The sequence below is a fragment of the Anopheles stephensi genome, unplaced genomic scaffold, assembly GCF_013141755.1.
Source record: "Anopheles stephensi strain Indian unplaced genomic scaffold, UCI_ANSTEP_V1.0 ucontig41, whole genome shotgun sequence".
Classification (NCBI taxonomy): Eukaryota; Metazoa; Arthropoda; class Insecta; order Diptera; family Culicidae; genus Anopheles; species Anopheles stephensi.
The window spans coordinates 499-63,814 of NW_023405358.1; the positions used below are offsets into that span (position 1 = coordinate 499).

The following is a 63,316-nucleotide window of genomic DNA, read 5'->3' on the forward strand; positions in this document are numbered from 1 at the left end:
GGGCATGGACCCCGTTTCGACAAGGACAGATGCATGACGCTCGGCGAGGAGGAGGTGTTCCATGTGCTCGGGTTCGACCGCCAAGGGCCAGATCGTGATCCTGATCAAGCGCGCAACTTCCGCGTGGACAAGTACGATCTGGTCGATCTGATACGGGTTCTGCACATGAACATGGAGATCCTGTCGTGCGACGAGATGGTGCAGGTGGCGGGCGTCGTCCTCGTGGTCGACTGCTACGAAGCGTCCATGCCCACTTCACGCTGTTTCCGGCTGAGCGAGGATGCGCAACATCGGACCGTACATCAATCACCTGCTACCGATCCGGTGCCGGGAGATCCACGTTATCCGGCTGCCGAAGGTGGCCGCCTCGATCGTCGACCTGCTGTTCACCTACGTCAGCCCGAAGCTGAAGCACCGATTCTTTGTGAGTAGTCAAAAGCCAGAGTGCCGTTTTTCGTTTACCGCCGAGACCTTCGAGATACGAGATGGACTGCGAGATTCACACCTTCCTCGAATATGGATGGGGATGGGCGATTGGTGACTTGGATTGTTTTGTGAAGTGGACATAAAACTGTGTGAGAAGAAAGCAGCCTGCTTGGATAGACACAAAAGACTTGTAGTAGGCCACGGGTTGCCGCAATCGGGGCGTTCCTTACGCAATGCTGGTGGACGCATTGGACGGTTTCACAGCATTCTCACCGCCTCCGCCAAGAAACGGTATCGTTCGGCCCTGTGCTCCATGTGCTCTATGACTTTCCAAATCTTCAATCGAGCAGATCCGATATACCAATCTTGCTTGCGTGCGTAGAAATAGAAATCCCAATGGATCCATTTTTTTTTTTTTTGCAAAACTATCTCCAAAACCGTGTCTGTGAATGGGAGAAAAAGCAAACGGAAACGAAGACATCTTACGGGTAGCCGCGGTCGTCGCCGCCACAATCGCCTGATGTTGCCAAATTCGTGTGACTAAAGCCACGCTGCTACTCATATACATAATGTTATGCACAGCGAATCTTAAAATTCAACGGTATTCGACGGTGGTTGCTGTGCCAACGCCGAACGGAGCAAATGACAGGGTGTGTTTGAAGGTGAACTAAGAAGGATGATGGTTGGTTGGTGTTGCCCTGGGTAACGGTTCAGCTCGAGCGTATGATTACAGCTTCGGTAATGAATTATTAACCGAGCACCGTTGGACCGTTGCCAGTGACAACATCAATTGGGCGATCATTGTACTCCGGACGCGCGACGTCTACCGTGCGTTCGGTGAGGTGATTAAGTCGCTACGAATGAGTCGGCCCCTACGAACTAAGTTCACCTTGAAAAGAGGGTTTGATGCAAATTTCGAAACCCAGTTTTTCCCTCAAGCTGTTCGAAAGGAGTTCAAGTGAGAGCGATCGCTGATTCTGGGCGTGCGTGATCGATAGAAAATGATCGCGACGATATCTACTGGGTTGCGCATGGCCGGCGGGGATTGTGTATCGATTTCGATCGTAAAAGTTATCATGTTGTTGCTAAAATGACGTAAACTCAGCGTCCTCAGGCGATCTTGGACGATCCCCGGACAGGTTTACGAGCACCACAGAACACTCATACGACTAGTTTGTTTTTCGATCTCTCTCTCGAGATCATTCAACTCACTGTGTTTACTGTACCGATTAACTCTTCCCACCTGAACGAGGCTTCATTGACTGTGACGTTTTTTAGCTGGACTGAAAACTTGAACTCGATCTTGAAATCCCCGAGTGACGCATTCAATGAAGATTCCTTCTTTCCTCCCCGTTTTTCTCCATCACAGTTCCACAAGACGATGAACGAGGCGGTGAGCTACCTGGGCAAAACTCTGCTCCCGACCGAGTACACCGAGGAGAATGAGGAACCGAAAGCCCTCACGCACGTCTACAGCAAGCGCATCCGCGAGAGCCGCGAAGAGTTACAGATGCTGGATCAGATGGAGATCGATGTGGCGAAGTTTTCGTCCGTCTGGAGCAAGACCGGATGTGCACCGGGCGGCATCGATGCAGGGATGGTGGGCAGCTTCCGCAAGCTGGACATCGATTGAAGGGCAGTCAGCGGGTGGCTTGTGTTTGGACATTATTTATAAGCGATTTTGGAGTCATTTGTGGAGGTCACCTTTCACCATCTTCTCCGTTTCGTCTGTAGGACGGTATCATATCACTAGCATTAGGGTCATAGGCACGTAGGGATGTATTATTTGTTAAGGGATGTATTAAATATTCTCAACCAACGCGTTTGCCACCAAACTCTCAGATGTTGGCTTTATTTCTCTTTCGTTTGACCGCGGGTGTCAAGCTGCTTCAGCAATACTAAGAAACGATTGGAGGCGGCAACGAAGAAGTGATCATGAATATAAGGATTACAATAAAAACATTTCAAACACACTTAAAAACTGCATCGACAACCGCTATCCAATCAATCATACGCGGGAACATGCGAACGGCACGTACTATGAGTTAACAATTTCCAAACAGCGCCTACGAAACGATCACTATTTATGATCGATTTCTCCCGGCAGCCCGTCACGAAATCGACGCTCACTGTGTCCCCACGGCAACAGCAGCTTTGACGAGCGGCGTCTATTGTCGTCTGCTGAATGCAGTTAGGTGCCTGTAGGGGCCGATGGCAGTAGATAGCATCGTTCGCTGGGCTCGGGTGTCTCCGGTGCACCGTACACATGCCAGCTGCCTTTTCCAACCGGGCTGCTTGCTGGTGTGTTTTGATAAATGGCGGAACATTCGTATCGATTGTATTTCTCTTTATTTTATGCTTGCTTTTGAGGACGAAACAAGAGAGACTGGATTTGGGATTGCGTGATTGGGCTACTGCTAGCAAACGCCTGATGGCCAAATTTTTTGGGCGCTGAAACAACGATAAATGCAGAGAGCATGTAAAGTATCGGGAATGGTTAGCAGTACGGGTTGGATGCCAGAGGGCTTACCTGTTGGGTACATTCCGGCCGTGTTTTGTCGTTAGTAGATTTTATTTTGAAATCCTTTAAATTAATGATTAACAACGGGAAAAGGTTTATTGAGCGTCTTAGAGTATGTGATTGCATGCATGTCGCATGATGTAATCTCTAGCTTCAGTTTATTCATTAATTAAGGGTTTGTTTTCGAAATTTTGGTTTGGTTCTGATTGGAATGTGAGCACCTGGAATTATTATGAACGACTTTCCAGCTTCCGGGGCCATCGACCGACACGAGTCAAGGATGACCAAAGTTTCAAAACAGTTTCCTGATTGCCTTAGATAAGAAAGGTTCACAAAAAGATGGCAATCTGCATCAATTAGTAACATGTTACGCGGATTGCATACTTTCCGGCACCACTGTTTACGAGGCACGCCTAAAGGTATGCAATGCACATGACAATGGTCTGGTGGAATTATTCCACGTGATTTAGACGTTTGAATTTTTCCTTTTTGCAAGGTATTTTACAGAAATAAATAATAATAAACGTGTATTTCATGTAAACTAAGAGATTGCCCTGTTTGAACTTCCGCAGATGAAACGAAAAATCCCTCTAATTGCAGCACGATCCATTACACACGTGTTACGTACTTATGTGTCTATCGGGAAGTCAAGAGTAGCATCTTTTGCTTAATTGTTGTAGTTTATCTCACAAACCTTCCGTCTCACTTCCGTAATTGATTTACCCTTCAGTACGCACGTTCATTCCGCACGATCTGATATGTCTCCACGCCTCTCGGACGCAATGATATAATTCTAACAAACGACTAACATACACATACACTCACACCGATAAACGTCACACGCTCCGAAACACGAAGATACGCTAGATACGAACGCACGCAGTGTCAGTGTGTTGCTGCAATCATTCACAATGATGCGCGATCTTTACATCCGAATACACGCGCCATATCTTGCTGCGCCCTCGCTAAAAGTAAACAAATAAACCATAAACGTACAGTGTGGGGCAATGATGCGACTCCCAGCCCAACCGAACCCTCACTGCCCTGACAGGCCTCGTCATTGACAGCTCGCTTGAAAGGCTGGAGTATGTGCTGCCGTTTGACGAGCGCTGAGCGTCTGTGTGTTTCGGCTGTGTTGTCAGTCAGGCAGTCAATTAAATGTATCTCCACACACACTGGAGCTGGTGCTGGTAGACAGACGGTGAGAGGATCACTGTTCAAAAATCCGCTAGATCACCCCCAACCAGTCAGCCAGTCAGTCAGTCATGCGGCAGGGAACGAAAACTAAAAAAATAAAGATAAAAAAAAGCTCCGTAATCGTCCGCGAATGATGTTCCGGTGGTGGAGGGAGTTTGTGTGTTATTAAACGGCAATAGACCCCGACCGGCACCGGTGCTTCGGTTCTGAGCAGTGAGTGTTCAGTTGGGTAACGGACGCAGTCTCGAAAATGGCACGCGCTCAAACGTTCTTCCCGTGCGTGGGTCTATCCGGTGACGAACTGTCCGGCCGGCTGGAGCAGATTGCCGCCTCGGAACTGCGCGAAGATGACGGCCTAAGGGAACAATCGCTGACCGCGATGCGTGAGTGGATCCGTCAAAATGGACGACTGCGGCGCTGCCGTACGGACGATCGGTTTCTGCTGCGGTTCTTGCGTGTGAAGAAGTTTTCCGTGCCAAGGGCTTGTGAAATGCTGGAACGCTATCTGACGATGCGTCAGACGTATCCGAAGTGGTTTGCAAAGCTTGATCCGGAGGATCCGGACATGGTGGCCGTGCTGGACACTTGCTGTATGCTACCGATCGGGCGTGATCCGGCGAGTGGAAGGATTGTGATCTTCGGCGTGGTTCGGAACTTTGACGCACAGCGATACAACTCCGACACCATGATCCGGTTGAATATGCTAGTGGCCGAAGCGTTGCTGGACGAGGAACCAAACCAGATTGCCGGTTTTACGCACATCTTCGATAACGGTGGCATGTCGATGGCGCACGTCACGTGCTGGACACTGGACAATCTGGCTGGGTACCTGCGAAGTGTCATCAATTGTGTTCCGGTTCGATTGAAAGAGAACCACTTTGTCAGTGTTCCTACGTTCGCCGCTCAGATCAGTAAATACTGCCTGTCGTTTGCCAGTGAGAAGCTCCGGGCCCGCATCCATGTAATTACTGCGTTTAAACACGAGCCAGTATGACAGTTGTAATGAGTTCTCTCTCTCTCTCTTCCCGGTGATCCAGTGTCATAGCACGGTGGAGGAGCTACGTGCAAAGGTTTCGCCTGAGCTACTGCCACTAGACTATGGTGGTAAAGGTCCCTCACTTAAGGCGTTGAACGAACAGTTCCGCGAGTATCTTCGTTTGAAGAGATCAACCCTGCTCGAGCTGGACGATATGGAGATCGATATGAAAGATCCTCGAGAGGCAGCCGTACACGAGGACGTTGGTGAAGTTGTTGCGGATGGCGCTGTGGGCAGCTTCCGAAAGCTCTCGATCGATTAGTTTTTCAGTTCCTCCTCAAACCACCCAAACTGGTGGAGGTGTTTTGTTGTGATAAGCTAACACACAGACACACACACGTTGTCCCCCACGGATGCTTCATTGCAAAAAAGTTATCTTATCTCCGTAAAAGGTACGACGCCGTTGATTGTTTCGAACATTAGCACCGGACACAAAGGCAAACATCCATCTCGAAATACGGAACCGTGAAGGAGATTCGTACATATTGCTTACGTTGGCTCACAGAGGGGCTTTGGGGAGCTAGTTGAAATTCTTGTTTAGTCACGCTATTGCGAATGACGTAGCAGCATTTAGCAATAAACAAATGCCAAATGACAGATCAAAACGGAGCTGCCACACCGAAATCTCATTAAAACCTGTTAAAACCCCGCATCGATCATATGGTCCGATATTGCGCCTCGAACCTGACATTGTAAGCTAGAAACTAGTTCTGTGCGATTGTTTCGGCGCCAGTATGGTGGGGTTCAAAGGGTATTGAGGGGAGGATGGTAGAGAGAGTCTGATGCTGGTTTGTTGTGGTGATGACGTCAAACAGGGTTGCGTGGAGGCACGTTAGAGTATTATACCCAGTATTATGTGTAAGCTGTATGTGTAGGGTTGTATGGGCTTTGGGGTTAAATAAATGCTGAAAACTAATTTAACAAACCTTTTTTCATTATTTGAAATTCTTTTTTCCAAACACAATTCTATTTCCCTTAATTGACTTAAAATCGGTTAGCGTAAGTCGCTTAAATCGATTCGGAGTGCTTTAACAGCGCACAGAGCTTTCATGTAACCGATCGAAGCTTTAAGCTTCTTTTTGAATTTTGCGCCATACTAAAGCTCATCAAGCAGGCCGAGGGGTTCACCAACACTGTTTCAAATACAAATAAATAAATAAATAAATTAAAGATTTTTTCAAGATAAACGATACGAACGAAAGGAGCGAAAAATTGACTAGGAAAGTAATATTTTTAATCAAAGACGTTAAATATAAAATAATGTCCTCGTATAGAAATTCGTGCGGTTTTACAGCTTGCTTGCTTTCTCTAACAACTGCGTAATAGCTAGAGGACAGTAGACCGAATACTTTATCCGGTTGTTTTAAACCACCTTCAAGATTCAGGGTGGCAAAAAAATATTTAAAATACAAAACTCATGAGAGGTAGAGAGAGAGCTAACTCTCATGAGTTTCTTAAAAAATGGATTACAGCGCAGTTAAACCCCTTATTCCTTACAACCTTCGGACACTATCCATACAATAAAATGTGTCCTGAGCGGGCATAAACTTAATTACTCTTTTATTATTTCTGCATCGATAGCACCATTGGGATGGGAATCCGGTAGCGAAATGCTCGTCAGGTTATCTTAGGTTAAGGTCGTGGATATTTGCACTTATCGTCTGTTTCGCACCCACCCGTACTGCTCAAGAACCCGTAACCCATCGGCACGGCAGTGAATATTGCACCTCATCGGCCACGGTAGGCCAACATTTGCTCACTTGATCAAGCACACATACCACACCTTCCGACACGCCCAGCATCCAAAATCCAACCCGAGCTCGTCGAGACGAAGATTGCATCTCGTACGTCCACCGGTACGTCCGTCGGGCCAAAGCAACCATGTGCAATGACAGCCGTTCAATTGAGCGGTTGGGCAAGCAAGCAAGCATGCCGATGTGGCCCCAAAAAATTGAAACCCAAAAACCGAAAGAGCATCAATCGCTGGGTAGCATTATTACGCCATAAGCTTGGTTGGGGTTTTTTTTTTTGGGAAGACTTTTTCTTTTTTTCGGAGGGATGCCCTGACCACACGCTCAAAGTGGGCGCCCTCACTTGACGGCTGCTGCGCGCCTGTAGTGCACGGGGAGTGAAAGTACAGCCAAAAGTCTCCTGCGCCAAAACAGTCCCCCACGAAACGAAAGGGAGAGCAATTGAATAATTGAACCTTGGCGTACGGATTTGGGATGGATTTTCAGGCTGGTGTGCAGACGGCAATGATGAAGCAGCAGCCGCCGATCGCAAGGCAATGGTTTACTCATGCGCCGTCTTTGGGCCGTGTTATTTTACCGTCCATTTGTAATCGTTCCGATCGGTCAGCATCATCATACATGCGGTCCCGCAGCACTACTAATACGAATAACTTGCACTTTACGATTACTCAATGCTGCCATCCGTCCATCATGAAGCGAAAAAGGGGAACCCCGACGAGGAAAGGATTGCGTAAAAACGGGGAGGGAAAGGATCACACGCCGTGGAAAAAAAGGAACGAAACGAGTATATCCCGCGGCATAATTTATGAAAACTTATTGTTGTGTGTACACACAGTGTTATAAGATGGTTGACTGGCGCACCGATTGTTGTAGTGCGCTTCGTACGCGCGGATTGTGCCCACAGAGCACAGTGGTGTGAGTGAAGCTGCGTGCATGGTTATTAAAAATTTGAATGGTATTTTTATTTGGCACGGCCGTTGAGATGGCGCAAACACAAAACAAATCAACATTGCGGCGCGGCGTTGCTCTCAAGTTTTGGGTCAATTTATGCAAACTCTGCTTAAACAAATGTGGAGAAAAGAGGATTAAATTAAGACATAAGTATTTTAGCCACTCCTGAGCGATTGGACCAGACACAAGATTCGAACTCACGCCTTTCATATTGCACGTAACAACCATCTTACCAGCTGCACTATACGATCGCACCACACGGATGACTCAAAAAGCTCGATTTTATCTGCTACTCGTAAGCAGCAATCAATAATTGAGGCTTTTAGGTGTGCAAATCATCCAAAAGCCCCAGGCCCCAGGGTATGAGTAAATGCTTCATTATTCTCCCCACTCGGTGAGGATCGTACTGCAACTTTCTCAGTAAAATTTCCATTCTTACACACGACTAACGTCATTCGCCGGGCCGTTGCAGCGCCGGATCATCGATTATCCATCCATCATTTGCAAACACTTGCGAGCTGAAGTTGCCAACACTTAAGCTGACCGTAAGCTGTGCAGGTGAGATGCAACAGGTATCTCTCTCTCTCTCTCGCTCTCTCTCTTACACTGACATAGTGTTCCAACCTACTTCAAGAATGTTAGCTACACTTATTAGGCTAACCAATTGTCACCTCATCACAAAGCTCGCTCCACAGGGAGTTCTTCCTTTCGAATCATGCGTCCCCATAAGGCAAATACACGATGTCCATTGACAAAAGCTTCAGCTCTCCCTCCCTCTCTCTCTCTCTGTCTGTTGCCATTTCCAGTGCCAACACACTCGAGCACTCGCGCACCCGAATCTTTAATTATTAAACCATCGATCGTGTACGTCGCAGGTTCATTTCGTCTCGATCGGTCGTACGGTGCGGTTGTCCCAACGTCGGTGACACACAGAGTGGTGCAAGAGTGTTGTGATCCTCGCGTAAGATAGCAAAGGTGCGTCGGTATCATGCCCAGTGACAAGCTAGTGGTGGTTCCGGTCCCGAACCTGGATAAAGCGCCCGCCCGCTACGATAACGAGATCGACGAGCTGGATGCACACTGCCAGCAATTAGCGCGGGACTTTCTGCGTGAAAACCCGACGATCCGTGACCAGAGCCTGGCGCAGCTGCGTGACTGGATAGCGAAGCATCCGAGCATCAAGCGATGCCGCACCGATGCACGCTTTCTGTTGCGCTTCCTGCGCACCAAGAAGTACTCGTTTATCAACGCGTCCCACATGCTGGAGCGCTATCTGTCGTGTCGCGTCGTTCATCCGCACTGGTTCAAGGGGCTGGATATCGAGGATCGGGAGATGTGTGAGCTTGTGGAGGCCGGGTTTTTGTATCCGTTGCTGGAGAAGGATGCACGTGGCAGGACAGTGATTTTTGGTGATGCAGGCACGTTGGACCCGAAAGTGTACACCGTTGGGCACGGGAGTCGAATGCACATGCTGGTGGGTGAAACGCTGTACGATGATGCGTCCGTGCAGTGCGCTGGGTTTGTGTTGGTGTACGATCTGTCTGGCATTACGATGGGAATGTTGGGGTTGGTGACGTTGAACGATATCCGCGATCTGGCGACGTACCTCAACAACGCTGTACCGATGCGTATCCAGGAGCTGCACTTCGTCAATACACCGAGCTTGGCATTGAAGATCGCCAACTACACGCTGGCCCTGATGAACGAGAAACTGCGCAATCGCATCATGGTAAGAGCACGCGTTTCCGGTGTCTGGCACAGAGGACTTACGTGTTGCCCTATTTACAGTGTCACCGCAGCTGGGAGGATCTGCACAAAAAGGTGGACAAACGGCTGATCCCCCAGGAGTACGGTGGAGTGATCCCGAAGGATGAACACATAGCGGCGTTCAAGAAGCGCTGCCACATGTACCGTCCCCAGCTGCTCGCACTGGACGAGATGGACTACGAGGTTGGACGAGAGTTGGACAGCTGCAAAAAGGCCCACGTGGCCGAGATTGAAAGTGGCACGATCGGAAGCTTCCGGAAGCTGCAGCTGGACTAGACTGCGCCCTGCTGGACGTATTTAGTTTTAATGTAATGGGTTCTCTTAGACTGTGATGTATCTCTTGGTTGTTTTTGGTTCGCTCGATTGTTTACGTATAATCCCGATTGATTTCGTGTTTGCCTTAAATACTTATTACACTAAGGAACAATGGTGGATAGAAGAAATGTTTCATTTTATTCCATTTTCCTCCCCTCTCTATGGTTAATGATTTCGTGTAAGATTTTGTACGAAACCCCTCGACGTCGAAAGACTTTGGTAGCGTCCGATCGGCAGTGGCCGATGTTGACATTGCGAGTAATGATAATAATTAGCACCTGCCGAATGCGCGATGGGTGCCCGGGCCGAGGCAAAACAAAAGGTTTCTTTTTCAACATCATCGTGGGTGCGTCGTGGCCGATGTGACCAGAAATGATAATCTTTATTCAAGGATGACCCTCGCCCGAGGTGTGAAGGATGAAGTTTGTACGATGAACGATGTAAATTTTGACGGGCGATGTGTGTTGGTAGTAGCATAAGATTTTATCAATGTGTATATTTGTAAAAGAAATGTTTTAATAAAAAGAGCATTTTGAATGAAAATCCCGCAGTGCGTTTCAGTGGTTTTGGCTAGTTAAATTAATTAGTAGTACAGAAATTCGCTACCGACCAACAAGGCGGAAGTCTGACAAGGGATCAATCATGCTTGTAACAAACATTGTTATGCGCAAAGTATTTCTGAGCACGCTTCCTCGTTGATTCAATCGCTGGAAATTACGTGCAGCGAATATCGTAACACCCAACATAGTCATTTTGACGTCAATGCGTTCTGAATCGTAACCTAAATATTTCAGAAAATCAAATGAAGCGTTTTGTTCGACTGTTAGAAAGAGCGCCCGAAGGTATGCAATCTTCTCACACGCCGATACGAAAATCGCACACCAATTTGCATACCTTTAGGCGTGACTTTTTTTTCCACAAAACAGCTAACGATCAATGTGTTAAAAACATTCTTCTAATTGATTTTTGATCAGCTCGCTCTCGGCAGAGGCTACAATGTTGCGCCACTTGCCCATTTGCAGCACAAACATTCAATAGTACTTCTGCATCCATTATTTTGTCACTACCCCTTTTTAACTGCATTCCCGTGCAGAAAATCGATTAATCGACAGTGTTTGCTTTCTGCGGGAGAGCATTTGTCTGTAGTGTGTAAATGTAAACAGTTTTTCATATAGTTTTAGAACTTTGTTTCTATCTTAACGATTGGTAAGGCAGACAAATAGTGGAACAAGGAAGTGAGTTGACAAGACAAATGAGTTTTAAAATATCAGTAAGCTCATCCCTTATCCCAACCCATCATGTACCATTCAATTGAACGTGTATCAATTATTCATTACCCAAACCCATAAACTGGTGATGCTCTCATAATTCAACCGAATCTGGCAACAGCCATCAATCGTCTCCTCGGTCAACAAAATACCTTAACGTGCAGATTTTACTACCAACCAATTTTACATCGCACTTACGCGCCCTACGTGCAAAGCATCAGCAGCTGTGATCGTGGTCGTTGTCAAGACCGTTTACTCGCGTCCGAAAGTGGTTTTTCGTTGCCATAGCCCTTTGCCACGCTCATCCGGTAATTGGACGCTCCCCCGAAAAAGAGGAAAAAAAAACACACACAGAAGAGTTGTGTTCTCTTGCAACTTGGTTTAGCAATTTTTGATTGATTCTCGGTAAACTCATGAATTATGAATAGCTCGATACACCAGGTACCATGCTGTGGGGGAAGCGAAATAAACACAGTGGCAAGCCAAACGAAATTGTACACCGTGCGGGGTTACACACGTGTGTGTTCGGTTGGCACCGGCGTTACGTTTCGGCCGATCGGTCCTCGTATTGACCTTAGGTCGGCGAAGGAAACAGCATGCACATAATGGCAACTCAACTTCATCTTCTTCGGGGGGGGGGGGGGGGGATTTTGGAAGGTGGTGGGTGGGGGTGGTGATCTAATCATAACAAAGCCTACTAAGGTTACTACTGCTGCTCTTGCGAACGGCTTGCACCAACTGTCGATCGTACGCATCGGATTATTGTGAGATTTCCTAACCGGAGAGAGAGAGTGAGCCAGAGAGGCTTAATGCTTAGTACAGTGGTGGTTCAAAATTATATGAGCGATAAAATGATGGTTTTACATAAGAGTTATTAAACAGTGACTGGACAGTTATAAAATGAGATCATTAATAATCTGCAACAATGACATAATATTATAGAATTTGTTAAGGGACCAAAGTCCCAGAATTTATGCAATCAGAATCAGTCACTTACTAAATAAATAATTCTCTTTGAGAAAATATTAAAACGTCTATCAAATTGCATATAAAACAGCACACTGATACCAAGGTATGTAGATATAGAAGGTAGAGTTGTTTAGAGCAAATTGACATTTCTCGACCTGACATAACAGTTCCGTGGTGATCAAGGGGAAGGGTATTGAGAAGAGTGACGGCAGCGTCGGAGGAGGCGCCGGTGGTGTTATCGCTTGCGATTTTTTGACGAAAAATGCAACCAAATATCGTCAATCGTCTGTGGGACAACACTTAATACGCGAAGATGACCCATAAATTAGCGAAATTGCTCAAAGGACTGAGAAACGAGGCTGTTTGTTCATGTTGGTAGCCCCATACCATATGTTTTTGTAAACAAACTCTGACATAACTCGACTAAAATGTCGCCCTGTCAAATCGATAAAAATCCACCTTCTAAATACATACACCTTGCACTGATACGATCATTCATGATCGCGCGTCTGCCACTTTTACTAGACCACCGCCCAACCGACATCTTCTTCTTCACACAACGTGCAAATCCCCTTCCCTCGTGTGCACGTCGACGCATGTCGTGACTGTTTGTTTGGGCCCAAGTCCGCTCGAACCGCTTGTGTCGACTTTGCCGGCAAGATCTGGCCCATCGAGCGTTAATTCCTGCGTTGACCACGGTACCGATCGGTTGTGATCAGCGCGAACTCCCAGCAAGTTTGCTCCCGAGTTTGCCCGCCGTACCTTGCGACGGCCGCGGTGCAAAAGTGACCCTCGAACAGCGTGTGTGTGTGTGTGTGCTCGTGTGTGTGTTGCGTTGAAAGTTTAGTTTGTCACAGAGCAGTGCTACGTAACGTGTGGCTCTGGTGATCTTTTAAGACGCGCACCACTTTCGAGGCGTCATCGAGGCCACTGGACACCATTCCTGGCAAGGATTACGCGTGACAGCAGCTACCCCAGGTTAAAATCTTTCGAGCGAAAAGTGAGTGCAAATTGCAAATAGCGTGTGTGTGTGTGTGTGTGAGGACTTTTTTTACGACTCTGCTCTTCCTAGTCGCTGGGGTCTTTTCGGGGACAAACATCTCAGCGTCGCCTGTTAGCGCATCGGTCACCTAACGATGTTTGGTGTGACCTTTTACGCGTGCTAAGGATGCAGACTCATTAGGCTATCGTCCACGGAGTCTTGGGCAGGGGGCCGTTAGTTACGACCTTTTGACATCCGATCGGCCTAGCAGCCGAGTGAAATGTGTTGCACTCGCAAGCACACCATTCGGTTGGTCATCATTAGAGTGCATGGTAAAGGCATAAAGCAAAACGGCTCCTAATGATTGGCAAACCTTTAGTATGGTAGCAATTCACGGCTTCACGGTTGGTTTCATGGGTATGTTTGGCTTGCTTTACTGCCCCGATCGATCGGTGCGTCCGTCGGTCACATACCACTACCCCCGAGCACACGCGGGTGGTGCAACCCGATTAGTCCACCCAACCTCTCCGACCCGTTCTCCCTCCGACCCGTGAGAAAGGGAAGGGGAAAGCGGGGTGCTTTATTTTGTTTTTATACACCCGGTTGATACTATTACCCAAAGGCCGAATCCCTCTCCACGGGGAGCGCCTTTCACTCGACCAGACGTATGTGTGCATAGCGCAGTGAGGTAGGATCGAGAGTTAGGAAAGGAAGGAACTGGGTGCAGTAGGGTGCGTATGTGTGTGTGTGTCCAACGGTCTGCTTCTTTGTTGGAGGTTGGTATGTGCGCCACTCGTCCGCTTCATTGAGCGGCCACGGCTAGTCGCGATCGATTGCATAACTTCAAACAACACTACTAGCCGACTAGCCGTCTATGGGGTCAGTCAGCCAAGCTGTGGTTAGGCAGGTTCAAGAAACTCGCCCTATCCAGTTCTTGATGTTCAGTTCGGCGAGTTGAGGTTCGACCACAGGCGACGGGATGTCTGAGGTGAGGTTCTACGCCTCGCCAGAAGAGCCGTAACATCTGCTTTTCGTTAAACGGTGTGCTAAGCGTCTGTCTGACACACCAAAAGCTTGATAAATCACCCTCGACGCAGTTCGCCCGACGCAGATCGTCCACCGGCCTGAGTCAACCCACTAATAAACGGGCCATTTATCATGGCGTCTCGATTCCACAGAAACTGAACGCGGAGTGTTATCCACTCTGGTTCGGTTCCTGGTTCACGACATATTTCACGAACGGGCGGAGGAACGATCCACCCAACGACACCCTTTAATGGAATCCATCCTCCACCAAAGGGGGACAGATATTCACCATTCGCGTTTGGCAGGTGTTTTGCGGACGCTGCAGCATCATATTTATGGACCGCCAGTCCGCCTGTTTACGGGCCCCTTGGGGGCGAAAGTATGGAATTTTTATTTTAAGAGCGCACCATTCCAAACATTTTGTCATGGCACGTCGTACGTCATAATGCGTTCCAGGAGGATCGTTTTAATGATCTTCTAGCAGTAAATCGACCATCGCTGGGTGATGATAACCAGCACCGAAACAGCTGACAAGAAATCTCATTTTATTCTAAATGTGATGACATAATGATTCTTTAGTGGTGTTTGCAAAAGTATTTTTCCTTTACATTCCAAGCATGTTATACTCCCTTTCAACCTTTATAGCACCAACACTCAATTTGCTATAATTTTGTCTTCCAACCCCGCTCACGAGTCAGATTGGATTAGAAATCAATTCTACAAGGTTTAGGAAAGTTACAGATAGTACTAAACTGCTCCCTTCTCTAGCTCGGTTACCTTCATCTCGACGCGCACGGCCGTTGGCGATCGGATTGAATTTCCACCTGTTCCACATCACAAAGAAAGGATGCAATTTTTTGACAACTCATCGTCATCTCATTTTGTCCATCAAAAGCGGTGCAATTCGTGGCGGATCACAGCCCAATAGTAGTTATAGCTACTTCGCAATCGAGAGCCCCCCCCTGACCCCGGCATGAAAGGTACTGACCGATCTCGCGAACCTGCTCACCACTAAGACCCTGGATACATCCTGCGGTGATGGAGCAAAATCTGCGACCTTATACGGATGGGGCGTGTGTATTGGTGTGCTAACGTCATGCAATATTTCGTCGTCAAAATATCCGGTGGTTCGCTTATTAAAACAATCAACTTTTGTTAGACAAAAAAACGAAGCAAAGGAAATTAAGAGAGCCGTTCTTCAAATGAACTCTATTGATTGTAAATTGAAAATCTCATACATGCTTACTAGGTGGATATCCCCGCCATTCGCGTCAGAAACCAGCGTCAGCCATGTGGTAATACAATTTTACGCTTGATTACTTCATTCTTGAGTGATTGGACCATAGCAAATCGAAGACAATTTGAAAACAACACGACCTTTTTCGTCATTTTTCGTCTCTCATGAAGTGTTTATGTATTATACTAACATTGCAGGAGTCCTAAACTCAAGCAGATAAACATGGCTGCGTAATTGCGATGCTGCACTTTCTTTACAAACCAATCGGTAATATAATCCATTTGGTGCCGAATTCCGATCGTTACTCACGGCTCCCTGTACATCGCAGACCATCTTGAGCACGTACTCCACCTGTACACTGGGGAACTCTCAAGTGACCTTTGGCCATACGTCACACGGCTCCTGGTTACATATTTTTTCCCCCTTTCCCATCGGCCCGGAGTACCGGACGGAGTGGTTTACGTACATAAATAGGCCACAAAAGCGCTGTTGTTGCGCTTTTGTCGGAGGAACTGGAGCAGATAAATTCTCTTCCGGTGCGATGGCGATGGCGGTAAAAATAGACTATTTACTCGGATGATTTACCACTGCGATGGGGGTGTGTTTGGTCGGTTTTGTTTTTCGTGAACTCTATAGGAAGGTGTGTGTGTGCGTATCTCCCGATACAAAGAACCACGCCAAGATTTGGCAGCCGCTTCCTGAGACACAAGAAATTAATGCGCTTGAGATTAATTAGCCATTCCTGGCTCGTCTTTCCCTCTGCCTCTTCGGTGGATCGATCGGACCGATCGGCGTGGTGAACGATCGTGATTAAGCATTCTGGCCGGAAGCTCTGGAACTCGTCAACTCATCAAGAGCTCGTTTTTCCTATTTCGGGAGCGAGCACGCGGCACGGCTTTTCCTTTCACGGTGAAGACACCGTCACCGGAATTGGCACGGAATTTGTGGCCTGTGACACACATGAATTGCAGCAGCAGCAGTGAGTGTTTAATGGAATTCCACCAGCATGAGCTGAGTTGGGAGGTTCCCGTGTTTGGTAATGAGTCGATGCGTGCCGAGATTAGCTGATGAATATGCTGCGGATTGGGAGGTAAAATGTAAAAGCATTCGTCTGGCGCGAGGACCAGCAGTGCGGGGGACAGCCAGTGGGTTCGCTCGCTATAATCCGATGCGTAGCAATAATACGCTATAAATGGGTTTTATTTGGCTCACAGTCGAAAACACATGCCTGAGTGGAATGCGGAATTATTTTATTTTGACACACACAGTGCTGTGGAATGCTCATAAAATTCGATCTGCTGTGGTGAAATTCTTTTCGAGTGGAGTAGTTTAAAATTTGAAGGAAGAACACCGATACTTGAGTCCGTCGGTGTAGCATTATTATAATTCTAGATTTTGTCTGAAAATCTGAAGTTCTCTAAGAATATGTACAAAAAAACTTATGACATCTACTGTATAAAAAACCAGTAAATAAAAAGTATTCCTTGTTATTAGCTTCTCTCGCACATTTTTTTGTCCACATTTTCAAGTGTTGCATTACAATACACCTCATTATCGAAAGGGTATTTGGATATCAATAGGCACTCTCCGACAGAAGACAGAGAAAAAAAGACGTCCGGATGGTTTCAAGGCCCTCCGCTTTTGCCTAACGGACCGACCCCGTCCAAACCAACTTGAGCGTAGTCGAGGTCAAGTTCATGTGCGTGCGGACCGAGACGGACGATTCCTCTGCCGATTGGAACCACCATGATCAGCCGGTACGCTCGTCACAAAGTAGCATCGCCATTAGCCTAAGGAAGACTTTGATGCCGGCACCAAGCAGAAAAGGGCGTGTATTGTTTGTGCCGAAGCATAAACCAGGAAGAATTTATCGGCGCTCTGTTAACTTCTTCCGCTCAATCAGTGTCGTGGTGGATAAGTACTTCCGCTTGCTTTAAGTGGATAGCGCAGTCAACTCCTGACACACTTCTTGGAGGAAGCTAATGTAAGCACAACACTCTTCCATTCAATACCCGCACACAATGCAATAAGGCGAAGGGGAATATGGTGTCACATTGAGTGACTTCATTTTGCAATCGATGCTGGCAACAAACACCATAAACTACCGATTACCTTCAGTACGATTCAATATTTAACTGTAAATGGAGGAGATCGCAATGCATTTCAAAGTATTGATACAGAAGTGGTTCTTCAGCAAATAGCGCCAGGATGCTTTTGATTGCATACTGTACGGCGCACACTCGGTTCAATATTGATTCTTGGCGTCTGTCGGCAATCTGAGCATATCACAATACCACATGGTCCACCATCTTGGATGGTGCCCGTTTGTTTAATCGAAACCTCCCTTTTCAAGGTCTATTGGAGCGAGAAAGCTTACGATCGCCTGGCCAAACTACGATTTATTAATAGCCGACTCCACACTCATTCAACTCCGCACTCAATCGATCATTTCTTCCCCAACAGAAAACCGCACAACCGACAGCGCAATGGATAGCGACACGTCGGTCTACAGCAACTGTGCCAGCCCGGCCAGCTACCAGCAGTACACCTGGACGCTAACGGACAAGCTGCGTAAGACGGCCAAATCGGAGCTGCGCGAGGACGAACATCTGCGAACGCAAGGGTTGGCGCAGATGCGAGAGTTCATCGCCAAGAGTCCGCACATCAAGCGTTGCCGCACCGACGCACTGTTTCTGCTCCGGTTTCTCCGCACCAAGAAGTACTCGATCCCGCAGGCGTGCGCCATGCTGGAGAAGTATCTAACGGTGCGCCAGGCCAACCCGGCCTGGTTCCATCGATTGGACATTGAGGATCCGGAAATTGAGGCGATCATCGACGGAGGGTACATTGTGCCGCTGCCCGAGCGTGATGATCATGGACGGCAGGTGATACTGTCGGTGGCGGGAAATCTTGATCTGAGCCGCGTGTCTTCGGCCCTGCTGGCGAGGGTTCACTTCCTCGTGCAGGAGGTGCTGGCCGATGACGAGCAGTCGCAGATCTGTGGCTATGTGCACTGTGTGGACGAGCGCGAGCTGTCGATGAAGCTGATGGGCATGTGGTCGCTGGTGGACATCAAGAAGGTGGCTGACTGCATACAGAACGGTCTGCCCAATCGTATCAATGGATTTAATCTGATCGGTCTACCGTCGACGGCTGCCACGCTGCTCGAGTTCTGCGTATCGCTGCTGAGTGATAAGCTGCGCAAGCGAATCAACGTAAGTAAGGGGGATTGTGGAAGATGAAGGACGCCAACTGGAACAGAAGACTTAACACTCCAACTTTTGCACAAACTGACGAGGAATTCCAGGTGCCAGGAACTTTACCAGGAAAGTCCTTGTCGATGTTTCAGTATCAGATATTCAATCAAACTTAATGACATCTTGTGAGCGTATCAACCGAGAGAACCGGATAAAACAAGAACTTGCAGGTGTCTTAATAGTTTACGTTCCCCATTAAGGAGGCTAGGATTTCACGTCAAATGGATATCAAACTCTTCTTTCTGTCAGGACTTTCCGTAAATTGTGGCCTTCTTCAGGAAGAAAATTTAAACCATCTTTTCGAAAGGATCTTTCCCAAATATGTTTATCTAAAGCATAGTAGTTATCTTGTATATAATATTCGATCAAAATTTAATCTATAACGTTTTGCATAGTCCAAAATTAGCTTATCCTGCTCTAAGATACCGAAAATAGTTCATCGGTTCTAATGTGGACCCAGAAGACCACCTTTATGTAACATTTCGCCTGCATTACATAACATTGGTCAACTAGCCTAGCAGTAGGTCGTTGTGTCAAAGAACAAAAGAAAAGCTTAAGAATAAGAGGACATTCTTAGTGGTAGACGACGATCATCGAACGTGATACCATTCATATGAGAACCATCTTTCGTCAGAGGATCCTCGATCGAAGGAGAGACGTCTAGCGGAGACGCTCGCAACACACAAGACCGTAACAATCAGACCAATGGCGTCGTTGCAAAATGTTGCGCTGTCGGTGTCTTTAACCGGTTTATGCCTCGGCGAAGACATTTTGTCTCCGACAAGCCTCTCGCTGAATTGGACAGTAAGGTCAGAGGGAAAATCTCCACGATCGCGCGATACCGGTCTTCCACCAAGGTCACTATCACCAGCCGCAGCTGGACGGGTGGTTTTCTTTGGATTCGAAGATTTTGCCCCCTTCAAGATTTGGCCATCTCACGGCAGAAGAGCCGATCGGACGATCAGAACCACACAGCCTTCGTCGGCTGCAACACGCCTCTGTTAAACTTTTTCGAGAGAAGGAGGATTAATGTTTTGCATTTTAAATTTCATTAACCATATCTCGCTTCTCCTTTCCTGCCTAGCTGTTCCGCACCGTGGAGGACTTTGCCGGAAAGATAAATCGCAAGATTCTACCCAAGGAGTACGGTGGCACCGTGCCGATGGCGGACATGATCGCACAGTTTAAGGAACGCTGCCGTCGAAAGCGTGCCCAGCTGCTGGCAATGGATGATATGTGCATCGAGCTGTCAAAGGTCCCGGGACACTGTGCGGACTCGTGCCGTCGGGATCTGGAGGCTGGGATGATCGGAAGCTTCCGTAAGCTGGAGGTCGATTAGGCGAACGTCGACGACGTGGCTTTAGGTTCTAAGAAGAATGTATTATATTTCCCCATTGCTACATCTATGCTTGTACTAGAGGATAAGACAAAACAGACACATGATCGATATGGGTACACTATGGGTGGTATATATATATATGGACGGACAGACGATACATATCTAAACGCGTGAATTAATGAATTGCTTCAGATTTGATTATTCGACTCGTGCATCACCCTACTACCGGACGTCCTTAAGCGACGGGTTCGGCGTGCGATCTCTGGGAAGGGAGATGTTACGCAAACCAGGCACCAGCAAAAGGAACTCACTAGCGAAACCGCTTCAGTACTGCACTCCAATTTCCGCACTTTACTCCAACTCTAAAACTGTGATTTTGTTTTATTATTTCACGTTCGCGTTAAGCGATCATTTGCTGCGTGTTGTCCAATCGTTCGCATCGGGTCGGTTTGCGGGACACATCGTTTTTTGTCACATGCAACGGCTTCAAAGACTCGCGAGCCGCTGCTAGTTTGATGGCGATTGCGTAACGGCGCAACAATCCTAATTGCTATCAACGGAGCACGCGTAATTGTGGTGCAGCGGGACAGAAAGATGTACGTTACATTAAATCATAATCGAACTACGAATAAAGTGGATGGTGAACAAGAAAAAGAAACAACACTAACCCAACACACGCGCGCCTACAGAGAGAGAGAGAGAGAGAGAGAGAGAGAGAGAGAGAGAGGGCGAAAGAGTTACGACTACTTATGGTTGACAACTTCTTTCGCTTTCCACCTCGTTTGAGAAAGAAGAAAGAAAGAAAATGGCCACTTAGGATGGTGGGAGGCTTTTTCAAGCTACCCAATAAAGGGAAACTCTTGTACCGGGCCGGTGGGTAGTGTACTGATAAGGAAACGGGTAAGTACACGCGAAGTACACGTACACAAGAGGTGATCATAAAACAGGCACGCTATACACTCACAGGCAGCATCTGTTTTCTCACCACCAATAAAAGCGTTTCTCCACGATCCACGAGTGAAAAGCGTGCAGTGGAAAACGAACGCTGCTTCTCTGCATTATGCAATCCACGATCACTTCGAACGATCGTCGGTGCGGTAAGAGAGATTTAGGAGCTCGTTCGCTTTTATCGACTTCCTGAACATGTGACATCCATCAAATTACCTTTCGAGACCTGGTGCATGTGTTTCGGTTGATCTTACGCCGTCTTTAATGAACTCGCGCGAAGAAGGTCACCTGCCTGGACCGTCCGCCCATGGGCCGACAAAACGTTATCGGTCTGACCGAATCCGCGAGCAACCTTAACTCGCGTAACCTTAGATCGCCTGGGGGACGAGGACATTGCAGAATAAGAAGAAAAAAAAACAGACAAGCCAAAACAAAAAACCCACCCAAATTGGTGGCGGTCTCCCCACACCGTCCACGAAACGGTAGCACGTTGGTCTCCAAAACGGCGATGTGAAAACATGTCCACCCTGATCGTCTGTGCGAATGTGTGTGTGTGTCTGTGTGCGTCACCTTATTTGATCGTAGCGGATCAAGCGCGGGTGAAAAGCCACCAAACAGGTTTGCATGGTTAGTGGTCCGGTGGTGTTTGGTCATTTTCCAAGCCATGGCCAACGCTATGCGCGATGACTCCGATTGGGGTTATTCACATACGCCCTTTTGCACTGCACCACCGTCAGCGCAGTCGGTTCGTATGCGTTCGTTCTAATCTCATCGCAAGCAAAAAATGGAAATTGCCCTAGTGAGTTCTGAGCATGAGGCTTTAACGTGGTAAGCGCCACACAACACTATCGAATGGCACGTCCGGTGCAACGTGGGGTGATTTGGTGAGGTTTGCCTCAACCTGGATTTTCCCCAGAACGCTGGGTGCATTCGCTAATTGACTAGATGAGATGAAAGTGGGGCAATTCGTATGAAGCCACCCATTAGAAACTGCTAAGCTGTTCTGGCAGACCAAGCAATTTCAAAGCATGAAACTAAATTGTACAAACATAAGAACAGAAGAAAGAGAATTCAATAGAAAAAATAGTAGCAGTAGTAATAATAGATTATAAAACCTGAAATAAGGATCATCATGTATCTGCTCTTTAATCTGTATCGTAAAGAATCTTAGGAATTTTTCAGTAACAAATTATAAAAGTTAATTGATTAAAAAACGTTAGAAATCTGTTAACTTTCAATGTTTCCATTTGAATTTAAATTATTTAAATAAAAACATCGAATCAATATGACCGCACAGCATCTCACCGTGCGAAGCCGATCAAAAACATCGAAACATCGCAAGTAGTAGTTGGGTCGACGAGTAAGTTCTTGTACTAATTATTTTAATGCAGTTTGCAGTTAAATATTTAAAAACATGCTCAGCAAAATAAGGTACACAAACACAGACAATAATTCGAGTACTTAAATTAAGTTTGTAGTTGATTTACGACAGATAAGTAGTAAAATCGAATCTATAATCATCTTCTATTATGTTGGAATTAATTTAATAGGCACTATTCATATATCTCCTTGTGGAGTGGCTTAAAGGGCTTGAAAGGCTTCTAATAATATAATTTGCCTATATATATTTAATATATATTGCCTTCACTTGCTAAACAAAAAATGATGTAAAAAGCAGTCATTCTGATCGCACAAATTCAAGTGATCATAATTATTTGTTTTATATAATTCATCTTCATGTTGCAATGATGGAAAGCATATTATACGTTTACAAAAAAACAAATCTCAACCTTTATTACAGTCATTTGTAAATAGACTACGGGCCAACACAGACGTCACTTCCTCAATTAAACTTCTTGCTCACCCCAAATGACCCTTTTTCATTAACTTCCATTATTTTTCAATCGTTTCTGATGATTCGTTAATTTCCTAGATAGTAACAGCAAAAACACGCCATAGATTAGTTGATTAGCAGACGGGCATATCTGCCCACAAAAAAAGCGCTTAAGAACCATCACCGCACCGCACGGCAAGTACACAAAAAAACTGGTTTCTTTTTTCTCATCTCCCAACGCTCCACATCAAGCTCGGTCTAACTGGACAAGCTAGAGTCCGCTCTCCGTTCGAAAGTGAGAGGATCACTGTGCGGAACCTCCATCAACCGCAAACACGTCGCCCTTGCGAAACGAAAGTGAAATTTCCCAACCCACGAAGAGCGAGTTTGCAAGGGAAGAAAATTGCACCACACGCCACATACGTACGCACACATGCAAACGCAGGGCATACGGGGAGGCCCTTTTCCGTTTTGCAAGTGCGTACGAAGATACCGGTACACTTGGGCGAACCAAGTCGATTGGATGATGCGGTCGGAACGGTTCTTTTTCCGTCATTTCCTTTCCTTTGGCGAACGACGCAACTTTCGCACGTTCAACGACCCACTCGCATTGCGTGCAAGGGGGACCGGTTTTCCCCCTGGCCGATTGCAGTTTGCGGAGACTTTTCCCTCCCTAGTGCTAGGGGCCATGCTGCTCTATCCACCCAATTGGAAAGGGAGATTCGTAGATTTGCACCAGCTACACGACGCACCACGACTTCCTCAAGCTCCCAATTTAGGTTAAGGTCCTTAACCTTTACCATGATCTTGCCAGTACTTTCGCTGGCACCGCTCCACGAACGGACAAAACAAAAGAGAGCACCGGAAAAATAGTATCGTACCGGGTTTTGCTTTGGCTGGTCGGAAAGAAAATGGGCTCCGCCTTGAACGGCCTCCACTCGATGAGAAGGGCGGTTTGGGATTTATACTTCATTAGCTTCGGTTCGAACCCGATAAGGTTATAATTTACTGTTTCCTACTTTTCCGCCCACAGGTACTAAGGTAATACTCTAAGCAACGTTTAGCTTTCCAAATGTACTGCATCAATAGATTGTATTTTAGATTTAAAACCGTTCAACCGACTGAAAAGTCACCCAAGTGGAACCATTTTCCCGCAGGGTGTGTATCATTTATTTAATTTCAACGCAATTATTCGCTGCATTTTTACCAATTAAAAGCGTATTTTATTACCTCGGTGATAGTGGGGATGGAAGACTTCAACGCAGGTGCAAGCGAGAAACCTTAATTGGGAGTCATGAACATATTTTTTAAATAAAATAAATAATGAATTATAACCGTTATAAGGAGCCCTTTCACGGTTTGGAGAAGGAAATGTCTTCAAACTATCGTGAATTGTACTATTTTTTGTAATTTAGCTTTAAGCAATACGGCCAGGCCGTTCTTTACGAATAAAAAAAAATGAATTATACACAACTCATATTACAATATAATCGAAACCTAAGAAAAAACTTCAACAAATAATGAAGCAACAAACTTTGCTTTGGTGTCGATAGATTTAAAATATATTAAATCTAAAAGAAATTAAGCCCAACGTTTATTGCAATTAATTCGAACACGAAAGACTTCAACGATGAAGCAAGCGAGAAACCTCCATTGAAGTCATCTTAATTTTTTTGAGAATAAACTAAAACGAAGTAACTCCCTTTCTTTCGTTGTAAAATAAAACCAACACGTGTCTGTACCGTCAATTTCAAAAACCTACGCATGGCAATCCGCGTAGCGAAAGTTTCTTCCTCGCCTCGTGCGCCCCAACCGGCGCTTCCACCCCGTGCACCGGTTGCCGTTGGCTTACTTATGTATGCGTAGACCGCCGTTTTTTCGAACGATCGCATCAGCACTGCTTCGTTGTGTTGGTGTGTGTCTTAATCGGACACGTTTCATCTCTTGCTTACCATCTCTCTCAGCACACTCTCTCTTTCACGCACTCTCTCGCTCTTTCTCTCTCTCCTCATAACGGTGGAGCTTCAGCGGGTACACGACCGGCTCCAGATGGCCAACCAGTATCTGGCGCTTCAACCAGCACGCACGGTCACAGTCTGCTTTGATCCGTCTCGGAATTCGGAAGTGTGTTGTACCAGCACCACCGCCGTCCAACACCAAAAAAGTCCCACCCCGCATAGCCAAAAGCCCGGGCCACCCCCTATCTGGAACCACCCTCCCGTTCGAGTTCCCCTTTCCCGGAGTGTCCGTTCGTGTGCGTGTGTGTGCGTTTGTGAGTGTATTTTCGGTGTGGTGATTAAATTTCTCCCAAAAAATAAGGTGCAAAGGAGACTGGGCTTTCCTTCTCGTGACGACAACAGCCGACGACTATACAGCACAAGGCACACAGGCACACCTCGTCCAAAACGCTGCAGATAGGAAGGATACTGTTTTTGGAGTTAATTACACGGATTAGCAGCAGAACTGACGTAAAAAAGTGAGTTACCGATTAGAAAAGAAGCGAAGGGGAATAAAAGGGTCGATGATTGTGGGTGACGTCAAATAAGAGTCGAAAAACGTCACGGGATTGGTTCGATCGATAAAACCGGATTTTGTGGCAAAATTCATTCGTCTAAAGTGAAGGCGTCCCTGAGATTCATCAGCTAAGACGTACTGTAGTCAAATAGAAGCCTTTGTGCTAATGCAAACACACATGGGCACTGAGACCGTGAGTGATACAAAGCTTTCAAGAGGTGTGAAATAAAACCCTTTCGAGCGAAACTGGCACGGGCCGTTGTTAAGGGTCCCCGGACGGTGTCACCTAGACATTGAGCGTTGAACTCGGTAGTGATGGTCTTCGCGTACCTCGTGTACCGTATAATGTAGGGTGTGGTGTTGGAATACGCTCAACTATTTCCCTATCGACCGCAAACACTTGGCCGATCGCGTTGACTTGTGTCGCACCTCGATCGTTTGCCTATTTTAAACCGGATAACAGAAAACCGATAAATGGCTGGTCGTGAGGTTAAGGGGAGATTATACGTCACAAAAATCCGTAACAAGATCGCTTCAGCTAGCCGTCGAATGTCGAGGTCGTCGTCTAAACAAGGGCGTACGGTGTTATCGTGATTTTGTATGGTTGGTTGATCATGCTTTTCAGATTGAACTTGTCCAAAAAATTCGACTTTATAATGGCTATACACTCGATGTTCCTCTAGCTCACATTAAACTATATTTAACTGCTCCCACCAGAACAGTTATTAGAGGAAATTGAAGCTATCATTCATCTCTCGCGCTCCAAATAATTTCGACCAATTACATCGCTTCATACGCTTCTCCATGCAAATCGTCGGTGGTATCTCCACATTAGGCCTCTCCGGTAACAAAAAAACTAAAAATTCATTTAATGGAGCAGAAAACCCCTAGCCCATAACTGTGAGCTTTAGTTCTTTTTTTTTTTTTGACTGCATGGCCTAATTTTGAAGATGGTAAGCAAACGGGCAAGCAAAAAAACGGGCAAACTTCCCCCGAAATAGTAACCTCGGCCGAGAAAAAGTAGTGTGCCGTATCGGTAAGAGCAGAAACGAACCCCGAAAAAGCGGGTCTTCCTTCTTCTTTACTCCACTCTATGCCAGCTATGCGCTGGGTGATGGAAAAAGCGAAAAACAAAAGGGACCCAAGCTGAACTCAACTGAACCGCGTGCGAAGAAGCAGAAGCTGATGCCGGCGGCGAAAGGCACGTCGGGGGCCAACTACGAAAACTAAAAAAGGGATCTCGTGATGAAGAAACTTTCTCTTTTCGTTGTGAGCGATCGCGACGGTGCTGCAAGATGCTGCAAGAGTTTTCAGGGAAAATCAACAGGACAAATGCCGCGGCGGTTTTCCAACCGAGAACGACACGTTTGCTTGCATTTTTAAGGAACTGTTGAACTGTTTTTTTTCCGCTATCCCAAAACCATACGAAAACCGGTCCTGAGCTAGCGGGAAGGAAATCGGAAACGGTAAAACTGCATCACGAGCGCGGTTGCACATTGACCCTTGGATGGATGCACTCGTGTTCGACATTCACACACACAACTGGAACGTCGCACGTTCGATCGAGGGAAGAGATCTCACTTTCAAGAACTCGTACCGCTAAGGGCACAGAGAAACGAACCTCCGATCGTGAATGTAGGTTAGTTCCGATCGCGAGTTTGTTGAACCTGGCTTCGCGTATCGCAGGCGTGTACGGAACGGCAGCATAAAGTTCGATCCAGTTTGGAAACTGTTCCACAAAGGGGAAAGCAATAATTCGCTGACGTTGCTAACTTCAACAGCAATTTCATGTTTTTTGAGAGGAATATTTGCTAATTATGATTTCCCCAACTTGCTAAAAGGGAATAACAGTTCCTTCCTTTTCCTTTGTCTAATTCCAACCAGCGAAGACAAATGCGTTCCGTTGTTGTTGTTGCGGCGATCACGTGTCGCTGAGTCACAGGAAGAAATTCAATTTCTGTCAGACATCCAGCATGAAATGTTAATCACGTCGCAAGACAACACAACACTTCCTTCCCATTGTAAGGGCCTTGTTTAGCCTGTTGTTGGATTTGCTGCTGCAGTCGGCGAGCTTTCCTTACATGCCTCCAAATCCTATGTAACGGGGCATTGTTCCTGTGGTGATAATGGCGTCGTTTTTCTTTTCGCCCGGTGTTGCGTACACCGTCATACTTTTAGAAAGCATTGCTTTAATTACCAGCGACACACAACGCACGGGTTTTATTCCGATTCCGGTAGCTGGTGACCATTAGTCAGCTGGGCCACGCTAGACGAGCGAAGCGTAAGGCAACGGTTATTGTTTTACGTGGCTGTGGCTTCATCGAGTGGGCGAATCGGTCATTAGTGCGATTTTTATCAAACTCACTTTCCCGGGTGACTGAAGCGGATAACTGATTGTGGAAGCGTCTCGCTCATGCAGAAACAATATTTCAATTACTACCGGGGCTTTGCTGGCAGTATATGCAAAAAACACTCCATTCAAACTGATGACATTTGGTGCCGTAATCGGTTGTGCTAGTTAAAAAAACCTCCAGGGCGCCATGCTGTTTTTTTGTATTTCTGTGTGACCTTCTTTTTGAATTGTGCAACTGTGCCTGAGATCGTAATAGTTGTGTGTGACTGTGGATGAGTCTCTGCATTAGTCATCTCTTACTCCTAAAAAAGGAATCCTCAGATCCAGCTTAAACCGCTGCCAATCTAGCAAGTCACAACAATTGATTCCCGAAATAACCCAGCCCGAAAAAAGTAAAGTTTCATATTCTGTCAGGTCTCACATAACCTCACTCAACGTTAGTCTGCGAATGGTTGTTATCTGTCACGGCTCGAGATTCACCACGCTCACCGTAACAGGCGGACACTTGAGGTGCTACTTTCCCTACGCCAGCTAAACCGGTTCAGATTTGCTATCTCACGGGGCCACCGACTCAACCGACTACTGATGTAACAACGGTGATGTGTGTCAATTTGTCAAACGCATACGGCATCGTGCACATTCGAGAGGTTCCGCCACATTTGTAGGGTTCAGCGAATGGTGTGTAAGTAGATCAAGCTTGCCATGACCGAAAAATGCACACGGCTGGCGGCTACTGCGATGTTCTACAGCGTATGGAGGGGTTTTTTTTTGCATCCAAGAAGGAAGTCGTGACCTTTTGAGTTATGATGGCAATATTAGGTGCCGAAGGTTACCCGTATCGCCATAATTATTGCAAATGGTTGCATACACATGTCCAAATTCTTTCTTGAGTTGTCCACTGACATGTCTGATAACGGATGCAAACTTACTGCGCTCTTGATGTTACGTATGATCGATGATTCTATAATTAGCGCCGTCATGCGATTATAAACCTCACCCTGACCATAAACGAGCGCTAGTAAACAGAAACGATCGATTTGATGCTTTAAATGGAGTGTTAAATAGCGAGTGGTCAACTTGCATCACTAAACAGAAGCTGAAGTTGGGAGAAAGTGCTCATTTCAAGGTTGACACTACGTCATATTGATTGCGTATTAACTTCACATATTGTCGCAACGTACTTATACCTCTCTCTCTCTCTCTCTCTCTTTTTAGTGACCGATAAAATCGACCTCAGCAAGGCCCCCGAAAGCTATGCCCCGTACAACTTCAACCTTTCGGACAAGTTCAAAATTATGGCACAAGATGAGCTGCGCGAAGATGACGATATGCGTGAGAATGCACTGAAGCAGTTCCGCGATTGGATCGCCAAACATCCACTGATCAAGAAGTGTCGTACGGATGCACCGTTCCTGTTGAGATTCCTACGTACGAAAAAGTTCTCCATTCCGGCTGCGACAGAGATGTTGGAGAAGTACCTCACGATCAGACAGGTCTATCCGCACTGGTTCTTCAAGCTGGACATTAACGATCCCGACCTGGAAGCGATCATCGATAGCGGATATCTGTTCGCGCTGCCCGAGCGCGATGAGCTCGGCCGGAAGATCATCTTCTCCAATGCTGGGAAGTTTGACACGAGCCGGTTCACTTCCGCTCAGCTGATCAAGATCCACTCGATGGTGCTGGAGGCGCTACAAGACGAGGAAGAGTCACAGATCTCGGGTTACATTCACGTGACGGATGATTCGGAGCTAAACATCGGATTTTTGGGCATTTGGTCGTTTACGGACATCCGCAATCTGGCGCACTGCGTGCAGAACTCGTTGCCGATGCGTCAGAAGGAGAATCACTTCGTTAACCTGCCATCCTTTGCGAACAAGCTGTCCGAGTTCATCCTGTCGGTGTTGAGCGAGAAGCTGCGCAACCGTGTCTTCGTGCATCGGGGCTGGGACGAGCTGAAGACGAAGATCAATCCGAAACTGCTGCCCAAGGAGTACGGTGGCACCGTGCCAATGGCGGAGTGTATCGCGCTGTTCAAGAAGCAGCTCAAGGAGCGCCGTGATATCGTGCTCGCGCTGGACGAGATGGAGATCGAGATCAACAAGAGCACGATCCCGTGGGCTGACAGTACGGATGCGGACATAGCGAGTGGCGTCATCGGAAGCTTCCGCAAGCTGGAGGTGGATTAAGATTTCAGGACTTTCTCCCCCTCTCTCTCTCTCTCTTTCTGTAGCTATACTTTGGCAAGCGATACTTTGGGGCGATACTTTGGGGCGCTTTGTTAGATAAGTAAGCTTTAGTAAAATGTTATTCGAAGGTTTATGTGTTCCATCAGGGCACAGGTTCCCCAACTCCCTCTTTAATAGGGCCGTTCTCACGGTCAATCCTCAACGATTACTTTTAAGCAACCGAGCGGCGACACAAACAGTGACACTCGCTACGCCGGGAAGGTGGAATACAGTTACCAAAACAGTCGACCGTTTGCGCTGGTCCAATACTTCCTCATCTCGCACAGAGCTTTTGGATGGATGCATTGGGCAAACGCGGACGAGTCGCGTTACTTCTTAATACGTTCTTCTCATCCTTCCTTACGACGGATGGACAGTTGCTTCATCGACGGTTTGATTTCCTTCGTTTTGTTCCGCATTCTGCTCCGAAGCTATCACGTGCAACTGTGTTAAGGTTAGGGAATGTTACTTCAACGGCCAACATTTACATCTCGCCTGTGATCGAGCTTCTTGTGTGCTTTGTTGCGTTATTGTTGTTGGTTAAATTATTGTTTTCTGTTGTACGCGTTACGATCCGTTTCAGTAGAAATGCACTGAAATATAGCAGTATTGGACAATTCGCACGAAAAGGTCGCGATCAGGGGTGGAGAGAGCTAACACGCGCTGCTGACACAGATGAATTGTAATCGTTAGCTACTAAGTAAGCACAACTGGACACAAATATATTCAATTATAACCTTTTAGGAGTCGTTTTGTTTCTTGTTCTTCGTTATTCGCTTCAAAGAGTACACCGATTAGAAAATTTATTTTAAATTGTGTTAGAGGCCACCGAAATAAAGCATGCGAGCTGCTGATCGTATATGTGCGCCTAAAAGTATGCAATAAGTTTCACAGCTAGGCAATCCATCTGAATACAGTGTGTAGGAAGCAATCTCACACACCGATCGTAGCCTTATTTAGGTTTCCGATTTATTTAGTTATTAAACTGATTCATACTGCCTTAGACCTTATTATCCGTCAATGTACAGTAAGTATTTATCGCGGTAAAAGACTCGAGAAGGCCCCCCCTAGAATCTTTTGTGTGCAGCACTGTGGCCTGTCATTTTTGTTGTACAGTGGGATTTCTGTATGGTCAAAACCCATTTGATGTAAACATTGTGCATTGTTCCTTAATACTGTTAATAGACAGCAAGTAGAACTTGATAAAATACATTGTAACAAGTGGTTTGAGATTTTGGTATTCTTATGTTTCCTCCTTTGCTGAATATCAATGCAAGGTAACAAGTATTCATCGAATTACTGTTCCGTTACCGTCCGAGATCGTCGTGCATGTTTTAGGCCCGATTGTTCACCTCTAGTGCGACTGAAAACTAGTACGAAGCCCCTGTAACCCAAAATGAATGGTAGGGTTAGTGGAGAGGGGATTTTAATCAAATAATAACAATATTTTATTCGACTTTCATCAACCAATTTTGACCACACTGAAAGCACACTGAAAGCTCACTGTGAAGCTCTCGCAACGTGTACTGCGGATTGCATACCTTTAGGCGTAAATCCTACAGCGCCTAACAAATTTTGTCAGGGGGGGGCCTTCTCGAGTCTTTTACCTTTATCGCAAAAAATGGATGAACAATATAAGAAAACGTCTTGCTCATGCAAGGCACACTGAGTTATCTGGGTTAATTCAATTTTAAGTTATTATAAAACGACACTCACTTGATGTTATAAAATGCCATTACTTGATGAAGGACTCATTGAAGAAAAATACATTTTTCATATAAAAAACTTACCCTCAATTGAATTTTTTCTCAATACAATTGCAACGTTATTACGGCAATCATAACTCAACTAAATTTTCTACATAGTTCTCTGATATATTCCCAACTCCCGTTCAGCTTCCCAGCACGTGTAGTCGCCGCTTAACATCTCGCCCAGCAGCTCTCAACTGCGGCGACCACTCTCTTTCGGTTCACTCACGAACGCAAACCACCGTTTTGACATTGACCGCCAAATCGGTCAGTGGGCCATTATTTTGTCTTGCATCGTGAGAGATCAGCGGGTTGTTGGCCTCGGAATAGTGGAAAAGGAAACGAACCGACTTCGGAAAGCATCTGCTGCTTCCCTTAATGTGATGATAATTTAACGCCGCAAGATTAGGAGAACCCACGAGCCGATAAGATGCATCGGTATCGTCGTTAGGGATAAGATTGCATTCAAGGTGCGCAGGAGACAATGCACGGAACTACCCGACAGTAGCCTTCTATAACTTTGTATTGATTTTACAAACACACCTCAGCATGACACATCAAACACTGTATAATTATTAACCTCGAAAAACTGGGAAAAGCCGCAGACCAATCCCACGGTAAACGAAAACATACACACAACAAAGTTCATCTTTTGCACAACATTACAATTACAGCGCCACCAATCAATCGCCCACGTTTAGATTTCTTCTTCAGCCACTGATGACAGGAATCGCACTGGCACGTCGTGAACCTTTAACCGCGGGAGGCTTCACCACAACACCCTCAATCGTGTGGCCTTCAGCTAATTTGGTCCTACCGAGCGCCACACACATACCCACCGGCGCCTGGAAACAACGCATTCCAATTCATCATGTGCCATTGTGATTGCCTCATCCGCCGCACATTGCGTACAGCAGCATCATCATCTTAAGAAGGGTTGTCTTAAGCCACCACCCGGTGGGAACCTCCTTTAAAGGAACCGCATCTCATCTTCTGGCCAGCTGTTAAACGCTGATCAGCCGGTCGAGATTTGTAAAACCACCTCCTCGCCCAATTATTCACAGAGAGGATGCTCCTAATCAATAGATCGCGAATTTTGCATCCATTCCAAGCTGCATAATGTAGCTCGCACTCCTAACAAGGGCTCGGCTGTGTTCCGAAAAGTGGACCGTAGCTTAAGCTGACCCACTCTGAACAATGGGCAGAGAGAATCGTCCACACCACACCGGAGCTCCACACATGATCATCATCGTCATGCAGCTCCATTCAACTCGATCCGCAGATAATCGGTTTGTTTCAGTTGCAAGAGACTCCGAATGACGCAAAATCGTTATCCGATCGGTCGACGATTCCCGATACAAATCTCTTTCACATTCACGATCATAATTGGTCCTAAACAGGCCGGGCAATTGTCGCGGGTCGCGAGCGAGTACACGACTTTCCACCACCGAAACGGTCCAAACGTGAGCTGTTTTCCATATTTCTCCCAGCACTAATCGAGCCAACCTCGTAGTCGACAACCCCGATCAAGATCGTCATCTCCGGCGTCTGCCTCGGTGACATGCATGGCGCGATCCCACGAGGAAAACTCGGCGCCAACTTCCTGCTTGGGAAATCGTGGCCCACTGTGGGCACAACTCTCGACGAATGTCTTTCTACGAATCAGACTGTCTCTGTCCGTACAGTTCGTTGTGAAAGGAATAAAATCTTTAACACCTCACCAGCGTGCAGCCAAACAGCCGAACGGTACAGCATTAGGCTGTGTGATGCAATACGGGAAATTTGTGCACGATCATGTAAACAACAGCTTTTTGGCTCCCGGTTTCCTCCAGCAAGCGTCCGTACGAGCGATCTACAAAACGCAAACACAAGAGGCAATAGAGAAACACTCACACCCCGCAGCGCTCAAGTCGTACAATTTTCGTTTATTGACATTTAAATAATCACACATATCATTTACAACGCGGAATACAAACTCATCGTAACTCATCGAAACTAAATACTGCAGATGGCGCCACTTAACACTCGGGAGGGATCTACATTGCCCTACACACGCGTCAGGTGCGCTTAATTGTATAATGTCGGTACTGTCCGTTTGTCCGGTTGTGATTTAGTGACACAAATTACTACCTGCCTGTCTGTGACTGCTAGCTTATCGGCTCTCGGTCGGGCTCTCCATTCTCTTGCCGGGATCATAGGTTAAAGATCATCTGACATACACACTCCGGGAGGCGTTACATTGAGCCAGTGCGCCAAACAACTTCATCAATAAATACACCGATGCGATACGTGCTGATGCTGGCGGGCCGTGCAGCACATTATGTCAACACTGTTGTTGTGGTGCAGAAAATGAGATGTGTCCTCCATGCCGCTGACGATAATCGATGACGATCGCACTCCGCTGAACAGGGCATGCGCAAACACCGCTCATCATGATCAACTCCTTCAGGTGTTGGCGGTGACGAGTGGTTGGAAGCGTTCGTAAAAATGAGTCAATTTTTTGGCGAGAAAAAGGTGTAAAAGCGATTTATGAACCTGGTTGAAGCTGGCAACCGGTTACGTAAAGCGCTGTCGGTACGGTTAAGGGCTCGCGCTCGCGGTCTGTAGGTCCTTAGGCGACCACCGAAGCGATAAAGTAGTCGATCGGAGTAGTTTTGGCCGACCGCGTCAATGGGGACACACAGGATCTTCAGGGAACGCAAGCCGATAGACGTAATTGAATGCGAGTAAACCACACATTGCCCCTAAAGTGTGCTATAAACGTAAGGCCCACCGGTCCCAGCAGTCCCCGTGCGGATTGCATGAGAACGTCTCGGGCGTACATGCACCGGCGGACGAGATGTGTTGTGAAGTTGCGCACACGAACAATGACGTGTGGTTTGCGTGCCGGGAACCGGATTTTGGAAACCGGTCAAAATGCACAATGATTGGATTTGTTGGTGATTAAGATAAATTAAACTGTGCCCTCTTCTCGCTTGCCGGTGTGCGATTAGCCAACACGAACCCATCCTCCAGAGGTCTGCCGAAGACTTCTCTTTCTCTACGTCCATCTGTCATTGGTGCGTGTTTAGCAGTAATGAGCCCCAATACACTCTCGATCTGTGGCCTTCTTCTAATCTAATCCGGCTCCGATTTCTCAGCTGCCAAAAAGGTTTCGACTACGCTCATGTTGCTTCTCCGAAGCTGCGGGGAAGCTAAACGGATAATCGGAATCTCGGAGTGCTCCGGTGGGCGCACTAAAATTTTGGTTAAATGCAATTAGGAAATAACGATCGTGTGCGCTGTTGTTGCAGCCACACGACGGCCGCACGCCATCTTACCCACTGCCTAACCTAAGCCAAAATCGTTCCATTTCCCTTCGAGCCGTTTGCAGCCGTGAATGGGTAGTAATCGGGTGAGGAAATCGGTCATTTTTCCTCATCTCTCATCGGTCGGGTCGGAGTTGCATCTGGGAGAGCGAAGCGACGGTAGCAGTTGTGGAATGTGCGCCTTTGTAACACTGTCTGTCTGGAGCAGCAACGGCGAGATAGAAAAGTTGGAAAACCGAATCGTTTTTCGTGGCTTTTTTTTCGTGAACTTGCGGTCTAGCGGGTCTGGATGGTACTTGTTGTTCGATGCCGTTGCCTCCACCCCCGGTTGCTGAATTCGTTCGTTATGGAAAATAATATTGCCTCCACCCCGAATAGCAAAAATGGCGTTTTGACTTAATTGGGCCGATGCGGGATGGGCACCCTGCCCGACCTCAACAATGCACCACTAAACAATTGCCACAGTTTATGCCGTCGCGGTACGATCAAAGTATTGCGCGATTACCTGCTGTACGGGCCCGCTCAAGCTGGGCTCAAGGAATGTTTGAAGTGTGTTTTGATAAGACCCCCCGCCACACACACCGGGCTCTAGAAATGTTCATGCTGTTTTGGCGTTTGGGCGAAGGTCCCTTGTATAAGGAGTAAGGCTGAAGTAACCATTTTACGGCTTATTAAGATATTGCATGTAAATATCTGTTCCAAAAGCAAGTGGTCATTCCGATACTGACCCGGGGGGAGGGAAGGGAGGACTTAAAAATGGGTCATCTGCGCATCAACGATACGAACACAACGTACGCTGACGATAAATCATTATTACACGGAGTCGTAAAAGAAGTCCGTTTGCAAATGGCAGACAAATGCAAAAGCTCGCCCTGGCCACTGGACGACAATGGTTGCCTTGAATGAAAAATTGTGCGTAAAATCAATATTTACATTCAGGGCAGCAAAACACTCTACCCGCAGCACAATTCACCCCACGGTCAATCACATCGATCAAGCCCGAACAGAAGAACTTAACCGCACTTTCGCCGGACGCACTTCTGCCGCACAATGGGAGATAAATTTGGCAACCGCCAAAACGGCAAGCTTTACACTATTTTTGGTTAAGAAAAGAATTTGAATTTTGTTTGCGAAAGTGCGACCGAAGAAACGTTTGCGTATGCAACGCGCCGTGAGAAAACTGGTACATATTCATTAAAATGGGGTTTTGATTTTATTTAATACACACTATTGCAATAAATAGCCACGCTAATCGAGGGAAAGAAGAATGGAACGCGGGGAAGGCAAAATGGTTGGAAGTGGGGGGGGAACAGCTTCGTCGTTTAAAAACGTTTTAAACCGCCGAATAAAAACGTCATTATGGCGTCGTTAGGAAGATGTCTCAATGTGTCTGCTGCTGCTCTCTCGCTCTCTTTCGCTCTCTCTTGCTCTCCTCTCTCGCACTATTACTACTTCTACTACTACTACTACTGCTTCTTCTGGTACTTGGGCTGGTACCCTTTCTCCCGTTTACCTCGTCCTTCTTCTTCTTACGGGAACGGCACGGCCGGAACCTTATAATGATAGCCATCGGCATCGAGCGTATGCGACGGGACGACCGAGGACGGTACGGTGAGTCCATTTTCCGGTGCCTCGTAGTTGTAGCCATCGTCGTTCGGGTCAGCTATCCTGGACTGGATCTCTGTCTCGTCGGCGCTCGATTCGGCGACCAGGGTCGTCGTTTCGCTGGAAGAAGTCGCCGGGCGGTACGTGGTGATCGTATCGTTCTGTGTGACCACGGCTCCAGTGGTCGTCGTTGGAGTGAGCAGATCTAGCAGCGATGGCCCAGTAGGTTCGTCCGCCCCTAGCCGTGCCTCCGGTTGCTCTGGTTCCGTTTGCTCCGTCGCCGCAGGGAGATCCGTTGTGGCTAGCGATGAGGCTGCGGTTGTGGTGACAGCGGCAGATGTCGTCGTTGCCTCACTCGTGCCGATCGTAGTCGAAGGTTCATCGTTAATGCGGAGTTCCGGCACAAAATCGGCATGGCTCGCCACTTGGCTCGTTTCCTGCATCTGATTAATGAGTGCAATCACGGACGAGGCGTCGTCGGCCGGTTCTCCTGTCGCGACGCTGGCCGTGGTGGTCGTTTGCTGTCCTTCCGTCGTCTGCTGTTCGTCTTGCTCTTGTTGCACCAGACTGTCCGCTTCCGGGACAGAGGGCGCAAGTGTCGTCGTGGGTTCTGGAGACTGTGCTGGAACGATGGTCGTGCCGCTACTGCTGCTACCGGTGGTGCTTCCCGTGGTCGTCGAATCATCCGACTCGAATCCACTGCGTACGATGATCGGGAAACCGTTGGCATCGCTGTCTGGTGGCAGGTACTCCGGGGCTGAGGTGGAAGCGAGCTCAGTTGAGGTTTGTTGCGTCACAACGCTGGAGACTGTGCCCGATGCATCGGGATACACTGACGCTTCCGGCAGCTTCGGATAGGGAGCTGGAGTTTCCGTCGGCAGCTGGAACGTGGTAGAGGTTTGAGGTTGCTGTGTGGTCGTGGATGGCGTGCTCGGTTCCTTCGGCACTACCAGCTCCGGGAGCGGTTTCGGGGGAAGATATTCCAGCGAGTTCTTTGCGGTTGTCGTCGTCGTCGGGACGGTGGTCGTGGCGAGCTGATTAATGTCGCTTGGTTGCCCGATCACTTCGTTTATGTTGGTCGGAAGCATCACCTCGGGTTTCTTGTAGCCGTAGCCGTCGTCGTTGTCGAATTCTTGCTGAGTCGAGGAAATCCCATAAGTGGATGGTGCTGGAGTGGTAGTGGTCGTGGTGGTGGGTGGAGCTTGCGTAGTTGTGGTCGTTGTCGTAGTTGTTGTGGTGGTGCTGGTCGTAGTCGACGGAGAACTTGGCGGTGCCACTTTATCAACGTTTGACGACTCTTCACCATCCTCCGGGGGCAGATACTCCGGTGCCTGTGTCGACACCGGGCTGACTAGATTCGAGTCCGGATGGACATCGAGCGGAAAGTCGGGCTTTTGGTAGTCATACCCGGAGCGGTCCTCCAACCGGCGGAACGGCGACGGTTGATTGTCCGGCAGCGGGAACAAACTGATCTGCGGTAGCAAGGCCTCGATATTTGCTGCATCACCCGTCTTAATTTCGGTCGCAACTGCACCGTTCCCATTAACCGACACCGAGGTACCGATGAAACTTTGACGCTTCTGCTTGTCGGCAGTCTTCTTCAGCAGATGCGATACGTCCGGCCGGGCAAGGCCGCTGGTCACCAGACAGCCGGCAAGTATGAGAAGTTTCCACATCTAGAAAATAGAACATAGAACAATAGAAATAGAACAGAGCCAAATTGCTGTTAAACACGATCACCGACGAAAGAAGCTATCAACAAGTTCGTTAAAACCCGCTCCAAAACACCAATTTGTCTTGTGACATCGGCGTGGGGAGGCTTAGATTTAAGCACAATCTCACATTGTGCAGGTTGTCGCATTGTGCAAGAGGCCAACCTCACCACTTCAGTTCACCCACTTTTGCTATCGATGAACCGGCGGCGTACGTACGGCATCGGTTGGGCAGAGGATTACCCCCATCTCCAATAAACTAAATCCAACCTGATGTTTTATTTTTAACATGTGGATGCCTTTCACCACAATTAACAAACTCATCTTCAATCTCTCGTCCAGCACCGGCAGCCCACCAGACGGCAGTACACACAGTACGAACTCAGTCACAACATGGCATTATGCAAAAGACAAACAAACCGGGACACCAAACCATCCGTTCGGCACCGACACCTATCGAGAGCGAGAGAGAGAGAGAGGGGGGGCGACAATTTTTTTGCCAACATCCAAATCCTTGCTCCGTTCCCGATCGTTACCGTCTTAAGCGGATAGTAGCATCTTCGGGATGAGCATTCGCGCCCGTCTCTTTCCCACACAATAAAGATCCTGTGATACTGCAGGTGGCAGCAGAGGACCGCGGAGGTAGTAAATCGAATTAAATCCACCAACCACTGCTATCTGACGCCACCGCTCTTCCAATCTTAAAACCATCGTGATAGACAACCAGCATCTTAAACAGAAGACACTTATGACGAAGATCATGACTCTCTCTCTCTCTTTCTCTCTCCCACAGGCATTGCTGAAGTACCCGTAGGCTTGTAGCAAAAAATGTCCCCCCCAAAACGTTCAATGACATCTGCCAGTGGGATCTTCACTTGACTGACTGACTGACTGACTGACTCACTGACTGCCTCGCAGTGTGAGTGTCCGATTGACCGATATGTGAATTAGCATCCTCCAGTCACCGAAGCGCGCGAAAGTAAAACCCAACCGCAATGGATGAATAGGAAAAGTAGGTTTCTAAAACGGTTTTGCCACCTTTTTGCTGCATCCGAACGATCCGATCCGATCGGAGATGAGCTTCCTTTCCAACCCCTCAGCCGGGAGGCCATTGTGTAATGCCATGGAGATGGGCCAAAACGGCAACAAAACACGGCGGACACTTCACCGGATATTTGAATGGTGATCGCGTGCCCATGTGCTAAGCTGTTACCGGCGACATTGGAGGATGTGCGTTTAGTGCATTTGCCCGGATTCGGCTGATCAATCTCGATCACGCTAAAGTACGGGAAGATCCGCCGCTCACTCGCCCTGACCAAGATCGGGCGCGCTCCCGTAACAGTTTAGCGGGGCAGTTTATTAGTTTGGTGATATAAAGGCTGACCTTTCCGTACTGTCATCGTCACTAATTTGGACTGCCATTTGGCAAAGTCGGTCAAATTTTGGCATCGATTTCCTTACGCGCGAAATAAATTAAAACGTAACGGAACAGAATGTCATTCGTGGAGATGCGGTAAAAGATGTTCCAGATGTTGTGCAGCACGGCGTTACCCGCAGCCTTGTCTAACACCGATCATGGTGGATCGTTGTGAACGGTTCAAACTAATAATGTCATTACCACGATACACAACATCAGCAGCAGCAGCAGCAGCAGCAGCAAAAAGCAGCACCAGAGCAATATTAATGGCTAACATGATTTAATTACCTCAGCGTCGCGTATTTTCGGTTGGGCAGAATGGGCCCCATTTTTCCCCTCTCGAAAATTGAGATGCTCGATGTTCATTATCTCGGCTAATGAACGGTTGAACTTTGGCTTAAAAATGTAAACCCGACCATGATTACGCCTTCTCAAGGTTAGGCAATATTGCACCAGCGTATGATCACGATCGATTAATATCTTTATATCGTAACGTGTTTAGATCATATTTCTTCATCTATTGCAGGTACGATTCCAGCATCTAAATCAGGTGTCCCCGATCGGGTGACGTTCCTAAACTCCCGCAACATGAACGCAATCAAATAAAATGCATCCAATTAGATGGAGCTCTAGTCTACCCTTTATTCGGAACCCGTCCGGCTATCTTCATGCGAATATCTTAGGTTTGATTTATGTAACTTTCTTATTGCCTCCCGAGCGGCCTAAACTATCATCACGCCCGCCTAATCGACAGAACAATGATACAAATTGTGGCTCGACATTCGTGCTCGTGCGCACGGTTTCGATTGCATTTCCTAACCCATCCATCCATCCATCCACGGTAAGTATCCGAGTCGCACAGCCACAAAAAAATAGGGGATGTCAGAAGAATAGATCCATAAAATAACGCACAAGAAGAAATCTGTGGGGCGCGAGTGTGTCCGATCACCTCCCCGGAGGAGTAGAAGGTGTCGACGGGACCGTCGGTTCGAGGAAGGAGGCACAACGAGAGACCTTTCGCTTGTGGTCTCTAATGGGAAAATTCGTTTCCCGGCAATGGCCCGAAACAAAACAGTACCTCACAGCCTCCATACAATGCTCTCCGTGGACCAAAAACGGTCATTCACGCACATTAGCTTCACCTTCTCCCGATCGGCCCGCCATCTAGGGCGTCACAGTTTTTCCCTTTCACTGACTCTGGTCTGCGCCTGCATTTCTAAGCCCCGAAGTCTAAGAAGCGTCCCAAGATGGATGGATGCGCTGCTACGTCCCATGTGCCTCCGAAACGGGTCAGATCTTTCTTTCGCTCTCATCACCACCATCACATAATCATCATTACCAAACGGCGGCGTGTAAAACGTTTCGAGACTACTTCTTTTTTGTGTGTGGATTAAAAGAGGTACGTATCGATTACACACGGGAAGATTCATGCTCTCGATGATCGATCGTACCCGAGCAGCAGAACAATCGTCGAGTGAAAAGGTCTCGGGTGATCGGTCCTTCCTGCCGAGCCTGCCGACTACCTTCTTCCCCGGGGAGGAAGACTTTGCAGAGACATTGCATAACGGGCGAATCGCCGAATGCGCAAACGATCGCCATGGACTTTTGTTTGTGAATAAGCATTCGCCTGCCTGCACTTTCGCCCCGGTGGTGGTTGCGATCTTTGCAAACTGCCAAAGCTGATCTTTTACTTTCTCGTCTACCTCGGGGTCTTCAAGGAGAGATGAAATATGTTGGTGGATCTCTGGAATGCAGCACACAACCCCGAGAAATCTTTCTTCGAGACTTCTCGTATTTCCGACAAACGACAATTCCGAAGATAACTTCCTGGAACTCTGGACGAACACTCACCATGTTTTTATCACGTTGGTTTCTGTAGACGACTGGGTTCTGGTGTGGCGATCGTTAGGTGATCTATCACAAAGTCCTAGGGTTTTTCAAGTTACTTCCACCCCAAATGTGTCCCCAGAACACTATCACAACCAAATTCTGGTTCACTGATCACTTGCACAACCTTAACACCATTCACCAGCACTGATCACGAGCACCCTTTCAACTGTCGACTCTATACAGGGAGAACAGAAAATAGAATAAAAGAAATCAATTATCAGACACACTTGATCTCAATCCCAACGGGGAATCGGCAGAATGAATCCCTAACCTGCTGCCGTGACAGGATCGTTCGTAAAAGAGCCCGTAGCTGATCTGACGGTTCGCACGGCGCGAGTAGCACGAATGAAGCGCAGGACTCATCAATCGACTAGCTTTATATGAGCTTCGCGCTGCCGACCACCCCCCCCACGCTACTACTACCGAAAAAGCTACCCCCGATCGCGCACCGCCCTAGCTACCCCCCGCAGATGGAAGGGAAATTGTACTGGCGCATTCTCCTGCCGAAAATGAGATGCCCCTTTAGACGCCCTCGACTCGCGCGGGAGACTAGCCGGCGGAGGGGAGAGGAGCCACGCGCATCGCTGGGGCAGTTGTTCTGCTGCACAGTGGAGAGCCCGAAACCCGAGCGGAATACGGCCCGACTACGGCCGGCAGCTCCGGCAGGGCGCGATAAAACTTTGGAGGGAGGACCTCGAGCTCGAGCTGCCGCTGTAACACACTGGAGCTGCTGCTGAAGAGAAGGAGAGAGAGAGTGAGAGAGAAGGAGACAGAGAGTTGTCTACGTTTTGGTATATTGGCTGCGTGCCAGTGGAGTTTGGCACTGCACTGGGACCTCAGCAAAATCAGCTTTCAACCGATAGCAGCTCTCCGCAAAGCGATCGAGATTACGATATTGTTTGCTCACAACATGTGTCCGAGGATCAATCAATGTAGATCTTCAAAAGCTGTTTTGGAGTTGTTTTCAACGGGGAGGATCTTTAACGAGGCACTCAGACTCCAGACTTAATCTATTAGGAGATAACAGAGGGCAATTATCGTTCCACCGACAACACATCGCCCGTGCTTCGCCAATTCATTTCCACAATCAGTTCGTGCAGCGCGATGGCCACTCCTGGTCGTCCGAGAGAGCCCCGTATTGAGTTGCAGCAAAATGTCAAACCTTAACATTTGACGGTGGCGCTTCGGCGACACATGCATGAATGTACGGGGGACTTGTCCTGCCCGCACGCCCTCTGTCCCGTAGCGTGGCGTTCCCATAAACAAACATTGCGCGCCTGCATTCCACCAGGACCTGGAGACCCGGTTGGACCCGAACCAGGAAGAAGATGGCAGGCGACGATGCGCCAAACCGCAAGTGATAACTGGCCGCAAAACGGCACAGACCCCCGAAAGCTTGTGCTAGCTGTTTCTGTACTCTTCGTGCGGAGCGAGTTACGGTTGGGAAAAGCTAATCGTGCCTCAAAAGACTCGGCTCGGTCGGGGTGTTGTCGTGGAGCTTTTCCATTCATCAGCACGCATCGGTGGCAGATTTTATGATACAAGCCAACCTCGACTTAGGGGGACTTATGGTGACAACCCGGGACGGTTCTTCTTCTACGGGATGGTTGATTATGATTGGTAGACATTCCGAGATATTGCTTTTTTTTTGCAACCCAAGTGTGACTAAATCAACAGTTGCTGGTGCTTGTTAAAATCGCTAAAACTGCAACAAAGAATTAAAAATGCTCAACAATGGACATCGAGACAGGTTAGGCTATGCGATTTCGTTTTTGAGCCGTTTGCCACAGCACGGTTCCATAGTGTAGCGGTTATCACGTCTGCTTTACACGCAGAAGGTCTCCAGTTCGATCCTGGATGGAACCAAAGAGAGACTTTTTTTAATCTAAATTATTAGTCACCATCACGATCCTCATCGCTCGCACTACTATAAGCAGTACCCTCCGTTTATATGCCATAATCAATTATAGCATATTTTTATTGCTCATCACCAATTAAGTAAATCGCCGGATGCTACTCCACTCAGCCACCATCTTTAAAACAATCCACACCCAAAAACGTATCAATATTAGTCTTCATAATAGCGTCAGCTTCCTCGTCCAGTTTAAATGTCACGCGTGACGTGGATTCTGGTCGATTAAAGGCAAGAATAATGTGGTGAAGAACTCTGTATGCAATTGACCTTCGTCTCAATAGAATTAGGCTAATGGGTGGCTTGGAAAATAAACAGAAAATGTATTTGCGCTTAAGTGGGAATGGATTGATGTCATAAGAAAATAAACATTTCACGATGCCTACTGCAACGAACCGGGCCAGCGTGTTACGAGAAGCTCAACGAAACGCTTCCTGCCTCGACGCGGTTTATCTTCATCCCATAACCTTTACGATTTCAGGACATGGTGTCCACACAACGCCCTCGTCTTGCCTCGGGAGAAAACGCTTTCCCTTTGATTTTGACAACACACTTTAATGCTTCTCGTACGCATGCAAATATGTCTTCAACCTCATTTCAGGCGCGGTGTCCTGCTCGGTTCATATTCCACACTGTTGTGATCGATCCGTGCGCGATCGTGCCGTATAGTTAAGGTTCTGGTATGCATCACCTACCTTCCTTATGCACACAGATTATGCAACGATGGCGACAAAGTCACACACACACACGTGCCACGCTCGGTATGGTTCCGTTCGTCGGAAGACCTCGGCAGGTCTCGGCACCGCTGTTGTATCATCGGAATCCTTTAACGTCTCCTCCGATCCGATGATTTACGGTGCCCATTAAAACAAGGAGTCCGATGGTCTTTTGATGGCCACGGTGAGCGAGCCGGGCAGGGTAAGGAGGCAACCCTTATGCTTCACCACGATCGGTTGACGGAGCTGCCTTTTATTTTTTTGTTAGTGAAGTCGAAGGCACGATGAATGTGTTTTAATGCGTTTTCGCTCGCTTTTGTTTCATTCACTTAGGAGTGACATACAAATCATACTTTTCACACCCCGTGTGCCGTGTGCGGACAGGCGAATGCTGATCGATTGAATTGTTCACAGTAATTGGAACGAGGATCATTCGAATGGACGATCGTGACAGCCGCCTATTACATACTGATCGTCATAATACTTTGCCGCGCTTTGTGACGCTTTTGGCACCTGGAGGAGATCCTGGTTGCTGGTGTGAGAACCGTTTATCTGGGATATTTTAATTAAATCAACACATTCGATGACACATTCCTGCGATGTGCGCCATTCGTCAGCCAATCAACGTTCTAATCTAATCAAACGCATCATCGCGATGCATTATTCTAGCGTCTTGGAGTAATTGGACCGAACACCTACACATCCGCCATGACATCTGGCACCTTTGCTGAGCTCATGAACACCATCATTCACTCATTCGCTTCCCATGATCATCAACGATCGCACCATCCAAATACCAGGATGCCTTAAACATCACCCCGTCAAGCCGCTTCATCTGCTTCCGATAATGAGTCAATCAGCTCACTCTAGGGTGCGATGTCACCGACAAGAGAAAACCCTTGCCCTTCACTTTGGTGAGATTGGTTTACGTGTAGGATCACATCCTCCCACAGAACAACCAAACCAACATCCGAGCCCGCATTAGCCCTGACCGCTAGCAGAGTGGAAAGTTGAACCAGCAGTGCACAAGGTAACCCGGCCGATCGGAAAACGGCCCAGCTTCAATCCCTTTAAGGGTGACAGTTTTATCGTCCCAATAAGCATCCGCCAAGGGCAAACTCACACCTCTCGAATGTCGGAAAGCAAGCGCGACACTGGCGTGTTTGTTTCGCTCCACTTGTAACATCGAAACATCCAAACACTTTTATGGAAATTTCGCTGTTTGACTTCTCTCTTTCGGAGGCAGATGCGCTCCGGGCCGCGGTAGGTCACCAACCACCACCACCAAAATCCTTGCATCGCGTAACGAACCCGAGTCTGTGACTTCGCCGTCCCGTTTCGTGCATAATTAGCCTCTGCTCGATGCATGGACGTACGGACGAATGTAGGTCTACACCTCTGTGCTATCTGTAGCGGAATAGCCCGCTTATCGGCATCCTTTTGTGTGAAGTAGAGGTAACATCACCTTTTGCAGGAGGATTTCGCGTACCACCTGGGTGTACCTTTCACTCCTCGGCAGAAAGGTAAATCTGTCTGAATGATGTTGCTCAATGAACCGTATTGATCAGCGGTAAGTTTGTCGCTCATTACACAGCTCTTGACAGGAGCGTCCAATTCCAGCGAGTGGAGCAATTAAATGTCAATAAGGTGAAGTGTTTCTTGCGTGAGAATTTAACACCCCGACGAATTGGGTATACTGCTCAAGTGCATAATTCTAGCGCCTTGTAGCATAATAATGTCATTAAACTTGACTCCAGTGCGCTTCAGGTGACTGGACCCGCAAGTATCTCCCTTAAGGTCGTCCCCGTTTTCAGCGATCGGCCAGAGGGACATCAGCTTGGAGCAGCGGGCAGGCCCTTGCGAGAGCAAACAAAGCAATTATTGCTCACTGCTGATGTACGAGGGCGCGTGCTGTCACAATGTACGAGCCCTGCGGTCCTAGTTACGGCTCAATATCCACCGCACTCGATACCGCTCGATGACCTTATGCTTGAAGATGCGCTGCTCATCGGCGCACGATGAGGATACGCGCCATACTTGATGGGAGCCCTTCGCCCGATATCGATACTCATTTTGTAAGGCGCACAAAAATGGGACACGTACCGACCGTTTCGGAGACAGCGAGTGAGCGCGAGAGAGCCTGCCGACAACGTCTGTCACGTCACACCGAAAAGGCCATCACTAGACGACGCATGAACGCATTTTCCGCCGTGGCTAGGCCATAAACTACCCCACGTTCCAAGCTGACGGGGTGGTCCATCTAAAACGCATTCGAGAGGTTAGTCGGCTCACGATCGGGAAGTCCATCGACGGACGGACACGTAACCGTGTGGCCGCGTATGTCCCGCCGTTCCGTTGCAGTTTTTTCGCATGCTGCCCCGGCGAGGAGCGCAAGCAGCATAACTTTTTTAGCATAAGATGAATAGTAATCATCCCACACGACGGTGGAAAAAGCACGACCAGGAACGCCGCCGGTACGCCCAAAAACGCCGTTCCCCAAACGTGTGCCGGCCGGACAATGGACTCTAGCGCGGTACGGATAGATGAGATTATATCATCGGATTCGGGGACCGGTGTCACAGAAGACGAAGAAGATTCCACCGAAGTGAAGCGAAAATTGCGCACTATGCTAATGAGCCATATTTTTAAAATGTAACATATTGGAACCGATGGCCGAAGCGGGCCGAATCGTTTGAAGGGAAACGTTGCGTCGGAAATAGCTTACCGGAGTCCTTTGGCGCACAGGTGGGAAACGAACGAGCACAAAAGTCTCTCCCATGGCATCGGGACACCCCCCCCGACAGATCGCTAGATCTATCATTATTAGGACAAAATGTACACCGGACAAGCGCTTCTATTATTTTACGTAATTCAAGTTCATTGGGTGCAGAAGGCGTTCAGTCGAAATTAATGCGTCTGGAATGTTTGTTTGTGGATCGGTCCGTCGCGATCGGTGTCCAAAGTGCTATTTACCCCGATGTACCAATGTACCGAAGCAATAAATTAGCAATGACCCTTCGGGGTAGGCTGAACCCATCTCCTTCACAGTGGGGTTTTTTTGTTGTTGTTAGCATTAACTTCGGTGGTTGTTGGTTCTATAGCTATGGAGCCACACCTCGTGTAGGAGCTGTACGTTCCTTGTGTACAGCATGTCTCGTGCAGAGTATGTTAAATTTAGACGTTCAAACTTTCCAATCAATAATCCACCATCAGTGTTAAACTAGACAAACGATGGATTGAATAAGCCGTAGCGATAAAAACACATAATCAAACATCCGAATGATAACCACGTGATAAAGCTTCATGAAAACGTGGCAGACTTTGAACATGTCGATGGCAGTTAGATCATTGATATAACAGTATGCAGCTAATCGTGATATTTCTTTCATAGCGAGATGAGGGATAATTTGAGATTAATTTTGACTAAGTATAATTATAAAATTTAATCGACAAAAACCGATTCTTATAAATGGTTGAGACACGTGTTTTGTTCGTAGAACATCCAATTTAACAAAAGTCCGTTGTTCAATACATGTTACTTCCTTAATTCCTATTTATAGCCATTCGGAGTCTTAGACAGACCAATAAAAATGAAAGGCAGCAAGTAAAGCAGTATACATAAATAATTTGGGATTTTAATTCAAAAATTGTACATTCAAAAATAACGAGTTTTTATTGTAAATAGCGATTTGACACGAAGCGGATCGCTATAAAGGAGGTTCTGCCATAAAGGTCGCTTTGACGTTTACAGAGTTGCTATAAAAGAACAATTAATTTTATTTTTACATCGATCATAATTAATGAACCTTTGAAACTTGTATTATAATAAAAAACATAGCACTAAAAGTAAAATCCCATATTGTGAAATGATATATTCCGCAGCATTTATCGCTCCATCCACGTCTCAACACAACAAACCCCAATCAAGATGGCGGCGCAGAACAATCGCCGTCTGACATCACCTGCGCTGCTGTCACCATTCACGGCATTCACGTACGTGGTGTTGGTAGGTTTTTGTGATTGTGGTCGAGGTTTTCTTCTTTGGCGTGCGCATACACCTGAAACCCAAATACAAGTGATCGGCATCCAGGCACACCGTTCAATGGAATATTTCCACGGGATTGTTAAACGAGTGAATCAACTGCGATACCGACGGACAACCAGTGCAGTGTGCCTTTAAACCCGTTCCTAGCTCGTTCGCAACGTGCGGAAAGTAGCCTCGGCCCCGACAAAAGCCTAGCCGAACCACAAAACACGGCCCAGCGATGGGCGGGCAGAAATTTCAGTACGACGAGAGTGGTGGAACCTTCTTCTACTTTATACTCTCGTTTCTGGCACTGATCCTGGTGCCGACCACGTTCTACTTTTGGCCACGGAAGAAAAAGGAAGGTAAGAAACGGACCGCCGTGTTCCGGGGAGAAGATTTTCCCCGGATCCAATCTGTTGATTGCATTGACGGCATTGTGAGTGCGTGCGTGCGTGTTGGCAGCAGCACGGCGAGCCTACACGTCGTCGGGTTTTGGTGAGCTGTCAAAAAACCGGGCCAACGCGAAGTACAGTTACTTGACTTGTTTTCTTTTCTTTTCCTTTCCGCTTGAGCACTCCGTTTGCTGTTGCTTTCTCCCTGTGTCTCTCGCCCACTCTCCCCTAGTCGGGCACGGCACAAGACGTGTCTGGCGAGGTAAGGGAAGAAGGACAAGAATGTTGATGGCACGGCGCCCGTACAGCACCCACTTTCTCTAATGGCAACTTTACGTGCAATAGGGAAATCTCTCCTCGGCGGCTTCCTCGATCGTCGATGACGAGAAGCGAAGAAGAACCTTGAGCGAAACATTTGTGTAAACACTCAGCACAAAATCATTCGAAAATTAATGCTTTTCGTAGTGTTCTTCAAGCCTCTTACTTGGATTTGAACCACCGCGCACATGGTTTAATTTACCATAGCGACATCAAAGCCTACTCTTCTAGATGCTTACGTGGGTTCCCCCCCGGGTTCTTTGCCAGTGTGGTTCACCACGATAGCAAACACAATCGTTGCACCGTTTAATAATGTCACGCTGGTTTGAGCCAGTGCGACAAACTTAAACATGTCGCAGTAAATTGCAGCAGCTCGTGCTCAGTTCCGCTAGCACGGCACTTCCAGCTTCTTATCATTTATTTATCCGGAACACAGCAAATAAACGCGCCTTACCTCACTTTCCGTTCCGTAGATCCCACCACAAAGGAGGAAAATTGTTACTGCGAAGGATGCGTGCGGAAACGAGTCACCATGGAACATTCCGACCCGTACAAGGGCACCAAGGAGCTGCTGGTGAAGCTGTCGATCGTGGCCGGCTGGTTGCTGCTCGCCTTCCTCACCTACAAGGTGTCCCAGTTCGATTACGAAATGTCCAACTTTGATCCGTACGAGATTCTGGGCGTCCCGCTCGGTTCGTCCCAGAAGGACATAAAGAAAGCGTACCGAACGCTCTCCGTCATTCTGCATCCGGACAAGGAAACGGGTGACGAGAAAGCGTTCATGAAGCTTACGAAAGCGTACCAAGCGTTGACGGACGATGAGGCACGGAAGAACTGGGAAAAGTACGGCAACCCGGACGGTCCTGGTGCGACGTCGTTCGGCATTGCGCTGCCTTCTTGGATCGTTGAGAAGGAAAACTCGGTATGGGTGCTTGGATTGTATGCGCTAGTGTTTATGGTGGCGTTGCCGATCGTCGTCGGCACTTGGTGGTACCGGTCGATCCGTTACAGTGGCGATAAGGTGCTGCTGGATACGACGAACATGTACTGGTACTTTTTCCACAAAACGCCCCACATGGCGGTGAAGCGCGTGATCATGATACTGGCGGCTAGTTTTGAGTTTGAGAAGCGTCACAACAATCAGGTGATCGAGCGGCCGTCGGACAATGTGGAGGTTCCGGCGCTGATTCGTGAGCTGCCTTATTTGAACGAGAAATGCAAGGAATTGCCGTTTGCGAGGAGCTACTCGCTGAAGGCACGTGCGATTTTGCACGCGCATCTGTCACGGATCGCGCTGAATCCGGCCACGTTGGAGATTGATCGTCAGCTGATCGTACGCAAGTGTCCCTATCTGATCCAGGAGATGGTGAGCTGTGTCAGCCATCTGATTATGTTGGCTTATGCGAGAAAGAGTAAGCTTTTTGTGACGCGACAAGCTTCTCAGTACTGTTGGGATTAATTTTCTCGTTTATTGTCCATTCCAGTTCAGCGTCTTCCGGCGATTGAAACGATCGAAAACTGTATGAAGCTGTCGCCGATGGTTATCCAGGGTCTGCGCGAATCGGAACACCCGCTGATGCAGCTACCCCACATGACGAAGGAACTGCGCGCCCACCTGGCCCGTCGATTCAACACGCGCAATCTGCAACAGTTGGCCCAGCTGAAGCCGGAACAGCGACGATCCGCCCTGCGCAGTCTGAACGACGAACAGTACAGCAACGCGGTGAAGGTGCTCGGCCATCTTCCGCTCATTGATTTCAGCATCAAGTGCGAGGTGGTGGATGATGAGAACTCTAACGTGGTAACGGCCGGTGCGATCGTCACGGTGACGGTGGAGCTGGTGCGACGCAGCATGTCGGAATTGTTTGGTGACACAACCGCAAAGGAAAAGCAAGGAATTACGTACGTACCTCCTCCAACTGTGCGATGGAAGTAATACGAGCCGACTTTTTAGCTAATCTCTTTTCACCTTTAACTTGCAGGGAAAGCACCGAAAACGGAGACACCGGCGATGGCGACGCGGACGGTGAACTGGAAGCGACCGACGATCAGAAGCAGGATGTGAAGGTGAAAAAACCGCCCGGCTGGCAACCAAAATCCGCCAAGGGACACAAGGGCAAAGCTAAGGCGGCCGGTGCTAAACCACACAACCGGAAGCTGGCAGCAGCGGCCGCGGCGGCTGCGGCGGCTAGTGCGGCTGCTGCTGCGGCGGCGGCAGCGGCTGCGGCAACTGCAGCATCTGCCGATTCAACGACCCCACAGGCCACGGCCACGGGTGAGAAGACAAAGGTAGGTTTCGGCACACAACCATCAGGCATGCGGCCAAACACGAAACTCTAAATCGCTTCAACACGATCTGTTTTTCCAACAGTCTGGTAAGAGTGGTGAGAAGAAATCAGCAGGCGGCGGCGGTGAGGAGGACGATTCTGCGGACGGAGACAGTGGCGCGGAAAGCGACAATGATGCCAGCGAGGCACCAGCGGACGATGATGACGAGTGGGAAAAGTAAGCATTGGCGGTCAACAACGACTTATCGGTAGATTGTAACGAACTCGGGGCTTTTTCTTTCCTTTAGGTTCCAGCAGAAGATAAACAAACGAGAAAAGCTGGAAGGTCGATCGAAGGTGTCCCATCCCGTTCACTGTCCACTGTTTCCTGAGGTAAGAGAGAGAGAGAGAGAGAGAGAGAGAGAGAGAGCGTGGATTTTCGCTTCCTCATTAAAGAGTTGCTGAATGCGGTATTATCCTTGACCTTGCAGGAAAAGCATGAATACTGGTGGACGTACATCTGTGACCGGAAGTCACACACGCTCCTAACCGTGCCGTACCACGTGACGAATCTGATCCATCGCGAAGAGGTTCAGCTGAAGTTTACCGCACCGAAGTGGGCCGGCATGTACGTGTTTACCGTGTGTCTCCGTTCCGATTCGTACATCGGCATGGACCAGCAGCTCGATCTGAAGCTGGACGTGAAGGATCCGGCCGCCATCCCGACGGAACACCCGCAGTGGGACATTAGCGAGTCGGAATCGGACCACAACGAGATGCAGGCGAACGATAGCGAATTCACCACCGACTCATCGGACGGCGAGGATGAGGAATCGCGAAAACGAACGGACTGAGCGCGCGGTCGGCGGCGTGGTAGTTTTCCGTTGCTTTCTTCGTCTGGTTAAGGGTGGCAGGGACACTGAGACGAACACAGGGACACACACACACACACACACAGACACACACAGGACACAGAGAGACAGTAGTAGTAACACTTTCTCGTTCTCGTCAGGAAACGGGTCAAAAAGCTCGCGCGACATTCATCAACTCCTTTACACGTGACGTTAGTTAAGGTGCCTCTCCCCATCTCCCCATTTTCTACTGCTAACCGTTCTTTGTTTTTACCAAACTACAAAATATTGTCCTGTACAACTGAAGCTCTTAAAAGTTTCAAAAACGGGAGCGAGTGTATGCTCCGTTGCTACTACTCTGGGGGAAGGTGGACTGATGCAAGTGGAGGAAGCAGAAAACGAGGAATTGTGGGCAAGTTAGAGAGTGAGTGAGTGCGAGGGCAGAAATGGATACAATATTGCAAAAGGAAAATGGGAAAAGATTGTTTATATTTGTGTTCCTGTGGAATAATGTGGTACGGTGAAATAATGGCACCCTTTGGGTAGAATAATTAGAGAGAGAGAGAGAGAGAGAGAGAGAGAGAGAGAGAGAGAGATAGCAAGAAGAAAATATACAAAACTGTGCGAAATATACTGCTTAAAGTTGTTTTCTCTTTTGTTTTGAGAAAATTAAATAAAATATTATAAAAAAAGGAAGAAAATCGCCCAGTAGGTGGAATCGAACCACTTCGACGCTAATCGACTACAGATTTGAAGTCTGCACTCCGGACCACCGAAGTTCGACTGGGCATTCGGCCGGCCGCTCAGAAGGGTATATACACCAGAGCGCAACTGTTTTGCTTCTAGCGATGCACAACGCACGTGCGACTGTTGTGGGGTTCTGCTGTGATTTTTAAAAATGCAGTTATAATCGATCGACGCATGGCAACCGGTTTTGTGTACAAGAAATGTGGACTTACCTTACCAAATCATAGCGATGGATGCCTGTGCTCTTGGCCTACTGCAGAAATGCTAAGAATGCTGATTTTCATAACGTGACCACCCTCACAGAGGCCTTGCAAATTTTACGAACTGCGTACTAGAGATCTTCTGTTGGAGGCCCGTCACTAGCGCCATATTGGACGCAACACATGGACACGCCTTTACAGGCAAATGATTCTGAAAGCTTTTGCGAGCAAGATTTGGACATTCCAGGACCAACACACACTTTCCATTCAAACCATGCTTTATCGGATGCCAATTTTCAGCCATTTTATTTCACCTTACACACACAACGGCAACCAACGCACCAACAACACTGTCATCACTCCACCAAACGCCAACCTCAACGGGTACACACATTTTTACTTTTATTTATTGACCGTAGTTTCCTTAACAAATGATCACCTTGCAATTATGAAGATAGTGAGGCACAACAACACGTCGATACACTGTGTTCCTTCTGCACGAGGCACACAACAATATGTTCCTGGCGGGGACGTCGCATCGCACTTGCAACGATGGACGGGATTAAAAGTTAAATGCGATCTCGCAAGCACTCCTCCTATTTCGTTTTCGTGCTGTCTCTCCCTCTCCCGCTCGCTCGTGCGTAGACCTTCTCCATCAACAACCACCATTGCGTTGCTACAGAACGGAGACGAAAGCTCGCATCCCTATCGAAGCAGCCATTGATTTGAGGTTGCTCACTCGATGAATCGGCGGGCAGGGTTACTCTTCCAGTCCATGGGGACTTGTGATGAGGAAGGCGTTGCCAGTAGCACTCGATGTGAGGTTATGTCCCGTTGGCGTAAAGATGTCGATGAACGATGATATGGTTCTCCGATGATGATGATGATGATGGTGTGAGTACTTTGGGTGGTTTGTTTTAGCTAAACTGATGAGATGGTTTGCTTGTTGCTTTAACGGATCGCCAGTTGGATTCATTCTTCCTGCTCCTGTTCCGCCATCATGGGATCGTCGGCATCAACCAGTTTGCTGGAGATTTCATCCTATAACCATCGCCCCCGCGGAAACGATAAGAAGATGCGGATAAGAATCGTATGGCCTGGAGTCCAACAACACAGTACACGGAGGGATTAGCGATTAAGGACATCACTCAACAGAATAGCTGGGGCATTTTTTTTGTAGTTAGTGGCGTGTTGTAGGGACATGCGAAAAAAAAGCACTAAGCAGACATGAATTCTTTCTTCTCAATAAAACGCTTTCGCTTTCACTAAAAGCCCATCAAAACGCCACTACGAGGCATAAAAGGATTTTAAACAGAAGTACTCCGGACCTCTTTGGCAGCTTCCGCCAATCCGTCGTCGTCCTCTTCGTCTGCCTCCTCCTCCTCCTCTTCTTCCGCCTCATCCATCCCGATCTGCTCTACGGCGTCCTCACTTTTGCCGGCCAGTGCTGCGGAGGCACGTCGGAGTTCTTCCTCCTCCGCATCCGCTTCCATTGCCACCGGGTCCTTCAAAAGCACACGCACCATTTTTATGTGATACGGAATGAAACGTTCATGGCACGCTCATGTCTTATTATTTGTACACAAACACAAGGTACACAGACGCACCACGCACTCCCCCCCATCGCGTGATAGTACAATGATAAAGTTAAGTATCAGAGGCTAAAATTAAACACAAGCCGGCGTGTGTAAGCGAACCAAAAGCAATAAGAAAATAGCAAGATCGTCAAATTGTGGGAACCTGGGATCACCAAGGCTTGCGTTAAGGAAGTAAGGAAGCTCACCCGGTCACTTGAATGACCCGGCGCAGAGAAGCAACGTGTGACTCAGGTGAAAAGAGAGGTTAGATTAACAATGAAACAGGGAAGCGGCATTGGGGCCGTTGAAGAGTGTGTGAAAAGATGATCTAAAACATCAACATAGACATGGGCGAAGCTGGAAAGGAATGCTGGAACTGTTTACAGATAGATAGTTGAGAAAGATGTGGCCACCGAATAAACATTGCGGCACCAGAAAAGATGCAGAGAGACGCATAGAGAACTGCAGCAGTAAACAACATCGAAGGAACATTGAAGAGCAGTTGTTGCCGAGCATCACAACAACATCCACAGTCAAACCTCAACTTCACCGGTGGATCGGGATTCCAAGGACGATGCTTCCTTCCCAGCAGGGGTTGCCTTCGCGGCGTTTTCTATTTGGCTATTGGCTTCCGAGCTCTCTTCACTGTCCGAGGACGATTCGTCCGGATCCGCTTGAATGTCCTGCTCCACTTCCATCTCTTCGATTGGATCCTTTCGCTCCTGATTACTTATTGGGGCAGATTGGTTCACCTCAGTAGTGAGGACGTTGATCGCCGGTTCTTCAATGTCTTCTTGTGCGGGCATTTCTCCATCATTCTTGGAGATCTCCTCCTTCTTAAGCTCATCATCCTGCTCGTTCGTGGTCGTGTCTTGCACTGTTTCGTGATCGGGATCTTCAAGGGATTCGTGTGTGCGAGCTTCTTGAGCTTCATTCAAATCGTGTTCCATTACAGTTTCTTCCCGTCCGTCAGCCTTTGCATCTTCCGATGCTTCAGGATCATCGTCGTGTTGTAGCAGAGGTTCTTCATCTGTCTTCACTTGAACGGTTTCTTGACTTGCGGGCTCATCTTCATCGCTAGACTTTGATTCAGCCTCAGATTTGTCCTCTGCTGGATTCGATGCATTATCCACTTCTCGAGAAAGCGTTTCTTCATTCGACTGTTCCATCGTCACTTCCGGCTCTTTCACTTCAGCCTCATCTTTCGCCTCATCGTTCTCTTGTCGTTCCTCCAACAGATCGCCGGTCTCGTCTTCTTTAGCGGAGACTTTTTTCTCCGCTTCCAGCTCTTCTCCGGCCTCTTCCGGAGGACCATTCGCCGTCTGTTACCGGTTGGCCAATGGAAATCGTGTGTAATTTTGCATTGTGTTGATGGATGTTCATGGATGGTTTATGGATGTGGTGTTTTTGGATGATTTTGGCCCAATTAGGTAAAAGGTGTTCAGGTGGTTGGAGAAAATCACGATAAAGAAACAACATGAAACGTTATTGATTATTGATTGTGTGAACATGGGAAGGTAATGTAATGTAACCAATTACGTTAGATGACATCGAACACTCTGCACAGCTCCTAAAGCATCGATTTCGTTACATCGAAAGGATTAGTCACCGACAAATAAGACTGTTCGCCTTGGATGACGAGGCAACTGCATCCAAAGCGATAACGATGGTCACAGATGGTCCGCAAAATCTGATACGCCTTATCCGCAAAGTGTTGCGTACATATAATGCTAGAAGCGGATTTTTTTTTCGCACACGATGATAAGATGGGTAATAAACGAAGGCGCATGCAATGTGTTATTAGAAGCCTTAAACATATTGTTAATCATCAGCGAAACGACGGTCCCGGGTGTATCGAGTTTCGTTACTTTTATTCGCTAAAGCTATAAATAGTATAAATCTTTCGCAACGGGTCATGCCAGCCATACAGTTCTACTGGAATCTGCGCGCCATTCTGTGATTGTTGGATTTTGGGGAGTTTTGCTTTATTTCCTGAAATTGTATCCTCGTTTACTGTATAATAACTGTAGTAATAACTGTTCGCACTACCGATAACCGATAATGTAATCGAATTATTGCGCGTACAAAGCGCAAACAAACGGGTGCATAAGGCGCGTTAATGGAAAACGAAGCGTTGTCTCTAAGTTTCCGTCTTTTTAAAACCCGATCCACGTGGATTCTATCCGACTGATCGCTTCTTCTTTTGGGCTAGCTAATTCTGCACTTTTGATGTTGTCTTTACTTGCTTGTGGTGGTTTTGTGTTGTGATACGTTTCGTTTGCTGTGTTTGTATGCTCTTCCTTTTCCATCCTATCCCTAAGCTTCGTTTTTCCTTATTACCTTGCTGCAATATGTATGCTGGTAAAGAAATACGATAGATACCATTTAAAGTTAAGATAAATTTAGATGTTTTCTTCGCACATGGAAAATTTCCTTAAGATTCATTTCAAACATTTCCCCATCGATCAAGCTCATCCTCCACAGTGAAATGAATGCAATTCATAATAGCGATACACTTTTCATTAAATCTGCGATTATTCAAAAGACGAGGGGAAAAACCCCCCTTCAGCTAACACAAGAACAAACAAAGTGGTAAATGAAAACGGCTAAAATTGCACTCTACTTTGAGGTATGAACGATACACAAACTTGCTATCAGCTGAATCCTTTTGTTTTCTAAATTCTAAATCACCTACATTACGCAAAGACAAACGTTCTTCTCAAGACGTGCGTACTATTTAACTTTCCCTTTACTCCTCTCTCTCTCGCTCTCTTTTTCGCTATAACGGGGGAAAATGTAGGAATGGCTTATTGGGTCTTTTTTTAATTCTTGGGCTGTCATCATTAACCGCTTCTAAGCATGTCTTCGAAATAATCCATCGTCAGTTACCGGGTTTGAGGTGACGGTGAGTGCAAAAAATACCTTTCTCTGTGTGTGTGTGCACATCGAATTTTTGTTTGCAACCTAGACGACGGTACGTGACCATAAGGGTGTAAAAAGACACCTCCCGGTTGCATAAGCAGGCTTTTTACCAATATCATTCACCAGCGGCCTTGTATGGAATGGGCCAAAAAAATTGTTAAAAGGGGTGAAAAGTGTCCAACTTTGCAAAACAAATGTTTGCACATGGCCAATACCTAAACAACTGGACACTGTGAAGATAAAAAAATAACGGTTTCCCAAATGTATCAGGGACACAGAAAACGAACTCTCAACAACGGATTCTAATCCGATAACGAAAACGAACGGTTCCTCTTGGAATCGCGCCGGTTGACCATAGCGAGAAAGCACGTGTTGCACAGAATGGAACGTTTGCGAGTTGATCCTCCCCCCCCACCGGGTATAGTTTATGCGATTACAGCCGGACGCAAAATCGATCAAACGTTAAATCAAGTTAAACTACTTCCCCGGAAGAAGCAAGAGGGTAGTCGCTTCCGGGGCGCTCCCTTAAATCGTATTGTAAGAGAGACAGAGAGTGGAAGAGTGTCTGTTTTCATGGATTAGGTGGCAGGAGCCAACCTATATCGGGCTATAGGGCTGTTGTTCGATGGCTGCATGTTGCATCTGAAGGTCCCGAACTTTATGGGCAGTGTTGTTACGGGACATGGTGTGTGTGTTTTACTGGTTCTTTCCTTGTGTGATGTACCTTATCCTTTTCAACTACGGCAGAGAGTTTCAGGAAATAAATGTTATGGAAGTTGCTAGGCTGGAAGTAGTAGTAGCACTCGAACCCATCAGTATCGCTATATTCTCGCACGCGCTCTGTCACATTTCGTATCGGTATCGCACCATTTTCTGAGCTATCTAACCAAAAAGGGCCGGCAATATATCTATTGGGAAGCAGCAGCAACAACAAACGCGAAATTGTTAGACGGCCAAACACACACACACACACACACACACAAAAACGCACAACGGGAATACATAGGCAGCAAGGGTGTTTTGTTTTAGTGCGTTGTTGCTGTAGTTGATTTGTTTGCTGTGTTGTTTAATTTGATTTTCTGCGACCCATCATCCGGCACTCTCTGTCCTGACGGAGAAGGTCCGCACGGATGGGTTGCAGCGGGTGTTTTTTTTTTTGTTTTGTTTGTTTGTTTGTTTGGAGCTGTGTGTTACTGTCTCACGCCACTATCTCAAACCTCGTTCGCGCCCTCGGTCGTCTCCGCACCGGTCGCATCACCGGCCGCACCGTTGTCTTCAGTCTTGTTTTCTTTGTTCTCGTCCTCGTCATCGGCGGCGGTGGCAGGTGGTGCAGAGTCGTCGCCGTTTTTATGCTCCGGCTCGGGCGCTGCCGGAGCCGCCAGCTTCAGGAACACCTCCAGATTGTCCACCTCGTTGGCCATGTCGAAGTCGTCGTAGTCACCGCAGTACTCGGTGTCGTTGAACAGCTGCGGAGGTAGGGCGTGCCGCGGGTTCGGATCACTGATCGTGCATCCTTTGTGCTGGGCGTTAGTCTGCATAAAGTCCTTTTCCGCTTCCTGGCCCGGCTCTGTGATGTCGATGACGGTGTATTCTATGTGCTTGCTTTCCATGATCATCGTGACCCGCTGCTGGCGCTTCTTCACCTACAAAGGACCAGAAAATAGAGACGACAAGAAAATCGTTTAATCAAACATGCTTTTTATTCATAGCAAACAAACGAGACATGTTTGGTATGCAGAGATGATCCAATGGATCCAACACATATTTCCAAATCAGAACACGCCAGCAATGCTTAGTGTTGACTAATATCCTCCCATATACCCCCCGTTGGGAGACCTATCAGCATTCCACTCGCATTAGGTAGGAAGACCAGACATTAAAAATTGCTTCTGCCCGAGGTGCCCGTCCGACCGCCAGATGAGTTTGTTTGTATTTTTCATTGCTCAATCAACTTAAACACACTCATTTGTCCTGTCGTAAGCACAGATGGTAGTGCAGTGCAGAAGCTTCATCAGTGAGCATTCTCGATCAACCGAGCTTACTAATCGCAATGTACTAATATTTCACGCTTGTACGTGCATGTCGTCTCAGGTGTCATCACAGAATGTCCGATCGGCTTAAATCCGTCGGCCTTCTTTCACGGACATTCGCGCAATTAATCAAGAGAGGCGAATGAAACCCAGCCAGGAACTTTAAGGAAGAAGAGTTCAGGACCTATTTCCGCTTCGAGCAGTCCACGCTATTTAAAGATGTTATTGTTCTAAAGCAATGCTGCCACAAATCGCCAACAAAGAAGGGAAGAAGCTCAATTTCTGTTAATAAAGATCCTCGACCCTCCGTGTCTGGAAGCAATAAATCTGTTGTCCTCGGACGCGTTCCTTCATTCTGGACATTGGACTGAACTTCCTTCTTACGGGACCACCGTAGCGCCATCGTCTTTGTTTACATGGACAGTAATTTCATCGCTTCTGGTCACAAAGTGTCACAGTCAGGGCGATCGCTTGCGTTGCCTTGTGTAATGGGGGGAAAACTACCAAGGAAAGCTGAAACAGTTGCGCTCTTGTGCTAAAATTAGTATAAACAACAAGTTTGCCGTTTTGCGGCCAGGACGTTTTTGTTGAATAAAAAATGGTCGTCGTTTTCCTTCTAATACTCATCCAAACTCGCGTCTCACCGCATCTGTGCGTCCGAATGGCCTTGCTCTGGTTGACCGGTTAGTACGTTACGCTTTTTCAAATTTGTGGCCAACTATTCCGTTAAATTTATTGACAAGGTCCCATACACTATTGCCTCGAGAATGTCCTGTAGAGTCCTCCCTCCTGAGGGTTTTTTCTCCATTAACCAACCAATTTGACATAAAAAAAAACAGTGAACGAGCGAAAATAAATAAATCCGACTTATTGGCTCCAGATGGATATCGACTTGATCTTCCACACGATCAGCATCCTTCATGCTCGCTCCAAGAAGACGTACACACTCGTACACCGTCGTCATGATCCACCTTCCATCGAACGGAAAGCTTCTAGTCCTCCCACCATAGCTCGGCGGCGATGTGTGCAGATTTATGAGCATAATATTTTCATTCACCTATTAATCCTACACAGCAGCAGCTTCCCCAACATCCACCGATATGTTCCTCTCTCTCTCTCTCTGCGCATCCAAGAGCAACTTTCAAGCGCAAGGAAATGCTATTTTTGCATATCATCTGACTCCCCTCTAAGGTCTCTTCTAACGCGCGAGTGCTACATTTCATTCAATCATTTCCCATCACTCACAGCTGGTAATTGCTACACGACGAGTGTTCTTCCTCTTCCTGCTCGGGTTCGAGGGTCTGGTCTCTTGCTGTGGAAGAGGCGCAGTTGGCTCTGTTCCTGGCCTCATGGGATGGAAAGATGTAAAAGGAAGCATCGCTGCATCACCGGCAGTTGAGAAAATTTAGGATTTCCCTTGCTTTTTGTTTCATAATTTTCGCGCTCTCTGTCTCTCTCTCTGTCTCTCCGTTGAGTCTGTATGTTTGAGGAGCTGATGCGCGTGGCAAAAGACACCACACACCAAGAGCCGTCCCCATCGTCGTGTGTTGTTTCAGTGTCGACGGGTGTTTGCAAAATCACTAAAAATATAGGAGACACATCTTCTCATCGCTTGATGATGCAGTTGGTCGCCCGTGAAACATAAGACAGGCCGCACACAACCGACAAGTTGATAGTGTCGGTGAAAACAACCCTTCCTGCAGTTGAAGCTACAGGCTTTACACTCACAACACACAACAACTCACACTGTCCGGTGAACGAGCGGAGGTCGGTCGGTGAAGGAAGAAGCGATTATTTAATTCAAGTCTGTGATTTGATGTGACCATATCGCACCCGATGGGGCAACACAGATCGCGCGCACAAAACACCGACAGGGTAGATAGATAAAATTAGACATTCGATCTTTTTTTCAATATGGGGGTTTTCGGGGGAGAAAGATTTGCTCAGATCCGTCGAGAGACATACAGAGAGCGAGAGTCGAGCGGAAGTTGTGTCGAAAGGAAGAGAATGATCTTCCTCTACTCTGGAACGGATCGGGCACGACTTACACCCACCGATTGAGGCAACAAACGTGTTTTTAACTTTATTTTGATCGCGATCGTACTCGGTACAGACATAACAACACACCGAGCATGATGATCGAGTTCTGTATTGTAGTTACATCGAGTTTTATTCTTTGGCCACCAGCAGCTTACATGTTTTGCAAATATTATCCATTGTCACACTGTTCATGTTAAATGTACATAAACTCACAGCCGTCACACGCAGATCCTTGATGATACACGCGGATCCTCGACATCGCGGGGAAAAAATTGTGTGTATTGTTGTTGCCGGCCGTATGTATTGCTTCATTCCCGCCAAAGGTTGCAACAAGGGTAGCGTACTGTTGATTTATGACCGTAAATATTCGTTACGGTCGGTTAGTGGCAAAAGTTTTCGTTATTCCTACAGTCGTACACAGACCCAATTCCTGGCATGACCAAATCCCGGACCTTAAATGTGGTCTGACTCGTTAAGACCTACTCAACCAGAACGCACTAACTGTCAATTCAAAAAGGGTAAAATATATACCCATCTAATTACGTGCATCATTTTCTTTTTATTGACTATCTTAAACCCCTCCAACCGATTAAAGGGGGTTCCTGGGGGCAGTGGGGGTGTTTCCCCTTTCACGCAAGTATTATCTCATCCGAGGCGTTGATATTTTTAAGTGAATGTTTCACGATCACACGACCGTCTTATGCCATCTCGCACGTCTCTCCTGTGTCCACTCGACCGGGAGGACCAACCTCCTAGCAGCTCCTAGTACACCACACACACACACACTTTGCGGAAGTGAAGAAAACACAGTTGTTACAGAATGAGGAAGCGAACTTAACACCGGCCTCAACGTCGTTGCCATTCGTCGACAGTCCCTTGACATTAAAGTATCGCATCAAGCAATTATCTCGTCAGGTTTGTCTCACATTCACACGTTTTCCTCTGCTACTGTACGCCGGCGATGACGGTGATCATACAAACGCATGTTGTCGTGTCAAATTAACACAGACTAAGCTTAATTTGCACTGCATCCGGTGCATGTTTTCGCGTTTGCTTTCTTTCACCGAAATTTCAAATCATAATCAGATTTGATAAGGAAGAGAGTGGTGACGATAGCGTACCACTTTTAATTGATCAATAGAGGAATTCGGTAAGTAAGCTCCTTCGTATGCCGCCGCACGTTTGAGGGTTCAATTCTCATATCATCCTCGAAGGCATTCAGGTAATTATAAATTAAGATACAAAAAGGGGGGAGAATGGTTTTTATTCATCCAATGTCAGTAAGAACACAAGCAGCCCCAGATTTAGAGACAACGTTTTACGGATCATAGAAAGCCGACACGGTCAGAGACAAAAGCCGCAATTAAGAAGATGATCACGGTGAAACTGCTGCTGTGGATCCGATGCACCTGCCACAGAATGCATCATTTTGTCGAGAGAGCATAAGGGTTGACATTGGGACACACAGACTTAGGCGAGGCGTTAATAATGCTCATTTGTTTACTGCATGCAGCACATCAGCATCTCAGCTGAGATTACTAGCGTAGAATGGTGTCCTGGCTTGGCTCCATCCACCCCTGAACATGATTGAACCGCGCGAGGAAGATCTACACCCAAAGATCAAGCAGATCAGACACGAGAGCACGTGTGCTGCTGCAGTTTCTGATCAGGTGATCATCGGTGTTGTAGCAGGTAGCAGCTACACACTCTCTCACACA

At 47.4% G+C, this 63,316-nt stretch overlaps 6 protein-coding genes, 2 non-coding genes and 1 pseudogene across 10 annotated transcripts; 6 read left to right on the forward strand and 3 right to left on the reverse strand.

Moving 5' to 3' along the window:
• Positions 1–2,412, forward strand: part of LOC118516898 — a 2,760-nt pseudogene extending 348 nt beyond the window's left edge.
• A 1,562-nt stretch (positions 2,413–3,974) lies between these two features.
• LOC118516899 lies at positions 3,975–9,925 on the forward strand. The gene is made up of 5 exons (XM_036062744.1): positions 3,975–5,105; positions 5,182–5,441; positions 8,355–8,427; positions 8,853–9,611; positions 9,671–9,925. The coding sequence occupies exons 1-5, from the start codon at positions 4,395–4,397 to the stop codon at positions 9,923–9,925; spliced, it is 2,058 nt and encodes a 685-aa protein (XP_035918637.1). The 5' UTR covers positions 3,975–4,394.
• A 2,769-nt stretch (positions 9,926–12,694) lies between these two features.
• On the forward strand, positions 12,695–20,716 carry LOC118516901 (alpha-tocopherol transfer protein-like). Of its 2 annotated transcripts, none has more exons than XM_036062745.1 (3): positions 12,695–13,201; positions 17,910–18,661; positions 19,788–20,716. In XM_036062745.1, exons 2-3 carry the CDS (start codon positions 17,933–17,935, stop codon positions 20,040–20,042), a joined length of 984 nt encoding a protein of 327 aa, XP_035918638.1. In that variant the 5' UTR covers positions 12,695–13,201; positions 17,910–17,932; the 3' UTR covers positions 20,043–20,716. The 2 variants fall into 2 exon arrangements, with proteins under 2 accessions (XP_035918638.1, XP_035918639.1); XM_036062746.1 differs by having other exon boundaries at positions 12,862–13,179.
• A 4,032-nt stretch (positions 20,717–24,748) lies between these two features.
• On the forward strand, positions 24,749–30,663 carry LOC118516894 (clavesin-1-like). The gene is made up of 2 exons (XM_036062739.1): positions 24,749–25,300; positions 28,907–30,663. Coding segments are annotated over exons 1-2 (975 nt in total). The 5' UTR covers positions 24,749–25,299; the 3' UTR covers positions 29,881–30,663.
• Positions 30,664–36,165: 5,502 nt separating this feature from the next.
• On the reverse strand, positions 36,166–41,957 carry LOC118516895 (mucin-5AC-like). Its single transcript, XM_036062740.1, has 3 exons — positions 41,871–41,957; positions 41,561–41,774; positions 36,166–38,256 (listed from the first exon to the last, which is right to left on the reverse strand). The coding sequence occupies exons 2-3, from the start codon at positions 41,561–41,563 to the stop codon at positions 36,505–36,507; spliced, it is 1,755 nt and encodes a 584-aa protein (XP_035918633.1). The 5' UTR covers positions 41,564–41,774; positions 41,871–41,957; the 3' UTR covers positions 36,166–36,504.
• Positions 41,958–43,392: 1,435 nt separating this feature from the next.
• On the forward strand, positions 43,393–43,465 carry Trnav-uac. The gene has a single exon. It is a non-coding gene; the product is annotated as a tRNA-Val (tRNA).
• Positions 43,466–48,189: 4,724 nt separating this feature from the next.
• On the forward strand, positions 48,190–52,680 carry LOC118516897 (translocation protein SEC63 homolog). The gene is made up of 7 exons (XM_036062743.1): positions 48,190–48,616; positions 49,438–50,376; positions 50,449–50,866; positions 50,947–51,253; positions 51,336–51,469; positions 51,540–51,624; positions 51,723–52,680. The coding sequence occupies exons 1-7, from the start codon at positions 48,493–48,495 to the stop codon at positions 52,083–52,085; spliced, it is 2,370 nt and encodes a 789-aa protein (XP_035918636.1). The 5' UTR covers positions 48,190–48,492; the 3' UTR covers positions 52,086–52,680.
• Positions 52,681–52,784: 104 nt separating this feature from the next.
• On the reverse strand, positions 52,785–52,871 carry Trnastop-uca. The gene has a single exon. It is a non-coding gene; the product is annotated as a tRNA-Sec (tRNA).
• Positions 52,872–53,414: 543 nt separating this feature from the next.
• LOC118516896 (VID27-like protein) lies at positions 53,415–59,198 on the reverse strand. Of its 2 annotated transcripts, XM_036062741.1 has the most exons (4): positions 58,746–59,198; positions 55,146–55,928; positions 54,358–54,534; positions 53,415–54,070 (listed from the first exon to the last, which is right to left on the reverse strand). In XM_036062741.1, exons 1-4 carry the CDS (start codon positions 59,142–59,144, stop codon positions 54,002–54,004), a joined length of 1,428 nt encoding a protein of 475 aa, XP_035918634.1. In that variant the 5' UTR covers positions 59,145–59,198; the 3' UTR covers positions 53,415–54,001. The 2 variants fall into 2 exon arrangements, with proteins under 2 accessions (XP_035918634.1, XP_035918635.1); XM_036062742.1 differs by lacking the exon at positions 54,358–54,534.
• Between the last annotated feature and the right edge of the window lie 4,118 nt (positions 59,199–63,316).

Excerpts from the sequence above, each read along its gene's own strand:
- LOC118516899 (XM_036062744.1), top strand. The coding sequence starts at position 4,395 with ATGGCACGCGCTCAAACGTTCTTCCCGTGCGTGGGTCTATCCGGTGAC. Across the intron at positions 5,442-8,354 it reads CGAAAGCTCTCGATCGATTA|CGCCGGATCATCGATTATCC; the intron begins GTTTTTCAGTTC and ends GGGCCGTTGCAG. Across the intron at positions 9,612-9,670 it reads AACTGCGCAATCGCATCATG|TGTCACCGCAGCTGGGAGGA; the intron begins GTAAGAGCACGC and ends CCCTATTTACAG.
- LOC118516901 (XM_036062745.1), top strand. The coding sequence starts at position 17,933 with ATGGATAGCGACACGTCGGTCTACAGCAACTGTGCCAGCCCGGCCAGC. Across the intron at positions 18,662-19,787 it reads AGCTGCGCAAGCGAATCAAC|CTGTTCCGCACCGTGGAGGA; the intron begins GTAAGTAAGGGG and ends TTTCCTGCCTAG.
- LOC118516897 (XM_036062743.1), top strand. The coding sequence starts at position 48,493 with ATGGGCGGGCAGAAATTTCAGTACGACGAGAGTGGTGGAACCTTCTTC. Across the intron at positions 50,867-50,946 it reads AAGGAAAAGCAAGGAATTAC|GGAAAGCACCGAAAACGGAG; the intron begins GTACGTACCTCC and ends TTTAACTTGCAG. Across the intron at positions 51,470-51,539 it reads GATGATGACGAGTGGGAAAA|GTTCCAGCAGAAGATAAACA; the intron begins GTAAGCATTGGC and ends TCTTTCCTTTAG.
- LOC118516896 (XM_036062741.1), bottom strand. The coding sequence starts at position 59,144 with ATGATCATGGAAAGCAAGCACATAGAATACACCGTCATCGACATCACA. Across the intron at positions 55,929-58,745 it reads CGACCGAGGGCGCGAACGAG|ACGGCGAATGGTCCTCCGGA; the intron begins GTTTGAGATAGT and ends AACCGGTAACAG. Across the intron at positions 54,071-54,357 it reads TGGCGGAAGCTGCCAAAGAG|GATGAAATCTCCAGCAAACT; the intron begins GTCCGGAGTACT and ends CGATGGTTATAG.